The 72,089-nt window shown below is 31.3% G+C and overlaps 2 protein-coding genes across 2 annotated transcripts; both read right to left on the bottom strand.

The window, feature by feature from the left end:
* Positions 1-30,499: 30,499 nt before the first annotated feature.
* On the bottom strand, positions 30,500-32,060 carry LOC134716751 (sex peptide receptor-like). The gene has a single exon (XM_063579757.1). It carries the CDS (start codon positions 31,646-31,648, stop codon positions 30,500-30,502), a length of 1,149 nt encoding a protein of 382 aa, XP_063435827.1. The 5' UTR covers positions 31,649-32,060.
* Positions 32,061-55,908: 23,848 nt separating this feature from the next.
* Positions 55,909-57,568, bottom strand: LOC134714118 (short-chain collagen C4-like). Its single transcript, XM_063575365.1, has 3 exons — positions 57,499-57,568; positions 56,995-57,066; positions 55,909-56,388 (listed from the first exon to the last, which is right to left on the bottom strand). The coding sequence occupies exons 1-3, from the start codon at positions 57,566-57,568 to the stop codon at positions 55,910-55,912; spliced, it is 621 nt and encodes a 206-aa protein (XP_063431435.1). The 3' UTR covers position 55,909.
* Between the last annotated feature and the right edge of the window lie 14,521 nt (positions 57,569-72,089).

The following is a 72,089-nucleotide window of genomic DNA, read 5'->3' as shown; positions in this document are numbered from 1 at the left end:
TGATGTGAACGGTATAAGCATAAGTCAGTTAAAATTTGTTGTCTATACAAATTTCATTTGATAGATTAATGATGTCAAACGTCACAATATTTTTTTTCATTTGAAAAACACAAACATATAATGAGATAATCGATTCTTTCTTACATAGAAATTTTAAAATACCTACGGAAATGTGGAAACTTTTGATGTAGCTTTCACCACCCACAGATCTTTGTAATGCGACTTCATTTGACATTTTGTGATTTTATAATTGCAGTATGCAGACAACTGACAATCTATACTTATAACCGATGTTGTCTATTTCCTTTTCTAAGTATCTGGTAATCTGCTTGAAATAGCTAGCAAAGCAAGAAATGCTAGCTTAGATATATTCAATCGTACTATTTTTATGCAATGTAATAATAAAATGAAAGGTTAATAAAAAAAACATTTTCTTGAATATTCTGTTTTCAAGAAATAAAAAAAGTAGGATAATAAAGCATTAATTTCCTTTGCCTTAGGGAGATAAATTTAAATCTTCATATCTCTCTCAGGGTATTGAAATCAATGTTTAATACCAAATTGTTATGAAAGTTATAGAAGAATTAACACATTTATTATGAATGGATGTGTTTTTTTCTTTATTTTTGAAAACAAATAATCCCTAAAGGGATGATTTCAGTGTTTAAGAAACATTTCCCATAACGGAGGGTCTAAATTGATGATCTATCGGAAGCAGGACAAATCATATCCAGTATATAACAATTTAACTTTCACTATAATTATATATAATGTATATGCCTTCATATGTTATATTCCTGTCACCATCAATTTTCTTCAATAACGATATATGAACCGATAAATTTGCTTTGACAGATTATAAATTAAATTGTGAAAACTACAAAAGAAATATTTTTTTTATATTTGAATTATAAGTAAAAAAAAATATATGGAAGAATTTGTACATTGGACAATATTAAAGCGAATTATGAACAAAGTTGATTTTTTTGTGTTCGAGTAAACTGAAGATTTTTTTAGAAAGAAAAAAAATAAATACATACATGCATGAACATACGTCTTTTTTAATATTTAAATTTTTAAACAGAATCGAGGGAAAATGAAAGTATAAAAATCTACAATAGTACCATTTGACATTTGAATGGGGCGAGATAACCTCCTGTATGTTTTGTGTAAAACGAAATACTTCCTGTTGTTCAGTGTTAATTGATATATACTGAGAAGTTTATTGAATTTGAACTGAAATGTGATAAGAAGAAAAATAGGAAGAATGGTCACATATGCTTTTCAGACACCAATTTAACATATTAGCTACAAGGCTATAAATCACTATTATCTTTAATTTTATTTTACGGATATTATTGTAGACGTCATAGTAGTTTTTCAGGGTTATGGATTCTTGGTTTTTTTTTTATAAAACCGGGAGGTCAATGACCACTTTTATAAGTACGATTTTCCCCATGTGATTAGATACACGTGATGTCTGAAAATATTATTGGTGATGTCATAAACACATTACTATTTAGCAGTGTATGAAAAGTGCATTAGTTTTTTTTTTATAGTATTCAAATATAAAAATGGTCAAGAGTGATCGACTAAATTTGTGTATACTTACCAAAGATCTCTTATTATCCATATTGAACATCTTCAATCGCCATAGTCATTAAATTGATAAAAAAAATATGAAAACTTTCAATTTTCCAAGTAATTGCTGTGCATTTCTTCTGTTTCAACTTATCATCCCTTTATAAACATTTTGAGTCGACCTCACCAATCACACTGATCAAAAACGATAAGGTAGCAAAAAGAGCTAAAAGTGGCGGTCAACACCAACACTCAATCAACCATATGTTCAGCACAATATGACGTATTTCGAGTTTTAATTTGTGACTCGCAAATGATATTATTAGTACCATAATGTGCTGGTGTCTTAATACGATATATATGTGGTCAGTAAATTCCAAATGGGGATTCTAGCGATTTACATAATAATTTCATTTTTGTTTTAGTCATTGTCATGTTCTTTAATAGTTATATGCCATCCCAATAATGTGACAAAAGCCAACCGCAAACTAGGTTCGCGTGATGAAGATTTCATAAAGTTATGTGCATCTTTATGTCATAAAATACTGTGACAGACATATGGGGACATTATCACTACTAAATATCTAATGGTACCATTTCGAAATAAAATATATAAGTCATTGTCTCAAAATACTATGCGACGGTTGTACATAGTTTAAAAGGATCTGCCTCTACGATTTCACACTCGGTTTTATGGAGGGAGTATTGTCTTGGTTTTTTTTAGTGATATGCGTGCATGTTTGTCTTTTTTTGTCTTTTTTTTGTCTTATAATTATTTTGTTACTTTAAAGCCATATAATTGCTTGTCTTTATTCAATTGTGTTTGATTGGCCCAATGATATCTTCTTCTCTTTTAACAAGGGTCATGATTTATCCAGTAGAATCAATTTTATGATATCCTATTTACATTTGCTGTCTGCACAACTTTCACGAATTAATGACGTCAAAAGTCTATTTACTTTAATTTTCAAAATCACAAAAACAAACGATTAATTTGATGATCGGATTTTTCTTACCTAGGATTGTAAAATAGCTACGGTATATCATAATTTGTGATGCAGCTTTCATCGCCCACAAATCTTATCTTCGTAATTCTTGAACCTGATATTTTACGATTATATGATTACAGAAAACCTGACATTCTGTAATCATAACCACTGTTGTCCTTTGCTTCGATTTATGACTTTCCAACAGCGGTATACTACTGTTGTCTTTATTTATGTTATGTAATTATAAAAAAATGGGATTGCTTTTACCCAAATAATCTAAGAAGATATAAGTAGTATAGTAAAGCGTTAATTTCCCTTGTCCGAGAGAGAAAATTTCAAATTCCTCAGGGTAGGGAAATCCAAGAGTTTCAAATTTCAAGAGCATTGAGTATCAAAAATTCTTATTCTACGGTTGAAAAATAATATAAAATCACATTTATTGTAAAGGGATATTTTTTAATGGTTGAAGACAACTTTTCTCTAAAAGAGTTGAGTTTTATGTTTTGAGATAAATATCCTCTAAAGAAATGATTTTCATGTTCGAAAAAACCATTCCTTGCAGGGATGATTTTCATGTTTGAAGACATCTATTCTCTGAAGGGATGATTTTTATGTTTAAAGATAAAAATTCTTTAAAGGGATTATTCTATGCCTGGAGAAAATATTCTCTGAAGGAAGGAATTTAAGTTTGAAGACGAATATTCCCTAAAGGAGCGATGTTTATCTTTGAAGATAATATTCTCTCAATAGATTCTTTATTATGTTTGGAGAAAAATATTCTCTGAAGGGATAATTATTATGTTTGAAGAATAAATATGCTTTACAAGGAATTCTTTTTATGTTTGGGAAAAAATATTGTTTAAAGTACTTTTTGTAGCTTTCGATGACGAAAGAGTGGCTCAAAATACCAAAAGAACAAAAATAAACTGACCACGCAATGGCTAAAAATTAAAAAAAGACCACCAAACAAACAATAGTACGAAAGACACAAAATAGAAAACAATAGACTAAGCAATACGAACACCTTCCAAAACTGGGGTTGATCTCAAATGCTCAAGAAGGGTAAGAAAATCCAGCTCCACATGTGGCACCCGTCGTGTTGATCATGTTATTTAAAAACCCGATAATAGTCTCATTCGATAGGTCACATTCGTGAAAAGGGAACGGGATTGTAGTTTCAACATAAAAAAAACATATTCTTAATAAGAAAATGAATGTAACAAGTCAGGAACTCGACAGTTGTTATCAATTCATTTGCTGTGTTTGAGCTTTTGATTTTGCCAATTGATTAGGGACTTTCTGTTTATAAAATTTGCGATTTTACTTTTTTCAGATATCACCTGTGAAGGAAACGGATATTCCGAAACGGTCAATAGAATATTCTCTAAAGATTACAAAGCTACAGAACACACGATACCAACACGGCATGCCAATAAGTAATGGGGAAAGATTTTTTTTTTTATGAATTCTTGTTCTTATTTCAGTTCAATTCAAACAGATAAAGACCAGGTGGACCAGTTATTATTTTATACTTTCATAAGGCTTTGCATATCTAGCTTCTAAACCTATTCTAATAAAGTTTTAAATGTTAGCACTTTTTCGATGTTATAGAATCGTAGTTTATTAATTTAGCAATTCAGAACATTAAATTATTTATACGTTCAAATGAGATCATTTCTATTTCAGTAATACTCTGATGTGTCATACAAATTTCAACCATATAATATCTTGGTTATTTGATATAAGGTTTTTCATGATAGAAATTTAAGTTGTTCTTTGACCGTTTATAGGTCCTCCACATTTTGATTCCTCCAAATATGAATAAATGAATATAGGTTATTGCAGAAGCAAAAATATTGCTACAGCAAAATAACATAATATACAATTACAATACTAGTAATGAAAGTAAACAAACAGAGAACAACACAATATGGTCATTATAAGCACATAATTACAACTGCTATGCAATGATTATATGTGATCTTAACTTCCATGGCGCATTAAGAAATTTACACAATTTTTTAGTTATACCCTTTGAGCTACCCTGTAAAAGAAATACCAGCTTTCTATAAGTTAGCCATGAACAATAATATTTAAGTAAAAACTTTAGTCTCAATGAGTTAAAGGCAGGACATACAAGAACAAAGTGATACTCGTTTTCAGTATAATTCATATGATAGCATATATATCTACGATTTTTTCTTACAATATTGTCAAAATAACCAACTTCAATATTTAGTTTTAATGTTCCACCACGCAGTCTAGTCAGTATATTACTATTAAAGTTATACTTTAAGTAATCTTCTAAACAAAACTCATTTTTCAATTTTCTATTTAAACACAATTTGTCACCACCGTTCAAAGTAGTAAACCAGTTCTGGAAGTATTGATCATTTATACGACATTTTATATATTCAAATGCAACATTAGTGTTCGCTTGCTTGATCATTCCATACATAATGTATACCTAGACTTAATAATAAATCACGAACATATGATACCCAGTTTCTCTTGCCATTTGAGGCTTCAATGCGCAGGAGGTAAAAAATGTCATATAAATACCATATTAGGTTTATCATATATTATATGCAACCAAAACTTTATAATTATATGCTTTCTTAAAATGAACATAGGTAGATGACAAAGTTCACCACGCAAAAAGGTACATTTTTACCAAGCTTAAATATAAAACGACAAAAAAGATTATGAACGAGTTCAATTTTAGAATAGGATGTTCCGGTAAATGAAATTTATAATTACATGACCTACAAGTACATGTAGTTCCTCCAAAATAAAGTATTGTTTATTTTACATGTTTCTGTGTTGTATGTATACAGCTTAAATTAGCTTAACAAAATACTAACTAGGTAGCTGTGTACCTGGCTTTAAAACATTATCATCGAATTGCTAATTACTTCAAAGCAATGTCACTTCATCAAATGATTAATATTCAGCGACAGAAAGAAAACATCTGGTATCATATGTGTGTTCATTTTAAATGAAAGGGAGTTAATTATACAAAAGGAATTTTTAAAGTTATTAGTCGAAAAACAATCTGACAGTGAAAAAAGAAATCCGATCAACAAACAAACCATAATTACCTCCAAAAACATAGAAACTAAAGATTGCACTTCAAGAGCCAAAACCAATAACAGGGGGTCGCACATGTGCTCTGGAAGTTTAGGCAGATCCTGCCCCACATTTTGTACCCTTCGTGTTGTTCATGTAAGTTCATTTTTAAGGTTGAAACAATGAAATGTTGACTTGGTCTTACAGATTTTGTCTGCTCTGGAATAATTATTGATGTATGTTTTTTCAAAAGCTTTTGATCCTAGAGTCATGGTACTTAACATAAATTTGAAAAAAAGTAGAAATAACAAAAATATTGAACTCCAGGGAAATTTGAAACGGATAGTCTCTTATTTAAATGCAAAATCAAAAGTTCAATCCACATCAAACGAACGGAAAATAACTGTCATTTACCTGCCATTATGTAAAAAAAAAATGGTGGATTTAACCTGATTTTTTACCAGTAATATGGTACTTTATTTTATAATTTCGGAATTGAAGCACATCATAGTAAAAACAACATATTAGCAATTTTGTTATCTTAATGCATTTGTGTTTATGTTGCTTTTTTTTACCAAGTAATAAATCTTGAGGGTAAACTTGAAATTATATGTATTAATTTTCTAAAAACTTCTTCTGGTGGGATTAACAAATCATCTTTTTGAGACTTATTAAATGATAAGAAAGAAGTAAGACAATGTTTTTACCACACCTGACAGCCGAATTGTGTTGTTTTTCTTATCAGGAACGCTCGTACATATATTCATTGTTCATGAAGCAGAGACCATTTTAATGATTATTGAAATCTGAATTCAAGCAAACGTATACAGCAAATGTTTTGATAAGTAAGATAGCTATATTCATTATAACAGCATTAATGTTTAATCCCCAATACATGTTCAAACGCCTGCTCGAGGCAAGATCCTTAGTATTGGTTGGGGTTTGTTTTCACTCACGTGACAGGAAGTGTTTTGTTTGTTTTATGTGTAATTTGGTGGTGATAGTGATTAGTGATAGGTTACCATATATTTTCCAACATTTAATGGCTTCAAGGCGATGTATTGTTTAGATGTTTATATTGGAGAAGACAGTATACTGAACTTTAGACGTCTTAATAACTGAGTCGTTTTCGCATTCCTCTTGACGTTAATTTTATATCTTTATTCTTTTTGTAAATTCTTTCTTTCGTATTATAATTAAAATATTTGTATTTAAAGAATCTGTATTATTCAGTTGTGAAGAAAACAAATACGATTCATAGTTGACCACTTCTAATTACATTGTGCATGTTATCTGTACATTTAGGGCACTTAAATGAGGCCTTAATATGTCATTTACATTTTGACATACAACAAGAAATGGAGACAGTATATTCAATCATGTTCTTGCTTTTTAGACATTTTAGCAGTTGAAAAACAGAATTAACTCATACTTTTTTCATGTTTGTGTGATATTACTAAGTATCAAAAAGACTTTAAAAACAAGTAATTGTATCCAATTGAAAAAGGGCGAGATTCTATAAAGTAATAATAATTATATTTATTTGAAAATTTGTACACTTCATTAGTCGAGCTGGTTTGAACTGGTCAAATGTAGACCAAATTAAGATATGATTTTTTCCTTTTTCCATTTTCCATTTTTTTATTGGATAAGTAGATTGTCACAAATTTCTATCAAGTTTTTTTATTTCTAAATTATTATTTAATGCATTTTAAAATAAATAATATATTTTATTGGTGAATTTATTATGGTTTCTTGTGGAGATTTGTCATATTGGCAATCATGCCACATCTTCTTTTTTATATTTAGGATGACATTGGGCCCTGTTCATTTGCATCGTTAAAATCGGTGAAATTCGATTTTTTTTCTTCTGCTTATTTTCAAACGTATGTTTATTGCAGTACTTTTAAAAATAATAAAAAAAAAGTAGATATGTGTGTCTATATTAATTAATAAAATAAAATAGTTGAAGTATTCAGTGTTTATATGAAAGATGCACAATTATTTTGTTCAAATCTAATATAAAACGTAGTTATATTTTTTTACTTGTATTTTGTTTAAAAGAGTTTAGATCTACAATTATATATAATATGAAAATTATCTATAACCTTTCATTTAAAACTAATTCCATTATCTTTTGAGGCGAGATGTATAGAGACACAGACACACTTTTATTTCTATAGAAGTCGCTCTTCATATACTACTACCTGTCGATACATTTATTTTTGGCATTGCACAAGTCATGTCTTCTTTGACTATTAATGACGTTAAAATACTCTGATGCATGATTTTTTACTATTAATTGGTTTTGGCTTTTAACTAGCTGTCAGTAACTGCGAGTACTCTCAAATCGTATTTTCTTGTTAATTCGACCTGTTGATACTGTTTATAATGCTTTTTTGTTATTTTTTTATTTATATGGATCTTGTCTGTACACCAGCTTTGATTATTTGTAATATCTTCAATTTTTCACTTATTCTTACAACATTTGTATAAACTTCAAGATTATAAAAAAACGTTTTTTTTCTAAAGTGAACATTGATTGGTTAAATATTTCTCAGTGTGTTTGAATTTGTTTGTTAGCTTTTTGGTCATGAATGTTTATCTCTAATATTTAATTTACTATGCATTTGTATTCAGATATCGCAGATCAAATTTATTCGTTCATTGTGTAATCATACGTTTTTTGATTGAGTTAAGTCTGCCAATTGATATTTTATTGTATGTTTTCTATGTTGTGATGTTATGCTATTGTTTTAGAAAAAGGGAGAAGGTTTGGATCCATTAAAACGTTTAATCCCGCTGCAAATGTTTGCACCTGTCCTAAGTCATGAATCTGATGTACAGTAGTTGTCGTTTGTTTATGTAATATATAGGTGTTTCTCGTTTCTCGTTTTGTTAATATAGATTAGACCGTTGGTTTTCCCGTTTGAATGGTTTTACACTAGTAATTTTGGGGCCCTTTATAGCTTGTTGTTCGGTGTGAGCCAAGGCTCCGTGTTGAAGGCCGTACTTCAACCTATAATGGTTTACTTTTTAAATTGTTATTTGGATGGAGAGTTGTCTCATTGGCACTCACACCATATCTTCCTATATCTAATAATTATTTTCTGATAATTAATTGGTTTATGAATTAAAGTTTTTGGTTGAATTTGATACGATACTTCATTTTTTTCATTTGCTATTTCCTTTTACGCCAATACTTAGGACATCCCAGCTAATATAATCCTCAGATAACTTAGATGTGCAGCATGCTGAGAAATTTCGTAAGTCGATCCTAACTATATCATATTTTCTGTCCTAAGAATATCTTATAGGACTAATCGTAGGACAGTGTCGATAAACATACCACAGTTATCGTAATGTTATTATGTAACAAATGTATTTTAATTTAAATGAATAAATGTCTTTTATTTACTCGCATATACATTTTAGGCATTAAGCTTAATGCCTGCACACATTTTTCAGGATTTCAGATTAAATCCTAGGATTTAAGACTAATGCCTAACATCATTTAGGTAATAGACTTGCTGCCTAGGCGTTAGCTTATTGCCTAGGATTTAAGCTTAATGCCTAATTTCACTTATTGCCGCTAACATATATATATATAAGTTCAACTATTAAAGTAATATATAAAACTAGGATTTAAGCTATTATTTTGACTTTCAAAGTTAACAATGAAATTAAACGTCTGGCTTCCATATTAAGAGCACCGTTTATCATCCAAATCGAGATCAAATTAGGCTTTTTTTATCTAAAATTACGTGATTCAAAGCAACTTTTCTTTACTTGTATTTAAATTCAGATGTTTAACAAAGCTTGCTCATTGACATGCGAAAGAAATTTCTTTAAGTTCCAGGCGTCTCGTCATCGCTCCTTAATCTGTCTTTTTACAAAAGAGTAACTGCAGCCCTGTTTTTCCTTGCCATTTGTGCATTATTTTTACTAGCCAAATGGTCTGTTAAAAGTTGCACAACCACTCTGAATAAATTACCTTTTGGACATGATATCAAGTGAAATACAACTATTTTAATATTGAAAATTTAGTATAAAAAACATGTCGGATTTTTGAAGCGTAAGATATGTTTTCCATGGTAATTAAGGGATACAAGTATTGAAGGATATTTGTTGGTGTTTAGTTGAATATCAGTGGCGGATCCAAAGAGGGGAGGGGGCGTGCAGGGGGTTGGACTTCCCCTTTTTTTGGACATCAATGAATTTTTGAATTGGAGTATATGGTTGGACCCCCCTTCTTAATCGCCTTAATCCTGGGTATGGAACCCCCTCTTCTGAAAATGGTAGATCTGCACCAGCATTTATAACTTGTATATCAGGACGAAAACATGTAAATTTGATTTAAATATGACTGCTTTTTAGCATACAGATGTGAAAGTTTTAGATCACAAGATAACAGTCCATAGAAGGACCCCCCCCCCCCCCAAAAAAAAAAAAGAAACCACCAATCCCACACCTACCCCAATATGAACAAATTATTTTAGCGTCTTTGGGCAAATCTCTTAGTTCCATGCCAAGGAGTAAAAAGTGCGTATTTCAATTATTTGGTTTATCTAGCCGGTTGCCGTACTCGTACTCGTTATATAAAAATATTTCATTAAAGGACAATTCCTTCCTCGTGGGATTAATATAGCAATTCAGAATGTCATATCATTCAACCTTAAAGTGAGATATTTCAAATTTGATTTTCTACTGATGTATCATAAACGTTTAGCTAGATTACATTTTAATCATTGATTATTAAGGTTTCATTTTTCAAAACTTTAGTGTTACTTTGACTACGAGGATCAAGATGTGTTGATTTCATTATTGAAGTAAAATCATTTCATATAAAATAATCTTTATATTCATGAACAGTAAGGCAACCCCTGTCATCATACGTATTTCATCGATAGTAAAAGAGTAACCAAATATACCAAAAGAGATATCCAAAGTCACATCTCGATAACGACATGAAAATACCATGGCAAATAATGGCAACAGTAGTATTCCGCTGTTCAAAAGCCATAAATCGATTGAGAGAAAGCAAATCCAGGTTACAAACTTAAACCGAGGAAAACACATCAACTATAAAAGGAAAACAACGGAACCGAAAAACACTAGTACTAAAGGACAGCTAAAAAAGGGACTATGCAATATACATAGAAACGAACTATTAGATAACAACTGCCATATTCCTGACTTGGTACATGACATTTACAGAACAATGGTTGTTTGAACCTATTTTTGTGATAAGGAATAACAGAAATACAGTATAAATAAAAACAAGAACACTCAGGACAGAGAAATACATAGATAAATAATATAATAGTACAATTTGACATGGGAACCACAGAATAACAACGAATACTTGAAATTGATTTACGACAGCAGCATCATCAAATTACAAACTGAACTCCACCAAAATATAAGGGGGTCTCATGTTCCCCGAATGTACAGACAGATCTTGCTCCATAATATATGACATCTGTCTTGCTTACTAAAGTTAGTTAAAACCCGATGAAAATTCTTTTTCTGTAGTTTACATTCGAGGAAAAGAGACTAGTACGACAAAGTGCAACGGAAGAGGAACACAACAATGCAAATAAAAACTATGAAAGGGCTCATACAAACTACATAACGACAAAATTGATTTTTCAAAAAACAAATTCAACTGTAAACCATGAAATCTGTTATGCATTAAGACAAAGATTAATTTAAACAACCTCCTTCGCAATAGAACTAAATAATCCTACTACGGGGGTGTTTAACTGTTGATTAATGTCTCGCACGGTTAAAGACTGTGAATAGATTTGTCAAAATCATGCCTAGCCTGGTAAAAATAGCACTTGTAAGTATCAAACTGTCAAACATAAACTGCAAATGGTAGTTATATTATTAAAAAAGCATTCCATGCAAGAATGAGGAAAGTTAAATCAATATTTAGATTTATAATTGGCGTGCGTCAGATAAGTGTTAAAAGTGAAATAACAAAGAAACTGCACTCCAAGAATATTCAAAACGGATACCTGCAACCAAATGCGTTAACACATGAAACGAATAAAACAAATGCAAAAAAACTGTCATATTCCTTACTTGGCTTGGCAAATAATTATAATTATAAAGAAAATTACAGTGACAGCATCGTTATTAACATACAATCATCTTCAGTATGTGCATATTTTTGTATCGTAGACACAAGCGACTTAAATCTATCCAGTAGTAGTTTTAAAACATAACAGATGCAATATGAACAATTAAGGTTTCTTAAATGGACACTAGCTACGCGAAATTTAAAAAAAATGAATTATGATTATTTTTGTTCAATCATTAATGGAAGTAAAGTAGTGGAATAATAATTTGCTTTTAGCAGCCGGTATGGTTCAATTTATTGAAAATAAGCTAAGAAACATGTGGCCGTCGGTAGTTTTCGGGGTCATCTCGATAGTTGGTTAGATGGCATTTAGACTACAATACACAAGACATTATGATATATATCATCAAATAAATGCACTATGAACTGTTAATTTAAGGTTTATGTGTCTTAATATGTTATAAATCAAATATGAGAACTTGAGTTAAATCAGTGAGTATGATTTTGACTTCCAGTGCTCCTATAATAATCCCAGTTCAGTAAAACTTTTGAAGTGTGATTATTATGTTTTCTATACGTCTGTTCAATTCAAAAGATTTTATAGATATTGATTTTGAAGAATATTTATCATACGCGTTGATGTGATGCATTCATTTTGATTAAACTTTGAAGTCTATATACTTTGAAGTTTCCTTACAGCATTAATGTGTTTGTTCTAAATCTTAGTTGAAATAAATGAAATAAAGTATATGAATAATTTTACATATTATATAAGATCAAAACGTTTGAATCTAATTAATAGAAAGCAGTTATAAGGATACAATCTCCGTTTAGATTATAAATAAAACATATATTTGTGTTATTTAAATACAACTATATCAAACATGACGTATGATCATCAATGTGTTCCAAACTATTTTAAATTTGTGATATACTAAGGCTTTTCTACCTCAGGCATAGATTACCTTAGCTGTATTTGGCAAAACTTTTAGTAATTTTGGTCCTCAATGCTCTTCAACTTTATTTTGTCTTTTTAACTTTTTTGGATTCGAGCGTCATTGATGAGTCTTTTGTAGACGAAACGAGCGTCTGGCGTATATACAAATTTTAGTCCTGGTATCTATGATGAGATTATTTTCGCCCACTCATTTCGGATGTAGATATTATTGTAGGTTTTTTGGTCACATAACTCTTCCAGTGTATCGATAGTAACCGTTTTTGGATTTCAAATATTTGTCATGAACGTTGCGGTGAAGGTAAGATCAAGATAAGCGCTACAGACATATAATATTAATAAAGTGTTATTTCCTTATTTGCTATTGCTTTGAAATACAAATACCTTTAAATGGTAAATCACAATTATCATGTATACTATTCTACAACTAATCTGACGGGAATCAAATATGCAATATAAACGTCAGTGTGTATCATTTTTTTATTTCCATCAATGAAGTTTCTTCTGTAAAAAAACAGCGGTCTAAAACAAATACGGCTTCATTTCTTTTTTGATCACATATTTTTGATTGGAAATTTTTTTATCAAACCTGTTTATGATCTTTTTCAGCAATATATTAGTTACATAAGAACAACACTTGTTGGTCCTTTGATTCTGATTTTTTAAACAGGTTATCTCTTTGACATTGTAGTCAGGTTTTTTTCGGTATTTACATTGGTTTTATTTTCAAAAAAGCATACACTATTAAACAAAACTTGCTTTGCAATTTTCAACACGAGTGACCCTCCAATTCGTCAATATTGAGATTTCGACACTTATAAAGTTAACAGCTAATTAAAGTCTCATGTAAATAGATATAAGAAGATGTGGTATGAGTGCCAAATAGTTAACCGTTCATCAATGTCACAATTTCTAAAAATAAACCATTATAGTAATAAAACAACACATTTTTCTGCAAATGAAAGTACATCCCTTGATTAATCTAATTTTGAAACGATAAAAAGTGAATGAGAACTAGTGCATTTTAATAATTATATTCATTTTATCTTACAATCATGAGTACATAAAAACAACCTGATGTGAGTTTCGCAAAATTCATAAATACTTTTAAAATATGACAAGCCTCTTTATGCATATCCCTAAATTATTAACAAAGAAGTAACAGATATCAATTTTTAATCATTTGGTTTGATCCCTACAATGATCGACATCTTAATTGTGTGTACACCAGACAACCTAAGCAATAGATAATGTAATAGGGAAAGATACAATTGAGAATGGAAATCGGAAATATGTCAAAGAGACAACAACCCGACCAAAGAGAAGCTAACAGCCGAAGGCCACCAACGGGTCTTCATTGCAGCGAGAAAATCCCGCTACAGGAGGCATGATTCAGTTGGCTTCTTAACAAAAATGTATACTAGTTCGATGATACTAGTAATGAACGTCATACTAAACTTGGAAATATATTAAAGAAACTTAAATTAAAATTCATACAGGACTAACAAAGGCAAAAGGCTTGTGACTTGGGACGGTATAAAAATGCGGCGTTGTTAAACAGGTTTGTTTTAAATCTCAACCCTCCCCTTTACCTCTAGCCAATGTTGGAAAAGCAAACACACAGCAATACGAGTTTGTTTGTTGAATTCCTGTACTCATGTCAGCTCAAATCAAAGAGATAAAGATCACTTTATTGTTTAATATTGAATAAAGGATTATACTGGTATTAATCTATATAGAATGTTTGTATTAAGAATAAAATTTGATAAACTTTTTCATGTGATAGAAATGTTGTTCATTTACTGACAGTTCCTTATCATTGAGATTTATATAGTAACATAGCATCATATTATTTAAACCTTAAGTGAGACCATTCCTATTTTATTTTTCCTTTGATGTGTCGAAATAATAATAACAAGATAATATATTGATTATTTATTATTAGGGTTTCATAATTCATATTTAAGCTTTCTGTTGACAACGAGGACTTCAATCATGATTATGAGCTGAGATTTTAAATATTCGATGTGTTTGAGCTTTTGCTTTTGCTATCTGATAAGGACTTGTCCGTTTTGAATGTTCCTCCGAGTTTTGTATTTTTCGTTAGTTTAATTTTCCCCTTGTGGACTTCATTATCGTTGAAATTAAAATAACTTCAAAGTTATTGGCACTTTATATGCAGACACGGAAAGACAACCGCTGTCATCATACATGTAATCCAGTAATAGCCAAAGAAAGACGTAAAACACCAAAATGGGATAATCAAAGTCAAAATTAAAATGTCATTAATACAGCACTCCACGCAAAATTATAATCGAGAAAGTGTCTTTTATAATAGTAACATCAAAAGTTCAAACACATCAAACGAAAAAATGACTTCTGTAATATTCCTGACTTGGAACATACATTTTCTTATGTAGAAAATGGTGGATTAAACCTAATTGTATTGATTGTTGAACCCATGTCTTGTATGACAGTCGCATAGAATGTCATTATATTGGTAACAACGTATAAGCAAAACAAACAGACAATATGGGTAAAAATATCAAAAAATGAAAATGACCAAACAATGCCATGGAAAAAACACAAAAAAACGAAAAGACAAAGCATAGAAAAACAACATCAACTAATTAGACTTAGCAACACGAACCTTTCCAAAATAAACGGGGCTGGTCTAAGATCTTCCGGAAGGATAAGTAGATCTTGTTCAACATGTGTCGCCCTAGTTGTTGCCCATGAAAATATACACCCGATGACACGTCTAGTTTGGATGTGTATGTCTCATTCGAATCAAGGAGGTAAGTGTGGTAAAGTATAACGGAAGGGTAATAGAATGAGTCAACTGTGAACCATGAAATCTGTTAGACAAACTATAAATACTAAATTGATTTTTCAAACAAATTTAAATGTAAACCATGAAATCTATTCCGCATACGACAAAGATTGATTTAAGCATACTCCCTCACAATAGAACTAAATACTGCTTCAACGGGGTTGTTAAATGACTTTAACTATTTATTAACGTCTCACATTGTGATTGAGAAATCTACTTGAATATTCAAGGCAAAATCAGGTCTAGCCTATAAACTGCTAAAAATAGCACTTGCAAGTATAAAACTGCATAACTGAAACTGTAAATAATAGATATGTTGTTAAAATAGCATACCACGCAAGAATAGGGAAAGCTAAATCAATCTTATAAGGTTAGTTATGGCGTCAGATTTGTGTAAAAAGTAACATAACGAAAATACGGCATTCCAAGTAAAATTTAGAACAGATATCCCCCCACCAAATGACACAAGAGGCTGTCACAACGACAGCAAACCGGATTTATTAACATTTATTTGTGTCCTGGCAATATCACAAGAACCATTACTGATGATTGGTGAAAGTGAAAATCGTCAATATCAAATTTGACCTCCATTTTGTCATCAGTATCAACATATCAAAATTTGAAAAGCTTAGATTGAATGGTTCGTGAGTAAATGCAACAACGTGAATGGAAACACCATTTTACGATCTTTCAAGAACAATAACTCCTGAACGGTAAAAGTCAAAATCGTCATTATTGCACTTGATCTCTTTTTTGTCATCAGTAACAAAATTTGAAAAGCTTTGGTTGATTGTTGCATGAGAAAATGCACGGACACGACTGGAAACATCATTTTTCAATCTTTCAAGAACCATAACTCCTGAACGATAAAAGTCAAAATCGTCATTTTTTAACTTGACCTCCATTTTGTCATCAGTAACAACAATTAAAATTTGGGAAGCTTTGGTAGAACAGTTCATGCGTAAATGCAACAACGTGAATGGAAACACCATTTTACGATTTTTCAAGAACCATAACTCCTGAACAGTAAAAATCAAAATCGTCATTATTGAACTTGACCTCTATTTTGTCATCAGTAACAACATATTAAAATTTGAAAAGCTTTGGTTGAATGGTTCATGAGAAAATGCACGGACACGACTGGAAACATCATTTTTTAATCTTTCAAGAACCATAACTTTTGAACGGTAAAAGTCAAAATCGCCATTATTGAACTTGACCTTCATTTAGTTGTCAGTAACAACATATTAAAATTTTTAAAGCTTTGGTTAAACGGTTTATGAGTTAATGCACGGACAACATTTGATTACCGACCGACCGACCGACCGCCCGACCGGCCACCCCCCGTACATCCCCAAATCAATAACCGACATTTTTGTCACAAAAATCCGGTTAAAAATCAAAAACTCAAACACATCAAACGAATGACAAATAATATAATGTTCCTGTCTTGGTACAGGCATTTTAAAATTATAATTATATTACAGTAACAGCATTGGAATTTACATGTATGTATATGTATAAGTATCGTGTACACAAGGGACTTATAAGTATACAGTAAGTGTTTTAGGGAATTCGCTACTCAGTTTTAACATAACAAGCTTTTCGTAACACAAGTATATATTTTGTGCTGACATGAATTATCATTGATATTATTTTTTTTTTAAATTAACTGTTTACAAAATTTTGTATCTTTGAAATACTAAGGCTTTTCTACCTCAGCATAGACTACCTCCGCTGTATTTGGCAACACTTTTAGGAATTTTTGGATCTCAATGCTGTTCAACTTCGTACTTTATTTGCCTTTTTTAAAACTATTTTTTGATTCGAGCGTCACTGATGAGTCTTTTGTAGATTGTTTTCGAGATATTAGCTATTAAAATTTTGGCGGGAAAATTTTCTCCCTTGATTTTTCGTAGCTTTATCATTCACAAATTTTTAGACAGTATGAAAAAATAACAAAGATTTAATGCTTAAGGTGTAATACCACCAAATTATGGTACGTCACATCCGGTTGCATACGAAAGTAGGTCTAAAAAAATATTCCCTTGAATTTGACCGTTGTAGGTAATTAATCCTACACTTTATTGCAGTAAAACTATTTCTGTGTCATAAACATATGGCTTGGGTATTTCAAAACACCATTCTTTTTTATTTGTGATTTCTATAGAAAATTTTGTAATCTTGAGGTTACATGGTGACTAAACCTTGTACACAGATAGAATAAGGGGGAAATTTGATTGGTTAACTTCCAATGATGGTTATTTTCTTATATGCAATGAAATGTTATGTGAAACTTTTTCTATAGAACTGGACAGGATAAAACTTTACTCATGCCAAGTATTTCTTTATTTGAAACAAAGATATATTCTGCACAATTTTTTGAAAAGTGCAAATTTAACAAAGACTTATAGGGAAAAATCAATGGTGGTATTACACCTAATATGGGAAGCTGTACATGCACCAATGGCCTTGTGAGTAATCTCATGTGTTAAAATTTCTTTCTATTTAAGTGAAATAATACAAAAAATGAAATATTCTGAGTGGATTGAGTCTCCAAAACACATTTAACGAGAATAGTGTCTTGAAATAGGACTATACCATGAATATTCAGTTGACAGAACAAGCCATACTAAGTGCTTATATTTATATTTTTGGAGGGGGGTGGGCTTTTTCTCCTTATTTCTTATATTTTGCTATGATATAACATTTTCCTAGGTAATACTTAAATAAATATATAGTTATAAGTAGATGAAATTATTTTTAATGTTGTAACGACAGGTTATTCACTTAAAGAGAAGCCTTTTATGTCCCTCTTTGGAACGCGGCATAAATTAATTTTTTACATAAGGACTTATTGAAACCTCTTTGGAGACAGTAAACTTTTATATGGATTGTTCATTCTGCTAAAATGCTTCAATTACTCATTTCTAATAACATTTCTACCATAAATGAGTGAAAGTTACTATAATATTTTTATTTATTAGCCTGAAAAGTTGAAATTTTGAGGAAATGAGAGGTATAAATTGACCCCAAGAGACCTTATAAAGAAGACAAAGAGGTGTATTAGTGGTATTTTATCTTCCTAAAATCATCTTGTGTATCCTTTTCAACTGTTTGTAGGCAGATAAGATAGATACTTGATCATTTATTGGTCCACACTCTATTCTATCTTGATGCGGCTTGGTTTGGATTTGTCGCAGAAATTTTGCTTCAATCGCTGTAGATGTCGTCTTCTATATACTAGATTTTTCTCAAACTATTGAACTGATTATGACAAAACTTGACCGAAATGCTTGAAATAACCAGTATTACAAAGGGAAAAAGTCACATTGAGTTTATTGAACAAAAAGGTCTTCTTTAGGTGTAATACCACCAAATCATGGTACGTCACATCCGGTTGCATACGAAAGTAGGTCTCAAAAATATTCCCTTGAATTTGACCGTTGTAGGTAATTAATCCTACATTTTATTGCAGTAAAACTATTTCTGTGTCATAAACATATGTCTTGGGTATTTCAAAACACCATTCTTTTTTATTTGTGATTTCTATAGAAAATTTTGTAATCTTGAGGTTACATGGTGACTAAACCTTGTACACAGATAGAATAAGGGGGGAAATTTGATTGGTTAACTTCCAATGATGGTTATTTTCTTATATGCAATGAAATGTGATGTGAAACTTTTTCTATAGAACTGGACAGGATAAAACTTTACTCATGCCAAGTATTTCTTTATTTGAAACAAAGATAAATTCTGCACATTTTTTGGAAAAGTGCAAATTTAACAAAGACTAATAGGGGAAAATCAATGGTGGTATTACACCTTAAAGATGGCTTATGATAATACATGTTAAAGAATTATAAAATTAAAAATGGGGTTCAATGGGCAAAATTTGTTTAGGAATTCAAATAGATAAAACCAAAGGATTCTAAAAATCTGACAACAAAACCAAAACATGACAAGCAAACATCCTTAATACATAGCAGGTGAAATATTACAAATTAAAAAGGTTTCTTAACAATCTCATTAGTTTTTCGTTGTGACTTTTGAAGTGGGATTATAATGTTTTTCCTTACGTCTGTTTATTTAAATGATTTTATAGATATTGATTTTGATGAAGACTTATCATACTCGTTTCTGTGATGCATTCATTTTGATTAAACTTTGTAGTCTATATACTTTAAAGGTTCCGTAAAACAAAGTTTGTTTGTTTTAAAATCTTCTTTACAATCTATGGATAAAAGGAAATGAATAATTTTACGTATTATACAAGATAAAGATTATTTGACGGTTATAGATTAAGAGCGGTTAGAACGATGCAATCTTCGTTTAGATTATAAATTAAACTGGATTTAGGTTATTTAAATTCAACCCTATGAAAAATGAAACCATGTTTTGAGCTTAAAGTGTTTTTATTTATAGATATCAAGATTGTAACACAATATCGACTGCTGTTTCACTTTTTTTGACATTTTTACCTATTATGACTGTTTTGTTCACACATCGTTGTCCATTCAATGGAACTTGATGCTATTGTGATACAAGTGAGAGGTTTTGCTAGCGATAAAACCTGGTTTAATTTTTTACAGGAGTAAATACCTGTATCAAGTCAGAAATATATCAGTTGTTATCCATTCGTTTGATGTGTTTGAGCTCCTGAATTTTCAATTTGATTAGGTGTAAAGTATTTTTGCGATTTTACTTTTCAGGTCTTACACGCATTTGGATTTCATATATTTGACTTTCATCGTTACAGAGGAAAGTGAATCCATATTTGCGATACAGACGCATAATATTATTAATGTGTTTTTTTCTTATATTTCATTAAAATACAGATGCAATAACATCGATACGGTATTTACTACATGTCAATTGATACCCAACTAAACATTCAGTTTCAGCAAAGAAAACAGCGGTTAAAGAAAAACAAGCTATTTGGTTTTAAGTAAAAATATTTGCATTCTTATTCATGGTGTCATTTTACATAACATTCACTTATGTTTAAGCATATTCAAATATTCGACTTTAGCAAGAATTCAGTACGCACGTTTATAAAATTTTAAGTTTATCATTTTTGAAATTAAGCACAAAACAACATATAAATAATGGTTTTTATATAAGTCGTATTTTTCTTCTTTTTATATATATTCACAAAAACATGTTTAATTTTCAACATTATTTGTATTCATTTCCTTGAGTATTAACCTCTTCCGATGGTATAAAAAAATCATCATGTTGGGACTAATTAAGTGATAAAAAAAGTAACAAAATGTTTTAACACACTTGATAGTAGAATCGTTTAATTGTTCTGTATGCAATATATGTATTGTTCATAAAGAAGAGATAATTTTTACTGACGGTTTACGTTGATTGCAAACAATCGTGAACAGCAAATGATTTGATTTATTTTGATCACATATATGCATCACAAAAACATTCTAAAAAGAGAGGTTACCATTAAAACGATTAAACCCGCTGCAATTTTTTGCACCTGTCCTAAGCCAGGAATCTGATGTTCAGTGGTTGTCGTCTGTTTATATGAGTTATAAGTGTTTCTCGATTTTCGTTTTTATAAAGATGATACCGTTGGTTTCTCCGTTTGAATGGTTTTACACTAGAAGGTTCGGTCTAAAAGTCATGTCCGTTCGTACAACAAAGTTTACATTTAAAATTATATAATTGTCCCGAATAAACAGCTGTCATTGGTGCAAAGAGCTATTAGCAAACAATTATTTTAATAAAAATATAAATCTTTGTAAGATCTAGTTCAAATATTTATAGTTTTTCACTTGCTTACCATCACGATATAATTTTCGAGACGTTTTTTCAAACACAACCAAATCAACCACCATGACAGCATTTTGTCCAATCACAGAAAGGATTTTCGAGCATGCGTAGTCTGTTGCCATAGTGAATCGTCCTTAAGTTCAATGTGCACAAACCGAAACTATACCGACTACGTCGGAAAAAAACAAATATAGATCAGCGTACTGCCTTTAAAAATGAACAAAGCCCTTACCATATGCACGTATCACTCGTTATACAAAAGCACAATCAGTCAATCTGCTACAACTTAAAATAGACATAATCAACAAAATTACAGATTAGACTTTTGTACAGGTATTTGAGGTGCAAGGACGCTTTCGGGTGAACTCAGTTAGGACACTGACATATTGTATCAGTCAACCAAATTGTGATCGTGACCATAAAATTTATGAAATGTCGACTCAGACGTTCTTTCACATTACTCTGTTTGAGCAATGTGTGTAGCATACAGCTGTTAATGAATTCCGTGCAGTGTGAAGATGTCCACGCATTACGAATTTGCGAAAATGTAAAAACGACCATACGTTGACAATTGGAAAGTCAAAATAATCATGTTTGTCATGGGTTCTATTTTAAAATCGTCCATCTGTTTCAATATCGAGGTAAATATTAAGACATTAAGACCATCGTCTTTCGTTGGTATCCTAAATCACAAGTTCTCTGGGAAATATGAGCAGAGTTTGTTTAATTATTACTTCTACAAGGTTTCCCTTTCAATTCATTGAATAAAGATATTGGAAAAAAATATATAACTAATAAACAGAACTTGATTTTTGTAGCTTCTGATAGCTAACAAATTGTTAAAACAGTTTCTCCCTTAGGTTATGAAGAAAATTTGAACAGAGTATAAAAATAAATGATAGCATAATGATCATTCAGGCAGGTTTGCAATACCATTTACACAGTTTAAAAGGAAAATCGTAGTCAAGCATATAATATATTTGCTATGCAACAACTAATACAGACGGGAAAACAAATATGCAATATGATCGACAGCGTATGGTAAATTTTTGTATCTTTATCTTTCGCTTTTGCTCTTGTACTTTGTTCATATACATTTATGTTTATCTTTGTTGACATATTTACTTGGTTTTATAGTGATTAAGATTAAAACACAATGTTGGCTGCTGTACCCATATCTTTGACATTTTTACCTATTATGTCTGTTAGTTTTGTTAACACATCGTTGTAAAAAAAAATGGAATTTTATGCAACTGCCATACCAGTAGGAGGTTTGCCTAGATAGAAAATCATCTTATATACATCATTATCTACATAAAAAAATGTCTGTACCCAACCTGGAAAATGACATTTGTTATCCATTCGTTTGATGTTTTAAGCGTTTTGAGTTTGCCATTTGCATTAGAACTTTCCTTTTAGAATTTCTCTCCGAGTTCGTTTTTTTTGTTATTTTACTTTTTATCTGCATACAATTTCATATTTCCAACAAGCTATTTCTTCTGTCAAGAAAATAGTGGTTAAAATAAACCAACCGCTTTATTTATTAACAGAAGTGAGCACCAAACCACCAAGGCATAATGTAATAAGGAAGGAATTTGTTTGCTGAATTCCTTTTCTCATAAAACTTCAAATCAAACCAAAAGAGACTAAGCAGATCACTCTATTGTTAGATATTTTATAAATTTCTCTATATTTACCCAAGTAGCCAAAACAAAAATTGATAAACTTTCCGATGTGATAGAAGGTTCCTTGTCCTTGAGATTAGTATAGTAACATAACATCATATTAGCTATTAATAACATTCTTATTTATGGTTCCTTCGATATGTTAAAATAATTATAACCAGATAATATCTTAACTATTCATTATTAAGTTGTCATAATTCAAATGAAGTTTTCCTTTGACGACGACGACGAGGACTCCCTTTTGTGAAATTCCTTATCATTGAAAAGAAAATAACTTCAAAGTAATGGGCACTTCATACCAAGACACAGAAATGAAATGTCTTGAAAATGGCAAAATCAAAAGCTCAACCACATCAAATGAACATTTGTCATATTCCTGACTTTCTTTGCGTAGAAAATGGTGGATTAAACCTGGTGTTTTTTCTACATTTACCTCTCATGTATATGGGAGCAGTATAGTACGCCCTTATATTGATAACGATGTGTAAGCAACCCAACGGACATAATAGGCCAAAATATCAAAAACCGAAAACGACCAAACAATGATATGGAAAAAACAAAATACGACATGACAAAACAGTATACAAAAAAAAACAAATACGGAGCTGATCGCAGGTAATCCGGAAGGGTACAAAGATTTTGTTCCACACTGTCACCTATATTATTGCTCATGTAAGTACAAACCCGATGACACGTTTAATTTCGGAAAAGTAGGTCTCATTCTTCGAGATAAAAGGGTAAGTCCACAAATTACAACGGAATCGTAATAAAACGATTCAAATGTAAACCATGCAATCTGTGAGACAAACTACATCATATCAAATTGATTTTTCAAACAAATGTAACTGTACACCATGAAACCTGTTATGCATTAGACAAAGAACTCCTTCACAATAGAACTAAATACTACTTCAACGGGGGTGTTTAACGACTTAAACTATTTATTAACGTCTCGCATGGTGATGGAGTAATTTACGTGAATTTTTTAGTCAAAATCAGGCCTAGCCTATGAAATGTTAAAAATAGCACTCGCTAGTATAAAACTGTCAAACTGAAAGTAAAAATAATAGATATATTGTTAGAAAATCATTCCATGCGAGAATAGGACATATAAATCAATCTTATACGTTAGTATTGGCGTGCAGTTATTTTCATGCAGTCATAATCATTATGTGCATGTATTTGTATCGTGCATGTATAAGTGTCTTATTGGTATTAGTATCGTGCATCCCAACAACTTTAATGTTCATGGTAAGTATTTTAACAAAAAAAGGTAAAATCTTGCAAACTATTATGATAAAGGTGTCTTAAATCCAAGCAGGTTTCTTAACTGTAGAAAAAGGTAAAATTACAAAAAATACTGAACTCTGAGGAAAATTCAAACGGATAGTCCCTTATTAAAGTCATAAGAAACGAGTGACCGGTGAAAAATAATGTTCTTCTAATTCTTGAATCAATGCATACAAACATCCTAAACTTAGTCTTCAGTGCACGAATTTATTATTTTCTTCGTGTAAATTTCGTATAATCGTCAATTTTTTTTTTCAATCGGTCAGTGTTGTTGTGAAAATATGGCAGGTAATTATAGTTCGTGTTTTGAAGCCGAAGTTTAACGATTGTCACCTGTTTGTCAACAATCGACAAAAAATAAACATAAAAGCATGGAAATTGAGCACGTGTTTAACATGTAAATTCAGATCATAGTTTATTTTAAGGACGACCATGCGTATTGTGATCACCGGATTTTTACGAGATGGGTCACACGGAGGTCACTTTGCATACGGAAAATATGTCGGAGGAATTGCTTCCTGGGCGGAAGCAATTAAAATAAAGTAAACTTCTTCTTAATATGAATAAATTGAAGAATTTTCTTCAGAAAAAAGTATATGTACATTAGTTTAAAAATGGAAACTATCCATTGAGTTATAAAAAAACGTATGCATTATTTTTTGATTTAAGGCTGCTTATGACTTTAAGTATTGTGATAGTGTTTTCCCTTACGTCTGGTTATTCAAACGATTTTGTAGATTTTGATTTTAAAGCGGATGTATCATATTCGTTTCTGTACAGCATTCATTGATTAAACATTTTAAAGTCTATAGACTTTGAATGTCTCGTTGAGCATATATACTGTGTTTGTTTAAAATCTTCTTCTTTGCAATCTGTGATATCAAGGTGTCAGACCACCTATTAACAATACCTATCTGTTCAACCAAATTTTGCAATTTTCACAGCTTTCTAAATATTTTTCCTTAAGTTTAACTGCAAGGAAACCAGGTATATCCTGAATTGTACATGTATCACCTTTCTACATGCCAATTTTCAACCAATGTTTAAAGTCTTGTAACAAATTTCTGATCTTGAAAAGACAGGTACTACCAAAATAACTCCCGGTTTTCTGGAAATCTTAAATTAGTGTACTATGTAGCGCATTAATTCTGAATTTTTAATGCTCATACACAAGTTAATGTTGGCTCAAAATGGTCTAAATATATTTCCCTTTCACCAAAAGTTTCATTTCTGCAAATTTGTTGGTTAGTTTAAGTAAACAATGACATGAAAAGCACTATTTTGTGTCAGAGTAGGACTACTTTACTTTTTTCTAAATTGGAGGGAGTAATTGGTGGTCTGACATCTATCAAGTAAAAGGATAACTCCGGAAATTATATAAGATAAAACTGTAAATCTCTTAAAGGGAAAGAGAGGTGCCTTAAACCAATGCACACTCCTGTGGAAACGTAGTGATCATTCAGGCAAGGTTTGCTATGAAATAAACCGGGTTTTTAAAGGTTTTGTGTTTTCTTACCTACACAGTCTAGCCTTCAATTTTTTTTAAACGACAAAAGTATAAAATATTTGTTTCCTAGATAAATATAAAAAAAATGATAGGACAACTCGAAAAGGTTATTGTGGAGGATTTTTTTGCATAACCAATTAACTTTAAAAGTTACAGAGCAATTGGCAAAATATATTTTTCATTTTAAAATGACAAAAGTTTGGCGTAAATGTACACGGACGAATGTTGTTTTCAAAAAATAATCTCAAGATCTAGAGGTTAAATTTGCAACATCTATATATTGTTTACCCCTGCATGTTCATATGACTGCACGTGTCAGGAACCGCGACATTTGTCTTCTCTTTTCACGTTTCATACTGTTGATCCTTCTGCAGGCTGCAGGCTGATCGGTGATTATCCTCTTATATTTTTACAATTGTATTGCCTCAGTGTGATTAAAAGCTTGACATGGTGTTTATATATCTCAATGTGTTCAATGTTGAAGAATGTATCTTGACACTTAGACGTCTTGTTGTTGGTGTTGTTGATTCAGTGTGCTATTGAAGTTTAGTATACATTCTTATTCGAGATGTAATTTCTTCGTTGGTATTATGAATCAAATATCTTTATTCGAAGAATCTAAATTCGTCGGTTGTGCAGAAAACAATTATCAATCATAGTGGACAAACGGTATTGATTAGACAATAACACGCTGCATGTTATATTCACATTTGGAGCACTTAAATCAGACCTTAATATGCCTTTTACTTAAGGCATAAAACAAAAGAAGACAATAAATGCAATTACTATCAGTTTGTTCGTGCTTTTCCTTAACTTTGAACAGTAATTTTAATTTACAACATTTAGTTCAAATAATGAAAAGCATTTTAAGAAGTCAATATATTTTTCATTCTTGCAGTTGCTATATATTTTTAACTTGGTTTTCTTTTTCCTCGCTTTTAACAATTTTGTTCATTTAAGAAATACGTAGTATACGCTTATACTATTACTAATCAGAAATCATCATATAATAGAGAGAGCCATAGTACAATCTGAAGTTTTTTACAGTAACATTTTATGTTAACCAATAAATCTTAATTAGAAAAAAATAAATAACAGTGTACTTTTTTCCTTTTCATAGATAGTAGATGATTTACAAATGTTAACTGTTTGTTTACCAAGCTCTTATGGTATTTTGATTGATTCTTAATTTGCCGATTTGTCAATAATCTTACTGCAGATGTGCTTCAATTTTCATGTAATTGTAATTTGAAAAGTGTGATTTGCATGGAAACTAAGCTTGTGACTTCGAATTTCCTCATGATAAAAATTTTCATTTGTTGAAAGTGCTCATGGAGTTTAATACAGAATAGTACCTTGAATCTGGCAACATTAGTAGGTTTGATTTTCATACTGGATCAAGACCATTGCTAGTGGACTAGTGTGTTCTCATAATAATTATTAATTTTGCCCTGGTCTAAACTTTTTTCAATACAAATACTAATAAAAATTCAAATATATGTTTCACGAGTTTTTTTGTTGTTTTTTTTGGTGTGTGACATAAAACAAACAACATTTTGGCTTGCTTGGCACAGAATACTTTTCAGATATTAATACGGGTCAAAATCATAAAGGCATATATATACGACTTGTGGTTAAATTTATTTCAATTTTAGAATTGAATGGCACTAGTTTCAGTATAATTCTATCATGAAATGATATGAATGTGTATTACTGACTGATGATTAAAAGCGAATTATTTACTTAAATCGTGGATGGTATCACTACATGAACGAACAGATAAAATGATGTAGATGATCTATTGGGTAATTGCTTATTATATTGATGACGGTCTCCAGCTACTCCACACAGGAATGTCAAGAACGATAAATATTGCAAACAAGTTCCAAAAGTTGATAAACAAGTGAAACTGCGAGCTACTGCTCACTGATGATACCCCCGCCGCAAGTGGATAATATAAAAAATGTAAAAATATGCAAGTGTTCGGTAAACAGGAAGTTGTCGAGTGATGAATCTGAAAACGCATCACACGGTATAGCTGACTTATATAAATCCTGAAACCAAATTTCAAAAATACTTGTATTGTAGTTCCTGAGAAAAATGTTACGAAAAATTTTCAACTTGGCTATCATGTGTAAAATCATACAAGTGTTCGGTTAACAGGAAGTTGTCAAGTGATCAATCTGAAAACGCATCACACGGTATAGCTGACTTAGATAAACCCTGAAACCAAATTTCAGAAATCCTTGTATTGTAGTTCCTGAGAAAAATGCGACGAAAAATATTCATGGGACGGACGGACGGACTGACGGACTGACGGAAGGACTGACAAAGGTAAAACAGTATACCCCCCTTTTTTAAAGCGGGGGTATAAAAATGGAAACCCTAATGGTTAACAAGGGTATGATAGTATTTTTATTTGGTATCAATAGACAGCCACGTCGGGCGAATTGAAACGCTGAAACTTATGCCTCATTGTGGAAACGTCACGCTCTGCACGCGTTAATAAACCCAAACTTTTCTTAACTCGATTCATCATAAGTTTCCGTCTGTAACATATTTATGTCATTGGGTCTCTGATTGAGATTCGTGTTCAATGTTATCCTACCAAATGTTATTTGCATACCCTCTTTTCCACTATGCACCCCTGTTTATCTTGAACGACAATTTTCACAGAGGATACGCCCAGCCCAGAAGATTGAATAAATTATTATATAAAAAGTTGCTGTTGTCAAATTTAAGAAACCATTTAAAATAAACGAGTTTTGTTATACGTTATGTCTTTGGTCCTTTTCTGATATATCAACTCGTGAACGTTTATACAAGGGTTTGCATTTTCAAATATTTAGGCCTCGACATCACTGAAGGCACTAAAGACATACAGTAACTGGACACCTCATTATAAGTGATTTCGCTAGCGCCTCTCGTCTAGTTATAAGAACCGTACTGATGGGGATATACTTTTTTCTGTGCGAAATGTATAAATACATAACCACGTTTGGTTAAAATGGAACTTAATCCGATGACTGTTTTGGAACATTCTGTTCGCATAAATAAACCCTATCCCTAATAATATCTTTGAATAACTGTCGGTGATCTAATGTAAAGAAATATTTACGTGTCTATCGAAAATACCCTTATTGTACATGACGAACACCCTTCTAATCCCAGTTGACCAGTTTAACAGACCATTATATCTCATTGACTCAACAACTTTGTTTTCGTCCTTAAAATCCAACATATAGTTACCACTTGACTTAAGATAAGCAATCAATTATTTGGAAATAAAGGGTTTAAAATGCCAATAACGTTTGCTTCCATTTTAAAAGACCTCAAACTTCGACTTTAATGTTCATGTTACTAAAATATGGCCTTGAATTTCACCTCTATCATATGATATTCCTAAAAAGTTAACATTTTTTTTATATCAATTTTTCAAAAGCCTTATGCTAAGCAAGATAATTATCTTTACTAGTGTACGTTATATGTTCCAAAGTCAATACAGTTTGGAGACGTTGGCGTAACTCATTGCACAACGATTGTAACCTTGCACATTTGCAGGAAAACATTGGGCGAAATATACGATCTAAAATTTTCTTTAACCAAAATGTACCAATGTGTATAATGAAACTAGAAACACAAACAAATCTGGATATGGGGTTGCAGATATAGTAGTTTACGCTAGAATAAGACAACAGCAGAAGTTCATGGATTTTCAAATCTTTTAGATAGAAGTTTGTGAAAACTAATTGTTGTATTGATTTATTTTTTTTAATTTGAAAAAAAATACCAAAACTGACCGTTACAAAGAAAGCATAAAATACAGGATTTTGTTTTATCAATTAATGTTAGATAAAATGCATAGTATTGATGCCGAATTAAAAATCTTCAATCTTCATGCTAATTTGCAAATTTGGACATACTTAAAAGACAAAAGTTATAAACATCGTCATTGTGGAGCAATAACAAAGCTTGAAGATCCTGTATACGTTAGGTTGATCATTATGCTGTTGAAACACATTTTTAGTGTGTCTATTATATATCTAAAGAATATTTTGATAAAAGTCGTTATTGAAAGACTCAACTTCTTAAAGAAATTGTTTGACGATTCCAATCATTTCAACTATTTGTAGATTATATAATTCTACTAACCATTCAGTCGTTTAAGACTTCTAGTTTTCTACTTTACTGTTGAAAAAAACAAATATGTATCAGGTACGCTCGAAACCTTAATTTTTTTAAGAAAGTACAAAAAAAACATTATGACCATTATCACGTTTATGAAGTGAATTAACGTAAACAACATACAAAAATAAAATTCCACAAGCCTTTGCTCGAGTAAGTGTACATTTGAAGTGAGTTCTATTCGCAAATACAGTTCTGGATAAGCTTGCATACATGGATTATTATTTGTATCGTCATCTAAATACTTTCTGTGTCATTAGTATTTTATATAAACATAGAGAAGAAATTCATTCATGTAGGCCATACTGGAAAGAAGTCAAGATATGATTTAGTTGCACATTCTATTCTGTAAGAAACAATTAAATAAATATAGTTGCAGTCGATATACCAATGCATTAGAACGTCTCATCTTAAAAATTGCAATAACTCTGAAATGGTTTATTCATATTTGTTTTTTTCAGTATATCAATACTTGATTGTTATAACACAGTCTCAAAATAAAAACCAAGATTTCTGATGGAAAATATTTATTTTAAAACAGACAATTCTTCTAATTCTGTCCTGGTTGACGGTAAATTTCTTAGACTCGCACAGTGTTTGTATTGTCTGTATTGTCTTTTTCGGCTCGACTGGAAAGTTACTAATTTTATAATATATCTTCTGAATTTCTCACTGAGAAAAATATAAATTACAAAATTTGCCATGCATCCAAATAGCAAAATAAAATTCAAAATATCACTTAAAAGAAATTTAACATCATCTTTCATAAACTTAACTTTAAACCACCAAGCTATTACCTCATGGATAACGCCGACTGTCACGGGAATTTCTGTCACTAAAAATATTCCAACTATCCAAGCAGTTTGTGCCGAAAGGCGCATCGGAACATCTTTTCTTTGATGGACCTTATTTGTATGAATTCTCACAAGTGAAGCCATTTTTAAGTTTCGGATAAGCTTAATTTCCAAAATCAGTAAGATGACACATGGTAAAAGTTTAATCACCAAAACTCGTAATAAACCGTACATACCGTAAAATAAATTTTTATTGTCATTCAGCCAGTTTTGGGGCGACTTCCGACATGCGGGATGTGCCAAAAATCCGTCCATATCCAAATTAACTAAAACCTCTTCATATTTTAATCTGAAGGTGAATGGTAACAGAAAAGCAAAAAAGCAGCAACTCATAAGAATCATGTAAATAATTGTGTTTTTCATGGTACAGATGTATTTTGCTTTAAATGGATTCGAAACACACACATGGCGTTGAATCGCTAGTCCTAAAGTAAGCCACATTGATATACTGTGCAAAATAATAGGTATTTCCATTGTAGTAATATCATATGCTTGGCAGAGTTTACACGAAGGAAATATCATATAAAATCCGCATCCAAAAACGTACATAAATAACGGAGATGGAATAAATACCGTCAACATGTCCACAATAGCTAACGCAGCCAGTAAAGCATGATGTGGAGTAAAAAATTTAGCTCTCCAAAATACGACTAGAATTGTACAATTTATTACCACAGTAACACATGCTAAGCTTGGAAATAAATATCCATTAATAATAAAGTTTGGTGTCGTTCGATGTCTTCCCAAATAACAAATTTCGTTTGTAATATTCATTAAATCTTCATTGAATTCCATCGACAAGTTTTCTTCGTCTCCAAGCATCCTTTTATGACCATTAAAGAAGTTATCCGTTTAAATGCCTTGCTGTTAAAAAAAGCTGTCAGAAACTAAGCATTCATAGATTGATGTTGTTTACTTGAAAAACGATAATTAACAGATGATCCAGGCAAACTCTCTATCTTAAGTCCGGCGATGATCAATTTATGGAATCATCGTGAGTGGTTTGTCAGCATTTTCATTAACAGTTATGATAGCAGCATGATGATCCACAGATTACACTACTACTTAACTTTGTTTGATATGACATCGATGTCGTGCTCCATACAATAATTTCCTTTCTTTAGCGGATTGATCTTCCCAGCAGCCTTTTATACCTCTATACTTTTTCTAATTAATTCTAATCTTGTATATACTAATCAAGCCATGTTTTTGTGACGTTCGACTACTATTTATAAGCAATTTTGACACACGTTATAGTGGTTTGCTTAATATTTCTAATTACTTCAATAACAAATTTCATAGATTATTCTATTAATCTCATATTTTTATACAACGAATCATAAATATTTTTTCCAGTATAATGTTTTTAAAAGTAGCCATGACTATTTCAGATAAATTCGGTTATCGGATATTTCATAGTATTGTATTTGCCGTTTTACGATAAGAACTTTGCGGCTCATTTACCCTAGAATAAACAGACGAATGTATATCTTTTCTATAGCATTTCTCGCATTTAATATAAACATAGAAAATTTGTTGTATGTAAACTTTAATTTACACTTTCTACCTTATTGATTCATAGTTGAACAAATATCCAGATGTAATCATACACAACAACACGAACTAATATCTCAATATTAATACATTTTTTTTAAAGTAAATTGAAGTTTTAATAAAAGTTTTGATTTTGTGATATATTAAATTATTTTACATGATTTACTAATAATAACAAAAATATAAATCGTTTCCTTTTATCCTAAGCTTATTGGAATATATTCCTGTAAGATGTTGAAAAGAAAGATCTTCATTTGAGTAATGAAAATATGTTTAATTTTCTATCATTACAAAACAACACGTGTTTGCTCCTGCAACACTTACAATGGAAGCTTTAAAAAGCCAAAAACAATAAAATAACAACTGTTAATTGACGTAAAATTGCTTCAATATCTAACCCTGCAAACTAACATCAATAAATTAATGAATTTTGAAGTATTCGTGGAAATTTGGTTTATTTTGTCTTATTTTTACAAATTTGGAGGTCATGGTAACTATGTTTTCATGAAAATAAGTGCCAACTTACTTTTTAAATTTCTGGAAGTAAGTAACATTGATTTAATAACTAAATGAAAAATAAAAAGTTAAGTGGGAAAATGTTACTATTCAAAAGTGTTGCACATAGGACATTGACAATTTTTAAAATAAAATCGATTCTAGACTTTGGCACTGATGGTTACCCAGAAATCTCTTATGCTTTATAGTAGTGTCCGTCTGACTATGAGGGATGTATAAATACGCAGTAACGTCTGGCCGAAATAGGTAGTTCTAAATCCGGTTCATCTTCAAGAGAGATACCATAGTGTCCAAAGTATCGAAACATTGAAACAACTTTTCTATGGGTCCGTAGATGACTTTCACTTTGTTTGTACTTTTAAATATGGCAAAATGTAAGTCCTATCAAAATACCCTCTTTTGAAGTTAAAGTCCTAATTTCTCTACCTCAACTAGGTCGACTAAAATTTGAAGAAACCAGCGATTGGATTCACCATGAAATTGTTCTTGTCCTGCATTTGCCACGAAAACAATCAATCGATTGTTTAAATTTTGATCTCTATATATAAATTTGTTTCTTAAATATTAAATTGAAGTTGTTAAGTTTCATTTTTCTGCATTCTAATATTTTGATGTTCGGTCAAAACGGAATGCAAACTTTCCATAACTATATAATTTTTGAAGAAGAAAAATGTGAGTGTCAGATAGTTCTCTATGTGACTTTCTGATTCATATCTTAACTATCCAATATTATCGTAATGAAATTATTTGTATAGTGTACTATTGCTTTCTTTCTAACATAAATTGTTGGTAGAACCACTTCAAAGTAACTGATCTAGTATAAAATTATGAAAGAACCCGAAACGGTACGAATGTCATTTCTGTTCGTCTTCTAATCTTTGATCTGTATCTCGGTAAATGATATTGCACAGTTCACCTTAGGTAAATAGTAAACCAGAGATTCGAAACGCTTCCCACTCCTATCGTGTAAGAAATCAAGCGATGCTTACCTCTAACATGCATCAAAAGCTCAACGAACAATGTCTTTTTCATGTTTTTATAAAAGTTAACAATTAATGTTCTTTCAAACGGTCATATCTGTTAAAGTAATTGAGGGTAAAAAATCAAAGAATGCCAGCAAAAATGTTAAATAAATTAAAAATATAAATTTATTTCACTGGATTCTTTGTATGATTGAACTTAAGTTTTTGCGACATTAAATTAAAGAAATAGAGATATACGTGTCACTTTTGCTTTAACTCAGTCATTACAGGTGCTGATGCACTCATATCCATGCACCGAGAATACTATCTGCCCAGGAACCAGTTCTACATAATTGTACTCAGAGGTTGCAACTTCCCAGGTAAAAAAAATACCTTGTCGGTCATGTTTTATTTTTTTTGTTTTGGTTTCGATGTTTTCAAAGACCTTCTGCATATGACTATTATAATACTATTAAAGTGTTCCTATTTAAGATTATTAAGGAATCGTGTTGTCAATAGTTACCAAGCGTCCAGAAAGTTACAATATCGGTCAGTTAGAACAAAACTTTAAATTACGACAAACGAGATGACTTTTGATCTGCAATTTTGAACTTTCATTTTCAAGTAACAAATCAAGTAACAATCAAGCCTTATGGTTCCAGTTATCTCTCCGAAAGTTTTAATGACGCCATCATGACATTGTTGGCCGTTATGGAATATCGGTCTCACAAATGATGATATTTACCAATGTTCGTTAACACTTCTTACCGTTCCCTTTCCCTAAGTGTGACATCAAATTGTAAGACACGTCACCTCATTTTAACCTTCTATGAGTATCCGTGACCACAGGTGACACTACTTTTAATAAACCCTTCCAGAAAAGATGGTACGATCTCTAGTTTTTGATGGGATCTGTGTTTTCCGTTATTCGTTTTACACACAGCGTTTACTTTTGTCCTTTCTTGTTATGATGTTGTTATTTTCTCTCGAATTTTTAATGTCCTCTAGGTACATTTCGAGCACATTTTTAACACGATGAACTTTCTTGATTAACGCTTTTATACCCCCAATTAAAATACAAACAGAAACATGTAAGTCTCACATATGAGATTGTGTGTTCGAACCAATCACACGGCAATTGCGTTCGACATCAATCTTAGATGACTAAAATTGCCAGTTTTCATAACGAATTTCTGGAAAATTTTCTCGGCACAAATAAAAAACATAAAAATTGTCAATATTAAACAGTCAATAGTGCTGAAAGTGGCGTTGAACATACACAAAAATCAATCAATCAAATTCTTTTTGTTTTTAAAGCAGATTCGTATCAAGAAAAAGCTCTAGATTGAATTTCAGCAGGTTATAACAAATCTGCTTTTTGACGTCAACCTGTGTATTTATCATACTTGAATACATGACTAATGATTTAAAAACTTTTATGTTTCGACATTATGCAAACATATTTATATATATATAGATATGTGAAATCTATTCGAGAGTTTAGATGTCTCTTTACGCTGTAAAATTACATGATTTATTTATCAGATGATTGGATAATATTAGCTTGCTTTCAGAAATTGCTAGCATTCTTTGGTACGAAATTATTTTGCACTATTTTTACTTGTATATGTTTTTGTCGTTTTTGGAATAACGATGTTTTTCTGTGCCGCCTTTTAATATTGCGCGTTCTTCGTGCGCGTTTTTTGTTTATGTCACTTTGCGATTAAGACAATTCTAAAGTATTAAAAAGAGCTTATTAACTTCCCCTCCTAAACCACAGTTATAATACCATTCCCCCCCCCCCCCCCCCCTTCAACTGAAAAAAAAGTATTTTTAAAGTTAGACCTATGAAATAACTTACTTAAATGCGCACTATATAGAAATAAGATACAAGTGTGACGTTTTCTAACCATGTCTAATTTAAAATTACTTTTGGCCTTCGAATTTAGAAAATAAAACAGAACAATCTTTTGAAAATAGCTTTGTGTTAGATCTTTTACTCTTATGTACAACCTTCATCACACAAATAAACATTTTGATACAAGATATCGTATACAAAGATACTGAATCAGGATATTTCGGGACTTTATATAGCTGACTATGCGGTATGGGCTTTGCCCATTGTTGAAGGCCGTACGGTGACCTTTAGTTGTTCATTTTTGTGTCATTTTGGTCTCTTTTGGAGAGCTGTCTCATTGGCAATCATACTACATCTTCTTTTTCTTATTTAAATTAAATATTTGTCTTGAGTGAGTCTGATGCTTATATTTGAGCCATGTTCGGTAAAATATTGTTGGCATCTTACATGCTTATATCGGCGCATTGACAACTCTGATAACATATTTTCACGAAAGAGACCAGGGGCCTGTTTATCGAAGCTCTCTTAGGATTTGGACATGTCCTAAGACCAACTTAGGATACATCTTAGTCCTAATTGGGTTTATCAAACATGTCACAAGTTAGGAAAATCCTAGGAATTGTCCTATTCTTAGGATATCAAACTAGGTGTCTTAAGATGGTCTTAGGATGGTCCTTACTTCAGGATATATTCGAATTTTGTATTTTATTCATTTTCACACTTTTTTTAAGCAGTAGTAATATAGTTGAAATTCTCCGTATTTATATGAAAAATGCACGAGATTTGCCTTCGAAAGAATAAATCCGTGACACTTCGAATTCAACTCACTCAAAAACATGGAATGATTTTTACCGACTATATCTAGATTACAATTAGTTTGTTAAATTTTTATATAATACGTAGTTCAATATTATTTGTGTCTTATGTTTTGTTTTATACAGTTTAAATGTACAATTAATATACAAAAATATTTATTACCTTTAATTTAAAACTAATAATAAGTTTCTAATTAACCATATTTAAACAAACACAAAATATTGATTAAATATGATATCATATCTTATTTTTTTTCATTTTTCATTTGTATTTTCTTTTCCGCCAATACTTAGGACATCGGTAAGAACGTCCTAGCTAAGATATTCCTAAGATAGCTTCGATGTGCATGCTTAGACGTGTCCTAAGTCGGTCCTAACTTTATCCTAAAACCTGTCCTAAGAAATTCTTAGGACGGAACTTAGGATATTTTCGATAAACAGGCCCCAGACATAACAATGAAATAATACTATAATACGGAAGAACCTTTTTATTTATCATTTATTCATTTTTTTTTTTTATTTATTCTTTAAAAAAAAACTGTTACATTTTAAGCTGTTGGATTTGTACTTAAGCAAATATCTGATTGACTAAAAAATTCAGAAATTTATTCTGAATACTTGTTTTCCGTTCCTTTCTATAGCCTAGGCTTTTAGTACCTTTCGATTTCCCTTTTGATCGTGACAGATTGTATCTTCGTTTATTCAACATGAAAAATTTTGCTGTTGATTTTTTAAAGACGTTACTCTGATGTTTTGTCTATACAGGAAAAACATAGAAATCGATTCAATATTAAAACAAAAAAAACTGATAATGTATTGTAACAGAAAACTTAAATAAATAGGCACTTAACAAGTCAAATATCCGTGGACCATTAAGTAAAGTATCAATTCAAGTTGACTTATAAAGATCAAGACAAATGAACATTGCTGTATGAACCATTATCTGACATCTTCAAACAGAACGTCCTCCGTTAGAATTCGATTTTGATCCATCCGTTGTTATGGAGATTTAAACAAATCTTTAATCACACCTCACGCGTCAAAGATAAATTACAATTTGTTTGATCAATTTGGGACGTAAAATTTTATTAGATATTTACAACCCTAGGTAATTTCTACCTTACTTCCATGTTATGCATTTTTTTTTCAAAGATGCACTTTTAGTTAAAGTAAATCAAGTGTTAATCTTCCTCAACTATGGTAGTTGTTAGCATCTGTGGTATTAATAACTCCATCAAGAACAAAGTCAAAATGTCACAATAAGGAATAAACACAATCGGTTTGGTTCCAGATTAGACGAACATTCTGGTACCGAAAGATATATTAAAATGGCGAAAACATATCGCTTGTGAGTAAAAAAAAAAGGTAAAATCACAAAAATACTGACCTCCGAGGAAAATTCAAAACGGAAAGTCCCTAGTCAAATGGCAAAATTAAAAGCTGAAATACATCAAACGAATGGACAACAACTGTCATATCCCTGACTTGGTACAGACATTTTCAAATGTAGAAAATGGTGGAATGAACCTGGTTTTATAGCGCTTAAACCTTTCACTTGTATGACAGTTGCATCAAATTCCGTTATTTTTACAACGATGCGTGAACTAAACAGACACAGACAAATATCGATAAAATTATATAGAGAGAATTTCGCATTTCCGCGGACATACATTACATAAAAAGTCACCAAAAAAAAAAGAGTAAAAAATGGACGAAAGACATACTCCCAATAGAAAAGACTTTAGGGCAAACAACAGTTAAAAAAACAATCATAGAACATTTCAACCTTGGCACTTGCCACTAAACAACGACTGAACCCAGTTGCTTCATAAGAGTCCACAATATCCAATCCACTATGATTTCACACCAGTCGAGCTTATTCTGTTAGAATATTCCATATACAGTCAAATGAGCATATTTTATTGTCAAATGTGTAACAAATACATAAAAGATGCATTTGATTGTATTCTATGATAAGTTTATTGACTTATTTTAGGCCTGGTAAATTCCACATTGATCATTATTAGTTTTTTTCATAATGAGTATGGCGTATAAACCTATACAGATAAAGTGTACTGGTTAGTGTATGATGGTTCCGCTATTCTCTTCTTCACGTTTGTAGTATCGTAGCAGCTCTTATGGTTTGATAATGGCCATATAAATGAACGCCTAAAACACATGCATACTACAGATTTTTCGAAACTCTTGTGTTCAGAAAATGACCGTACTAGATGCGCAATGAAAACACGCGCATAATGAGACTTTTTTTACCATTTTTTCTCAATCCAAGTAATTTTTTGTCATCATAAATGAATATGCGACTGTGTTCTCGCTGTGATTTGCTTACGTGATGAAATTAAATTGAAATTGTATTACTTGTATAAAAGTAAATAACAAGAAATTTCATTTGATACAAATATAAATAAATAATGGACGGTTAGATTAGAGATTAGTTTTACAGAGTTGTGCTTGTAATCTCACGAGACCACCCTTTATTCTCACGAGACCACCCTTCATATGTGTACTGATTTTAAATGTGAAATATAAATACCTGATCAGTTTGATATCAATCAATTTGTATTCAAGGTATATATGAAAGAACATGTTTTAAAAGTAAATCGAAGATCTTCTAACCTACTTACTTTTCAAGACACGGTAGGTAAAACGCTTGGTTTCTGCATTAGCACGATTGGAAAACATGTTATCAAAAATCGCAGTATTCACCTTTGATAAACTGATAAAGAGATTACCAGTCGTTATCATTAAGCTGCAAGAAAAAGTGTATGACGACAAATGAACACTGTACTTTGAGACGCTTCTGTCAAACAGAACATTTATCAACTTTCACAAATATTTACAAATTTTAGTAAATATTTTTATATTTTTGAAGATGTATTATCAAATCAAGCATGCTGTTTCATACTTTTACACTCTTATAGCGTAAGTTTGTACTTATTCTTAGTGCATATATATTCAATTAAAAATCTTCAATGAAAATACCCAATGAAATACAATTGCCTCTTTATCAATAGAATATTTTTTCTGTATAATTTCAAATTTAAAGTTTGTATGTTTATAGTATTTTACCGAAACAATTTCACTGCCAAGTAAAACAGAAAGACGAATACAACTTAACCCTACATTCCTGCATCTTATAAACGCAAACAGACTAACTTATTCGATATCACGACCCTCCTTTACGAAAATATTTTCAATGGGAAATGGAGACATGTTCTTTAAATCGTTAAAATTTCAAAGAAATATTTGCATTTTTTCAAAATAATTTATGATTATAATTATAACCTCCCACAGCAAACTGATTTGTGATATTATTCTAACCTTTTCACATTGTATGTTATATATGGCAAACAGAATTATCATGAAGATATGCTTTGAAGGAAATCCAGTAATAAAAGGCTTAAAGCTTAAGCTGATTAGAAGTGTCTTTTTGTTAATGGAATTATTATAGATATCAGTCGTGACTTTACTGTTTTAATTTCAAGGAGCTTAAAAACACATTCGAGATTTTTCTTTGCAGAAGTCCTTGGTCTTTCGTATTCATTATGACATTGGTTTTGATGTTGTTACATCAAAGAGTGAATTAAGATATCTATAGTTTCATGTATCAATCACTGTTAATGGTATTGAAAAAATTCATGAAACGGTTCTACCAGTTAAAGTAGTTGTTTGTCCTTTTTCAGCCGGTTGTGAGATCAAGGGTTCAAGTCATAAAACCTTGCTCAGTGCTCGGAGCACAAAATTCATACTCGAAACATGAAATCCAGCATTTTGATTGGTTGATTTTTGGTTGATTTTGGAGTAGGAGTACAAAAAATTGACTTGAAAGTTTTATGACCTCAAGGTCAGATTTTTTTCAAAATCCGTTTTCATTACATATGTTGGGCTGCAGTAGGGAATCCATCTATAGGTAGTAATGTCACTCATTAGAAAATTGAAATTAGTCTTTTCAAGTAAGGTTTGGACTTTTTTAAAGTTTATATGCAGGTTATTTTTAACGAGACGTCAGGTTGCAAGGTTTCCCGTCGAAGTCAACGGTTGCAGGTTGGTGGGTTACATTAGCAGCCTGCTGAGCTTGTTTGTCATTTGTTGTTGTGTGTCTCATTTTTTTTTTTTTTTTAGATAAGACCGTTGGTTTTCCTGCTTGAATTGTTTACCTTGGTAATTTTTTAGGCCTTTAAAGCCTGCTGTTCGTTGTGAACCTAGGTTCCTTTTATAGGCAATTATACTTTGACCTATTCTTGCTTACTTTTTACATATTATGAGTTGGACAGAATGTTTAATATTTATATTGGCACTCATATCATATCTTCTGATTCACATACATGAAACACCAATTAGCGCTGCCTTTAAAAAGTAAAATCTCAACAATACTGAACTCCAAGGAAAATCCTAAATGGAAAGTCCGCAATTGAATGGTAAAATAAAAAGCTCAAACACATAAAAAAAAATTAAAACAACTGTAATATTCCTGACTGGTGCATAACGAATATATTTTGTATAAAAAAAAACTTCGATTATACATTTCATAAAGAAATTCCAATACAAGGTTAACAGACCAGAGAAGGTTTTTCTTACGAATCAACCCCAAAGGGTGACTGCGGAGTAGAAATATGGTCACTTGGTTTTCTCCCGACAAGCAGTAAAACGCTTGCCGAAGACGGGCGTCGTTTGGCTGTGCGGGATGTATTAAAAGTTCACAGTCACGTCCGGTCAGAAGGGGGACGTTAAATCCGATGTCTCTTGTAAAGAGAGTGCCACGCTCTTTGCACGTTAAGGACCCTTGTTACAACTCTATGAGGGCCCTTAGATGGCCTGTTTGCAAGGCAAAATGTTTGTCCCCATCCAATATACCTTCATTTTCCAGAGCCTATCCAAATTCCTCTATCATCATCCCAAATGACATCTATCATGAAAAGACCTACCTATTGTATTTATTGTGTTTTCGTCCTGAATATTCATGAAATATTTGCCACTGGACGTTAAGCAACCAACAATCAATCAATCAATCAATCTTACGAATCAAACTACATATAGATTAGACCGTTGGTTTTCCCGTTTTAATGGTTTTACACTAGTAATTTTTGGGTCCCTTTATAGCTTGCTGTTCGGGGTGAGCAAAGACTCCGTATTCAAGGCCGTACCTTGACCTATAATTGTTTACTTTTATAAATTGTTAATTGGATGGAAAGTTGTTTCATTGGCACTCATACCCCATCGTCCTATATTTATATATGTAAGTAATAAATTGATATATTGTATTGAGCATGTAAGTATTTGATATTCACATCAGACCTTGCATGTATATCATTAGGAAAACATTGCCTTGGAAATAAGAAATGTTACTGTGTCAATACACATCGTGATTCTATTATATGAAAAGTTAAAGTAATTGATTACCATCAGAAGCACTTGCAATTTACATAATTACATTGTTCTTTTCTTGAGAAACATTGTAATTGCGTTATAAACATTAAATCTTTGACGTAAAAAAACATGTATGTCATGAAACTGAAACACGTCATTTTCTTATACTTTTGAGAATAAGTGCAATCCAATCAATTTTCAGAAGTTGTCGCTTTCAAAATGCTACAGCAAATAGATCCGATATGGTAAAAAAAAAATTGTTAAGTGAGTTGCTGTCAATTCATCTCGACAATTATAGATGTCACACAGTGTTCATGAAATAGAGAACATCAAACAAGCATTATGATCGGCCTATATTGAATCATCTTACTACTGGTAATGTTTGAAGATATATATCAAATACTAAAAACGTTTGGAACTTATCATGATCGTGCAGTAAGAAAGGTTTGAATTCACAAAAATGTTACGAACGTATCATATAGTAAGAAATCCTAATCATTAAACTTATATCACTAGGCATAAAAAGAAAGATAATTTAATTTTTTTATAACAAAAAAAATGATAACACTAAGTTAATGGAATAGTTAGCTAACATAATTTTTAAGAGAACAATAACAAGTTTTCTCTATTGAAAACAATATTGCACATTTTCGGACAATCTTCACAGGACGACGAGTGCAGAATTCAGGTTAACATGTCAATACCTTGTATGACCACCTCTTGCATTTATGACCGCCTGACACCTCCGTCGCATGGAATCAACAATACGTCAATAAAGTCTTGAGGGATGATGTTCCATTCCCTGAAAAGTGCTGTTCGAAGCTGGGGAGCGTTTGAACTTTCTGGTGGATTTTGGCTTTTTCTGGTACGTCGTCCAAGTTCGTCCTAACGATGTTCAATTGCCGATAAATCTGGAGACATAGCTGGCAAAGGCAACAAACGAATATGGTTATTCTCCAAAAAGGTCATCGAAATGGGTGCCACATGACAACGGGCGTAGTCCTGCTGAAAAACGTGGTTAAAACGATGCCTGCGGAGAAACGGAAGATCTGGAGCAAGAATTTCGTCCCTATACCTTATTACATTAAGGTTATCAACGATGATTTTGAGATCGGTTCGTTCCTGGTAGGTTGTAGACGGGCATTTTCCATTATTTTAATGCGACCTTTTGCGATCATTTAGGTTACTAGTTTTAATCATGAAAATATTTGTAATTTATAAATGTGATATTTTTCAAATTAAAAATCAATGTAACGGTTTCTTTTTTTGTCTAGTATACTGTATTAAAATGTTCCGAATCCCGCAAAAGGTTTATACCATTTTATACCTTTAATAATGCTGAAAAGTTGTATTATTAATGGAGGTCATATTGTAATCAGAGCGAGACCAGTTTCATTTCATTTGGAGTATACCATAATAAACTCATCATACCAGGATTAAATTTTGTATTTACGCTAGAGGTGCCTTTCGTCTACAAAAGACTCATCGGTGATGCTCGAATACAAAAAAAAATATATTAAATGGTCAAATAAAGTACAAATTTGGAGGGCATTGATCACCTAAATTCCTCAAAGTTTTTCAAATACAGCTACTGTGACCTAATCCTGAGGTAGAAAAACCTTAGGATTTCAAAAATTCAAAAGTTTGGTAAACAGTAAATTTATAAATACATATCAATGTGCTGACTACTGGGCTGGTGATACCCTCATAAAATGAACCTCACCAGCACCAGCATCGACCCAGTGGAGATAAATAAACTCATCAAAAAATACCTAGATTATATTTGGTACCATCATTCCTTGATGCATATATACTTTTAACAAATTCTTTCAAGCTCCCCAAAAGAAACAGCTAATGACTGTTTTCTACGTATAGTTTTTCATATCTTAAATATGTATAATATAGAATTAAGAAAATTGTTTAATATATTCCATTGCAACTATGTTAATTTATTTTTATCACTATTTCGATGATGGAGATGTTTTAGCGGATCGGTTAGTGTTTTTTTGTTGTGGCTAATTTTGAACATCAATTGTTTTTTTTATATTATTTTCTATTTGTTTGTTTGATTCACTTCATTTTATTTTTTGCTCAAAGCTATTCTCACGCGTAGCACACATTTAGTATTGTAAAAAAAAACTTGGTGTAAAAACAAGATGTAGAAAAGTGGTTTGATTGCCAATGAGAACAAAATATTAACATGGGTGTTAGTAACTAGCTCTCATTTTACGGTCTTCAATCATGAGCAACACTCTACCCTCCCCTATCCTTGAACAATTTAGTAACAATAATAACTATACTCAACATATTGGAACGAAAACACCTATCAAAGACTATATGAAAACAAAAGACACAAAGTATTGTACATATATTACTCGCAGTTACTGAAAGCTAAATCATTTTAAAATAAATAAATGTAGGACGTAATTTTAAGTTAATGGTTGAGAATCACGCAATAGACATAAAACGGATAAATGTAAATACATTATTAAAATACATATACATATGAGAAATGCACGACCTTATGCAATTCCAAAATATAAATGAATAATATTGACAAGATATAGAATCATACTTTTTGGAAAAAAATGTATAGAAATACAATCTACATAAAAGTTATGTTCTAATTTATTATAAAAAATCAATATAGCTTCTAGCAGTATAAAAAAAAACAATATTTAAAGATCTTACTACTTCCTTTTAAGGATAAGCTTTAGAAAAGGATCAATGAGTAAACATAGATCGTATTTTAATTTAAGTGTTTTACAAAACTGTAAAAAAAAAAAATGGGCAAGATATCCCGTTATTAATAAGAATTCCATAGGTACAGAAAAGAGGGACGAAAGTTATCGGAGGGACATTCAGATTCATAGATCGAAAATAAACGGACAACGCAATTGTTTAGAAAAGAAAAAAAGACAAACAGGCAAATAAAAGTACACAAGAAACAACCACCTAACTTCCTAAACAAGTTCGTTGAGAGAATTTGTTTACTTGCTACAACAAAGTAAAAGACTTTAAATGTGACCAGCCGTCATTATCTAATACATCAGGAAATTAAGAAACTGACCTTAGAACAAAGTGTACTGTATAACCTAGTTTTCTGTTAGATGCTAATAGTATAAATATATTGACACGACCTTTAAATCATGACACAAATCTTTCAGCAAAATAAATGTATTACGTAACCACATCACTCCATCAATAATACAATCATGGAATTACTTGATCTTAGACTTTCATGTTCACATAATGCATATAATGGTAATGTATAATTATCAAAAATATCGGACAGCACAACAGATTACACCAATCACCAATACCAAATTCATCCGAAGAAAAACATTCGTGTGCAAACAGACCAATAACAACAAACAGCACATGTTCTATATAGTCTGACTTGGCGTAAACACAAAATGTGGTTGTGTTATACCAGCGAACAAGCACACATCCTCATTGTTAACAGTTCCAATTATGCTTTTCCCCTAAAAAAAAATAAGCAATTTTAAAGTATATAAAGGCTTCCGAAAATGACCTTCTGCAAGGGAAAGAAGCCTATTTGGCCCCTGACATTAAGTCCACTATTTCAAGTTGAAAAGTGTTGACTACCAATACATAAACAAGTCTGAAACTCAAGGATAACTTTTTATAGCGAGATTTATTATGAGTTTGGTTTTTTTAAATGCGCTGACATAACCACTTCAAATCATTCAAGCATATATATTTTCGTAAAGTTAAAAAAAATATTCTGAATCTCTTTCACCTTTAGACCTGAAACTTTGAGTAAACAACAAGCAAGCAAACAATTACAGCAAAATTTAATACATAAATGTATTTCATTTGTCAAATGTTTTTAAAAAATTCAGCATATTTTATTTGCCAGTGAAGCAAGCTTCCCTTGATTTCACACATGTTTCATTATATACCAAAAGATTTTCACTTAAAAACCTAGGATGAACTGATAGGTTATATTTACTCAGAATCTGAAATAGAGATGACATGTATCATGTTATGTCATCTGAAAATGCTACTTTTTTTCTCCAGAAAATCGGACATTTTCCAGTGTGTCAAAAGTTAAATTCTGTTCAGCTAATGAAACTGACATAAATTGATCCTCTATAGAAACTCTGTAGAATCAGTCTGTTGGTTATTTGTTTGTTTGTTTGTTTGTTTTGTTTTTTGTTACCAGTGACAAGAACAAAATATGTAATATGTACAAGCAGTCAGAAGTAGGCTGTAACTGACAAAATATTAACTTGTCGGGATCAGTAATTTAACTCCTCCTTATATTATTATGCTACTTCATTCGAATTTAATTAATTAAAAGTAAAGTGTAAAATGTATTCATTTATATCATTTTGTTACTTTTCAATCGGGCTATTCTTTATCGTTTTCCTGTAATGCCTAAATGATGCACATTTGCTATGTAGTTGTAAGTGTATTTAAAAATTAATTGAAAGAACACTCGAGCATTTTTTTTCTTTTATTCAATTATATCGTCATTTATTTTTTTTCTGTACCAAGAAAGTAATATATGGCTTTATGTTAGTTTTTGTTGCACTTCAGTGTTCCTGTTGTTTCATTGTCTTCCTCTTAAAGTTGATGTGTTAACCTCATTTTTAGTTTGTAACCCAGATTTATTTTCTCTCAATCGATTTATGACTTTTAAACAGTGGTATTCTTCTGTTGCCTTTCAAATGATTTGTTCATACAAAGACAGGTCGCTTTTTGTTGAATTGAGAGAGTATTGCCTAGCTGTAATGTATGAGCTTCTAAAGTTCGCCGTGTACGATATATCAGATAAAAATAAAATGACGAACAACAGTCACACACAATTCTGCTTTTGACAAAACAAGTTTTTATTAAGTTTCCTTGTATTTGATGACATTTTTCTAGCATGTACTCATTGACATTGCTTCCTATGTATTATTAAAAAAAAAGAAGATGTGGTATGATTGCCAATGAGACAACTTTGCACAAAAGACCAAAATGACACAGAAATTTACAACTATAGGTCACCGTACGGCTTTTAACAATGAGCAAAGCCCATACGGCATAGTCAGTTATAAAAGGCCCCGAAATGACAATGTTAAACAATTCAAATGGCCTTATTTTTGTATTAACTTCTACTGAATTTATGTAAGGTAAAGGTTTAGATAAATTTTTAAACGAGAATATGTACAAATACGTTCTTTCTTCGATTTCCACTCGACGTAAACAAATTCATCAAAGCATTTATCCAAAACAAACTATCAAATTGACAGACAGCCTATGATACTTGCGTATTCATCTGTTAAAACAAACTATTTTGCAATGTGTCTCAAAATATTTTAGTTTCAATTAAGGCAATATTTTAGGGAAATCATGTAGAATAGAAGGGCAATTAAGCTAAATTTGACCTTCAGAAAAGTCACATGTCTATCAAAGTCAATTTGATAGACGTAACAGTAATATATAATTTATTTTTGATTATGTAATCTTAATTCAAAATTGATCGAAGAGAAGAGGTTTGTTTTACTAAAATAGAAATAGTTGTTGAACTAAGCGACATCATGATAGCATATTACTGAATCATTAAAAAAGCAGAAAAAAAAATCGAAAACGGTAAAAATAGATTTCTGTCCCCTTATAGTTACCAGATTGTGCTAAATATGCACAGAAAAGTCCAAATTTATCGCAAAATAAATAGTTTATCAATCAACCACTGCAATTTTCTTCGCTTGAAGGACATACCTCGACAAAACAGTTTTTCAAAGGAGAATATGTTACAATATAAAAATAAGAAGAGGTTGTTGTATGATTGCCAATGTGATTTCTGTACATATCAGATACCAAAACACACAAAAGTTATAAACAAATATTATTAGTCAACGTATTGCCTTCAACAATAAGCAAAACCAACACCGCATAGGTAGCTATAACATACCATTGGGAAAATAGTGTAAAGAAGAATGCATTATTTTTCTTATTTATTCAAGTCTTCCAAAATAATGTTAATATATTGAAATATGTTGAGAATGACGTATTTGGTAAATGAGTGTGTTCGATGCGCTTTTCCCGAACTTCATCAAGAACGATAACACCAATAGGTTAAATGCCCAGGGTGCATACATATAATTAATCGATAAAGGATGATATTAAATTGACAAATATCCGACATATGATTATATTTTTTTCTTTACATCACAATTCAAAGGAACTTGTCTCAGAAAAAGAGTTCTATATACCTTAATTAATAAAGGTAAATGTATATAAGAAAAACAAATTGAGACACGTGCCTAGTTTCCTGAAATATGTCAGTAATGGATATATATATATATATGATTAAATTGACTGACAAAATTGGAATAAAAATCGATAGTTTAACATATTGAATATAAATAAACTCGTCATAGATACTAGGACTATATTTTATATATACGTCAGACGCGCGTTTTCTTCTAAAAAAAGACTCGTCAGTGACGCTCGAATCCAAAAAAAGTTAAAATAACAAACAAAGTACGAAGTTGAAGAGCATTGAGAACCAACATTCATAAAAGTTTTGCCAAATACAGCTAAGGTATTCTATGCCTGAGGTAGAAAAGCCTTAGTATTTCAAAAAAATTAAAATTTGGTAAACAGATAATTTATAAAAATTGAAGTCATTTCAAAAATCTACACATATATTTCAATCTAGGGCAATTGTGCAAGTATTTGCCTTCTATTAATTAAGTCATAAAAACCAATCACTGAATATAATTTCCCTGGCTGTGACAAAAACAAATAATTAGAATTCTTCGAGTTAATCATACAATTCACTTTAACATGAACAAACTATATAACTATCGATTTGGCTCACAATGATTTGATTTTTATGTCTTTAAAATGTTCATTCATATCATAAAAAAACATGCTGTCATTCATTCTATGTTCCACTCTTAAATTTTCTATAAGTAGGTCAATCCTCTTTATGGTTCTTCTCACATAGTCAAATAATTCATTTCTATGCTTGCTTTCCTTCAGTTTACAATAATTAAAAACTTTTCATTTCATTGCTAATACTAAATTAAGAAACTGTTTCGAAGTTTGTAGTGATGTGAATGATAAAAGTTGGTATGTATCGCATTGATAATAAATCGTAATTTGAGTTCTGAAACATATATATTTGTTTGCAGCTTTTACCGAAATCGCAATTTATGTTCATGGTTCTTTAAAAACTGCAAGAATAAATACACGCAATGATTACTTAATTCACAGATAAAAACTAAATTGTGTTGCTTCGATGCATTCTGATTGGTTGATTGTCGTTTGCTTGACGTCCAGAGTCAAATATGTAAAGCATACACAGAAAGTCGATGAAAGGTGTGTTGAACGACTGTGAGTGTCTTTATAATGGTTGATAGCATGTATTTAAATCCCAAAAGCTTCATCAAACAAAAGGCACCTAATTTGGCTTTTCCCACCAATTTATAAACCTATCCTAGGGTCTATCTTAATAATAGATAATTATTCACACACTTCATTTATTATTCTGTAGTTTGTCACCACTATTATATAGTCATTTTTTATAAATTTACTGCTTGCAAAAGTCTGAATTTTACTAAATAATAAAGATGTTCTTATACCAGACAGAAACCTTAGTCGTTTTAGGCACACATTTTTTGAAATTTTGGTCCTCAATGCTTTTCAACTTTGTACTTGTTTTAGTTTTCGAACGTTTTGATCTGAGCGTCACTTCTTAGTCTTGTGTGTACAAAACGCGTGTCTGGCTTATATTTTAAACCTTGTACCTTTTGTTAGGTATTATTCTTGTGATTCTCTGTCCTATATGTTCTCCAATTTATTTTTATTTTAGTCCTTTCATGTAAATAAATGTTGTCATTTTATGTTGTTTCTGTTGTGTCGTAGTTCTCCTAGTTCTCCTCTTATATTTGATGTGTTTCAATTCCCTCAGTTTGACTTTGTAACCCGCATTTGTTTTTTTCTTCAATCGATTTATGAATTTAGAAAAGCGGTATTCTACTGTTGCCTTTATTTACACAGTAACATGTGTGTTAATCGCTGGTTGGCAAAGAACTCCTCACTCTCAGGAAAACATGAATCTGTTGAGATCGTGACACTTGATATTTTACAGAAATAAGAAGATGTGCGAGTGCCAATGAGACTACGCTTCATCCGAGTCACAGTGTGTTACAAATAGACAAATTATAGTTAAAAGTACGGCCTTCAATACAGAACCTTGGCTCACACAAAACAGAAAGGCTCAAATGACACCAAAATGACTAGTGTAAAACAATTCAAACAGGAAAACCAACGCTCTAGTCTACACAATTAAACGAGAAACACTGTATTGCCATCATCAACAAACAACAACCATTGAACAACAGGTTCCTGTAATTTGTTTTGTGTGTTTGTCTTTCTTTAATTTGCATTTGTTTTCCTTCCTCAAAGGTAAAGTGCATATATGTCCGACATGCAACATTTAAATAATGCTACAAAGCGTGATTTTGAGTTATATTCATAAAAAAGCAACTCCTTTAACAATGAATATAGTTGTTTTGAATTGTAAAATATAATAGAAATGGGAAATCCAAGACAATTTTTCAAGGGAAGTTCATAAACACTGACAAATCCAAACGCTATCATCATCGGGCAGTGAAAAACAACTGCAATATTATTGACTTGCTACAGGCATTTACGAAAAATAAATAAATGATTAAACCTGGTTTTATCGCTAGCTCATCCCCCCTTTTTCTTATATGAAAATTGTTTATAGCTCCGTTTTCAATATAGAATTTAATTTGCAATAAAGTGTGCATGTCTCGCCGTTATTATGAATGTTAAAGTAATTTACTTGTACTGGAAATATCTTTAAAAAGATAGAATGAATAATTTTAGCTTTATAATTATTATTTATGGTTTGAATGCAACGCTATACCAAGTCAATATTTCAAAAATGACAGAACATATGAAGAGAATCTATTATTGTACAAATGTAAATTGGTGTATTCTCAAGATGCAATTTATTTAGAATAGGAGTCGAATTATCATAAATTACGTTGTCTCTTCCACGAGTTATAAACTCCTATCAGTTTTACTGCAAAGAGTCAGTGATTTGCCATATTTATCTTCGATTACCTAACCTTTTGTGAAGGAACTATTTAAAGGAGGGAGAGTATAGGGCTTAAGCATATAATTTCTAACATAGCTTGATTAGCAAGAAAGATTAAGGGAATGTTGTTTTATACTAACATCCATCTGCCTTTCAGTTAGACAATCTTTCATCTTAATCAACTAATATAGATCTACTTTATATAGCCATACAATTACATATTACCGAATTTGATTATATTTTTCAATCGATATAAATATATATATAATTAACCCATGCATCGACTGATTCATGGGGAAATATCACGCTTTTTGGATGTCAAAGAACCGTTGGAAAAACGTAGACTACTTAAATTCATTTATTTTTACCAAAATAAGACTGCGTGTTTCGGTTTGTTTATTTTAATAGTAAACTGTGTCTGAATAATATCTACTCGGAATGCTTGCCACAATTCTTTGTGGCAGTCTTTATGTTACTGCAAAGCTTACCAAACATAACACCAGAGCCCTCCGAATCTACTATCATATTTCAATGAAGGCCAAAGTGTAAGGTAGACGTTCATGTCAGAAAACCTTATGACTGGTATTATGTTTGTTTCAAAAATGTAATTCTTTAAAACAAATTTAAAAAAAAAAAATCCTGAAAACGTCATTTTAATTCATTTTAAAGTTTAGTTTTAGTGCATTTGTCAAGACCTCGGGTGCAAAAGTTATAATATAAAAAAAGTAGTTGTGGTATGATTGCCAATGAGACAACTATCCACAAAAGACCAAAATGACACACATTAACAACTATAGGTCACCATACGGCTTTCAACCATTTTTTCGAAAAAACATTATTTTAATATTTTTTCTAATTTTATGTCACAGGTATTCAACTGCAGGATAAAAGGTAAAAATATGATTTTTTTTTTTCTTTTGCACCCTCTCTAACAAACAGAATTTCCAATTACTAGTATACAATTGTCTGTATTTGTTAAATATAAGTCATACATAAAACTGGATTAAATTATTTTCATCATTGTGTTGATCAAGTGCAACCCTCCATCTAACTCCCTAACCAACGGAAAGAAGATATGTATTTACTTTTGAGGAATAGCATGGGAATATCAATTGCCTAGTTTTTCAGAATTTGTCTTAAATTTATCCTTTAAAACTTTACAACAAGTAAATACAATTAAGAAAAGAAAACAATAAAATAAAATAACAATGAATAGATATTTGAGGGCAAATCAAAATCATTATTGAAGACAGGACAATTTTACAAAAATATTAACCTCGGTTTAAGACATAGTACATTCATCCTTCGGTTTTGTGTACTTTTATACTACTTTAATTGATAATCAATGTCAAACACAACATTATTCTATACAGAATTTTATTTTCAGAGAATCAGTAAGCTCAGTAAAAGAGAAATACATCCTTACGCAAAGCCTTATAACGACGTGGATAAACGGATTTGAACAAATGTTGAACCCAGAAAAGTATGTCTGATGTTGATTATTTAAAAAACTAAAAGCAAACTCTGGAAAATAAATATACATCATAAATCAGTATTGGATGAACAATTTCATACATTTTACGCTAGTTTTTTTCTGTCTAAACATACGACTACGTTTATATTTCCAGACAGAGCACATGTCCGTTCATTTGTTGCGTAATCTATTTACTTCTTTGACATAAGTAATATTTATGACTATATTTTAAATTTTTATGTTGAAACGGTGTCAGAGTTGGTTATCTTATTTCCTTCTCAACTGAAGCAGATATTCAAGTATTATCAATAATAAAGTCAGAATCTATTGTAAGGCAAGAAACAATAACCAGAGAAGTGCAAACTAAGAATTATACAAAAAGTGAATGCAAAAGATGCCATTAGTACAATAAAAAAAAGCAAATGCATCGCTAGACAATTACAACCTTTTGATATATTTCAAAACTGTTCTGCTTTAAACAAAATTTAACCCCCACACGGTGATGCTATAATTATACTTATTTAAGTAAGTAAATTTTATTATCGTTCCTTCGTGTTTGACTGGGATCACATTCATCTGTGCTCATCTGAAGGTAATTTTCTCAAACTGTGCAAAGTTTTATCAATATCCGTATATATATATATATATATACCGTATAGCGGGTTATTTTCGCGGGGTGCAAATTTTCGCTTATTTTCGCGGACAGAACTAAATCGCCAAAATAAATTCCGCTAAATTAAAGGTGTACATCCAAAGGTATTAATAATAGTTTTAATCCGCCAAAATAATAACCGCCAAAATATATCTATACCTTGTTCAATGAAAATCGCGAAATTTTACACCCGCGAAAATAACCCGCCATACGGTATATGTTTAAGAAATGTTGTGTTGACAAAGCACATTGATATATATATACTAACTGACTTTAAAAACGTGACACTTATTTTGTTGATTTTTTTTAACAAATCAGGTTTTATCCTCATACCACTACTATTCATGCTGACCATACTTCTATCTCCTTAATAGGATAAATCAACAGCTTACTTACTTGTGGCTATTAAACATACATGAATATTGAAGTTGCACGAATCTTCTACACACGAAATTTGATACCCATAAAGATTTTTCATTTTTTTTCCTTTGTGAAACAGTTCTCTTAATCATTGGCCACACTTGAAATGAGTAAACGATTTTCCATTTCTTTACTGCCACGACTGAGGAATAAAAAACTGAATTAGCCCATAAAAACACTGCAAACAGGAAAACGTGAACGTTCTACCACTAGCCGACTTGATGTCAGAAACTCGTCTTACTGTCCTTCCAATAACGATACAGTTAGCAGGGATTTATTGATGACCATCAATGACCAGATCAGCATCTAGTGACAATGCTACGTCAATAGAATTTGATTTTACAACGTCATTTTCGAGACCTGTTGCTAAAACGTCAACTGCGAATCAAATTGCAGAATGCCATTGCGTACAGACTTAGGCCATAAATGTTTCACATAAACTAAACTGCCAAAAGATCGACTGCAGAAAATCATTTAAAAACCGAAAGTTTCACCCCCATTATTGCCAAAACACATTTGAATGGGTGGGGAAAGGGCAAAATCATGCCGAACAGATTTGATTGACGCTTTTGACAATCATTTGGCGTTACAGACAGTCATTGTTTTTGACGGTCATACATTTATTGGTAAGGGTAAAAACAGGGTCTCAGTGTATACCACATCATTTGAACATTAGCAATGAAGTAATCAATACAACTTTCGAACTGCCAATTCTTTTTAACAGTAATGTAATGAAAGAATTTTTTATCATAAGTTTGTTTAACAAAATTTGCACATTTGAAAATTGGAATTTAAAAAAATAATCTAGTGTTGCGTTTCTCACGTCGGTCAGTAATAAAAGAACGACAAAACAAGCAAAACAAAAATACAAAACTAAACTACCACGTCCACTTGCATTTTTTGTCCATCTGATGAGGTAAGCTTTTTTTAACTGATTTTTATAGTTCGTTCTCATGTTGTAATGTTATATCACTGTCCAATGTTAGGGGAGGTTCGATATCCCGCTAACATTGTTAACCCCGCCACATTATGTATGTATGTGCCTGTCCCGAGCAAGGAGCCTGTAATTCGGTGGTTGTCGTTTGTTTATTGTACATATTTGATTTCCGTTCATTTTTTGTAAATAAAAAAGGCCGTTAGTTTTCTCGTTTCAATTAATTTACATCATTATTTGGGGCCTTTTATAGCTGACTATACGGAATGGGCTTTGCTCATTGTTGAAGGCCGTACGGTGACCTATAGTTGTTAATTTCTATGTCGTTTTGGTCTCTTTTGGAGAGTTGGTCTCATTGGCAATCATATCACATCTTCTTTTTAATATATAGTTGTTCGCAAAGAGAGACTTATACCCTATACCTGCATTTAGTTGCTGCTCTATAAATTTAGTATTGACACAATGACATTTTGAGATTTTTGGCTTCAGCATAGGGTTCAAGAGTCAAGGTCAGATTGGCCTGATTTTGTATTTGACACATCCTGTTATCATGATGCTTCTGCATTCAAAGTTTTGCCAATCTAATTGGTACGTTATGGTACAAAATTTGTGCACCATACACAAATTATACAATGTTTTACTTGCATAGGGGTCAAAGGTTAGTTGAATTCACCACGTTTTTCAAGATTTAAGTTTGAAGTCATCAATATCCAGGAAAAGATCAAGGTATGAAACAGACATTCTGGTTTCGCTTATATCTTCAATATAAAGATAACTGGGATAAATGAGACGTAAAAGGCCATATAATGACATAAATTTAATGATGACAAATTTTGTAAACATAATGACTATCTGATTCACAGATGATGAAACATAATGAAGAACACAAGTCAAGCCCGAAAAGATATTTACACATGAAGTTTATTTTGCGTATACCTTTACTTGCTAACAAAAGTTCGCATAGTGTGAACATGCTCGAGCCGTTCATATTAAATGCGATATAAAAAAAAAAGGCCAATCAATAAGGCAGACGGTACTAGTATATTACTTTTTACAGATAATATCTTTTATCTTAAAAAAAATATCAACACAACACTCTATATATTTTTTAATGCATTCGAACCGCTTTCCAAGATGTACTTTCATCAGGAAAGTGCACAGCCGAATATTTGAAAGCTAAGGAAGTATAAGAGCTGAAACATATGAAGATTTATATGAACAAAAACACCTGCAATACTAGCCAAATCCATTTGAGGTCAAATTGCCCTGTGGGAGTTGAAACCAAAATTTCTTTATATGTCAGATAAAAAAAGAATAAACATTTAATTTATGGAATCATAAAGTGAAGTGTTCTTTAAGAAATTGAATAACAAGAAAAAATGATAACGTTTACATATTTTATTTTAGATTATAGTCTGTATCTTATTTGGAGCAGACAACGCAAGTAAGCTCTCTGCCATTAACGTACGGTGGACATTTCAAACTTCCACACATGGCTTCCACTGTATACAAGATAGCCTGGTTGTCATCTGAATCTCCACCAGGCACATATTCAAGCTTCTCGTCAACACAGACGTATTCTGATGGCATACGACCATTTGTACTTATCTGCGACATAAGATATCCGGAAAATTCCTTATGCCATCCAGTATAACATGTTACTTTACCAGGTACCATTAAAACTGTAGATCTTGTAGACTGGCATACAGCACATGGAGTATCTTTATTGTGAAAAGAGTATGGATATGGCTTATGTTGAAGGATTCCATATTCGACACCATATAGTTTCCCACTCCATCTGTTCTCTCCGTTTGTATAATCTTTCCATTCAGGATTCTTTGGTAAACATAGAAGATTCGATCCGGACCCACCTTTGTTGTAGTGTTTACCAGCAGCATATCCTACAAGAATTTCCAAAAATATATTATATCTATTTATATACCAGTGAAATAAACATACCGGTGCGTTTCTCAGTATGTATACAAATGTTTGAATTTGCTTTTTTAGTTATAGAAACTACTATGTTCAGGGAAAGCGCCAGATAGTCAATTTTGCATCTGTATTTTTCTCTCCAATTTTTCAGTATACGCGGTGACACATTGTGAACATGCACGTGCTGCGGATATGTAATCGCCATACAATTGGGTACAGTATACTAGCATGTTTCTGATTATATTATAGGTAATGTCTTATTACGATTATCTTCAAAAAAAACTTAACAACAACACGTCATAATTTCAATGCATCCAAATCGCTTTCCAAGATCTACCTTCATCATGTTAGTTCAAAGCCGAATATTTGAAAGCCAAGGAATTACAATTATCACAAATTGATATTAGTTAAAAGTTAATGTTAAACTTAATATCAAGAACCTACGCTTCGAACTGTTAAAAAGGATTTTATTTTTTCGTTTTTAACTGTTTCTTAAAAGCAATTTTCCTAAAAAAAAAAATTTGTTTCTAATCAAGGAATGTTTTTTTTTTACTATAAACGTAGTATCAACCTACCATCATAAACAAGACTGGACTCCTCTGGACATGACGTTTTCCCCCATCTAATATACGTCTCGCCTTGGTTTTCTGGAGAAAAAGACAGACCATATTTATATTTTTAATATATAACATATAACTTCGTAAACAATGCTACATTCCAATAAAGATGTAAACTTTGTGGGTATGAAAATACAATTTTCCCGACAACATTGTAAAGATAAAACTGTAAAAAATGTCGTGCTCTAATGTTAAGCTTATGATAATAAGCACTTTGTTTATAATAATCATAATATCCTGATCATACAATTTCTTTACTTTCTATTGTTCAATCTACATTTTTTATATTGTTGCATGAATATATGTTTAGATCTTCTTCTGAATTTCCATCTTTAAAACTGCAAGCAAATGAAAAGTTATTTATAGTTTCATATAAAATATATAATATAATGCTACATGGCGAATTTCTTATCTTAAAAATCAGCCTCTAGCAATGTGTTAAAAGAAAAAAAGAAAACATACCTCCTGGCCTCCCAGCGTGACAATAAATGCAGGACAAAAGAAAAATCAAAGTGATCTTCAACATGATCATGTGATAACTATATCAGACGCCTATAGTAGTAGTTGACCTAACACAAACTAACTGTTTTTTTTATATTGATAAAAAAATTTGCTAATGTATTGAATAACAGAAGTGAAATACTAAGACTTTAATTTCTTTTGTGCGTGACTTTTAAATATATTAAATTATAATCCTGGTATCTGGTAAATTGATAACTATTAAATATCATTTTATTTTGAATTTAAAAAAATGCTGTTTGACTAAATAAAAAAAACGCAGAGTTGAATACTACGTTTATATGTTCGAATATTTTAGACATTGTTCAAGGAAAAATATCGGATTAGCTCTACGGTCCTTTACCTGAAAATGGGAGTTTCTATAACTAAACTTGAATTATCATGATTATAACAAAATAAGATATGTAAATACTAGTAAAACAATTCTCCATGTTTATTTCTAATTTTAGAAGTTACATTGATTCACTATCTGCAATTAACTAGTACATATTTACATACATGAAAAAATATATTAAGTATATTGCATTAGAATAGGAATAATAATATAATATATGAGAGTATCAACTTGTTTGCAAATTTGGAATTGCAGTTGTAAATTACAACACATAGCTAGTCAATCTGAATTTTGACTTGCAAAATACCACTTATTAAAACAAAATGTTTTTTAAAACTAACTTTATCTAGATGCTTGATTGACAACATATTATTACGTTTGGATGGCGTGTTTTTCAACAAACATTCGGCATTCTCATGGAAACCCACTGTGTTCCACTTCTTATCGACTTGTTCTTTTATCATATGAGGTTGCCTTCAATAAGGAACTTCTTATGAAGAAAGAAAAGAAGTTAGCAGTATCCTTTCATTCCACTTTTCGCTGTATAGATGATATTCTCTCCCTAGATAATTTAAATTTTGGTAACTATGTGTAACGAATCTATCCCATCGAACTTGAGATAGAGGATACAACAGATACATTTAAGGATGTCTGCTGCTCTAATTTAAAATAACAAGGATTTCATGTGGTTGCTTAAAATGAAAACAACTTTGATATTTAAACAAAATAAAGTAATAAAATCATTAGTCTCGTGTGTAGTTTTCAAAATACGAGACATTTAGAAAATGGCGGGAAAAGGGTTTTCTTCAGACTTTACTATTTGTTAACATTGGAATTGTTTTTTACCCTTTAAACCAAGAAAAAAAAACAAGGATTTCATGCCGCCGGATCACTAAATCTGAAATGATCTATTGAACAGATTTATGAAGACAAAAGTGGGGTGTCGTGTAAAAAAAAATTTAATACATTTGTATGGATAAAACCTGAGAAAATCGAAAATATGACAAGAATTCAAAAACATGACCAGCAGACATCCTTAAGTCTTACTTATATATTTACTTTCATCTAGAAATTGACAAAGAGGGTCATTTGAAAATAAAAAGGAGGATTTCAGCTTCCTAATTGTGAACTTTCCATTTCTATGTAGCAACATTTCAGCAGCAGCCCTACATACAGAGTATTTCGAATTTGATACAATATCCAAGCGCTTGTATTTCCATTCCTGATTTTCTTGATAGAAGATTGCTACTCACAAGGAAGATATTAAACCAAGAGTTCCAAGTGGCAAAGTTGCAATAATCCATTCGTAAACTTCACGGACGCCATCACGAGTTGGTCGACCGTTAGGGAATATCTGTTTCTTAGATGACCACGGATATGTTCCAATTATCGTTATAACAATCCCGTCCTCTTTCACCCGAATGTGATTTACCAAATTAGACAAATTGCACGAAGGGTGCCACATGTGGACCAGGATCTGCTTTCCCTTCTGGAGCACCAAAGATTACCCCCCACCACCACCACCACCACCACCACCAAACCCCCACCTAACCTCCAGCTTTTGGGGTGGGTTGTTTTGCTTAGTCTTTTGTTTTCTATGTTTTGTTTTGTATACTGTTATTTTTCTGTCAGATTTGTTTTTCTTTCTTTTTTTGGCATTTGCGTTGTCAGTGTATTTTCGACTTATGAGTTTAAATGTCGCTTTGGCATATTTCGATTCTCTTTTACACCGTCTCGCAAACAGAATTTTCCATTTATCTAGATATCTGTTTGTCGAGTTAATATACAACATTTTAATTGTGATCAATAATACATCAAAACCTTTTATTTTCCAGTAAAATTTTCCAAAACCTCACCTAAGTACATCCTTAAACCTCAAAACTGAATTAAGAATTATTAAGATATAGGATACAATGATGTTATTTGTAGAGAAAACAAGTTATCGCTCTATGAGTAAAAACATCCCGTTATACTTTAACAACGAAGTAATACTGAAGTATCATCAACTGCTAAAAAGCTTTATTTATGATAATAAATGTTCCAAGTTCACTTGATATCAATGAAATGGTTTTAATTGTCAAATACATCACTTCATGGTAATAAGTCATGGGGAAGATTTCGAAGATTTTAAAGATGATTTCGTGTGGATTTTTCGGTTTATATCAATCTTATTTATTTATATCTTTAACTTAATGAATTAAATGTCATCAAATTCAATATCTCTGACCGAATTGCATGCATAAATCATAAAAAAAATATTGAAGAGTCAGCTTATTCAATATTTTATTCTATGTGTAACTGAGGGCATATACATTTGAATAAGACTTGTTGTACTTTAGTGAACGTAGTTATAATCTTTCGAACGTCCTGCTGTTATTGCAGACCAAGTTTACCTTAGATAGATATAGCTATTAGTTTGATAAAGGCAATATTAGTATACCGCTGTACAATGATTAAGTATCGATTGAGCGAAAACAAATCCGGGTATTCTTCGTGTCATATAAAAATTCAGAAAACTATACAGGATATACAAATGTTAATCATATTTCTAAGTTGTTAGGTTATCTGTTCGACAATTAACGAGTTCTGACAGATGAGCCAACAACGTTTTGGTTAAAATTGAAACACTTATACAGTTTGACATATTGTTAACACGTATTCGTAAACGCTAGATGTCAGAACGTCAGAAAGAAATATATACAATTGAAATTAGGTGTTTTGTTCAAACGCTTTCGCTATAAGATTTAGACAGCTACAATCGTTTTCCAAAAGTTAGTTTAACAAGGTTATGGATTGCTGGGGTTATCCTTTTTAAAGCGGAACCTCTTTTCATTATAAATGTTGTCCAACACCAGACACTGTTATTTACAGCATTTTTTTTTTAAATTAGGAGAAAAAATAATTGAGAAAGTATTAAAGTATTTTACACACAATACATTCGGCATTGTTTATTCAGTCTAGACCTTAATTCGTGGAAAGTGATTTACGTACCACTTAAAGTAAAAAGGGATACATTCGGTCATTTTGCTACCATGTTTTATGCATAAAAAGCCTACACTTCAGTGTAAATAGGTAAGAACTTTAAATTGATGAAACAGTTTGATACAAGATCTTTGTGGAGTCATCGTTGATTGCGCCCATCAAACGAAGAGTGCGTTTGCCTTCTCACATCTCCTCCCTTTTTGGACCAGCCGATTCCGACAATTAGTATTTTGCTTTATTTGACATTTGTTATGTCTAATGTCTTTCATGGTCAATATAAAAAAAAGGAGATGTAGATTGATTGCAATGAGACAACTATCCGTCAGATTTCAAATGACGTGAATATAAGTAATGACAGAAACATATTTAATTATGTAATGACTATTCAATATCGAGTTATATCAAAACATCATTACGTAATGTCAATACCATATTATGTAAAGACAAACTATCATCAAGTTATAATAGAACAACATAACGCAATATCATAGCTCCACATAAGACAGCTGTGGTGTTCCAAAAGAATATCTTTATTAATGTATTTATGTCAAACAAAATCAAGAATTTATTCTAGGATATCCAAGTTTTGAAACCTGACTTTGATTTGAATATCTTAAAATTAAAATTAATTATCAAAACTATATTATAGAAAAGGGTCGGTGTCACAATTTACATCAAAAATATAATAATACTCAATGGTAGCGCTGATTTAGTTATAATTCATTCATAGCAAAACACGATAGTTTTTATTGTTTCGCTGCTAATTACATTTGCAACTTTTGAATTGGTGACATAAATCATAAACATGTCGACATATTCGACATGTGGAGCAGGATCTGACGCTTCCTGGCTACATGAAATCAACCCTGCTTTTTAATGGGTTCGTGCTGTTGTTGTTTCAATATTCCTAACATTTTGTTTACTCATCAGTGTCAATATAATGGAATTGGGCGCGACTGTTGTACAAGTGAGATGTTTAGCGCTATAAAACCAGGTTCAATCCACCATTTTCCACGTTTGAAAATGGCTGTACCATGTCAGGAATATGGTAGTTGTCGTCCATTCGTTTGATGTGTATTATTATTTGATTTTGTCATTTGATAAGGGACTTACTTTTTGTTTTTAATTTTCCTCGGAGTTCAATTTGTTTTGTGATTTTACTTGTATTCTTTTATACATGGAGTGTAGATGATATATAAATGACATGTTTAATCCTTCTGAAGCATTTTGCAAACTTATATATGGGAAGTTCGCAATTGAAAAATTCATTCAAATTGTCTCTTTTGTCATAGTGATTATTTTTCACTTTTCAGCCAATCCCTATTGCCTATTTCAAGATTTCAAGATTTAAAGAAGTCATAATTGTATCTGTAATAACTATTATTCCTTTATCTCAAAAGTAAAGGAAACAGATTTGATCTTTATAATAGGTCAACTTTGAATGAACTTTGTCACTTTAGAAAATATGAAGTTTTAAGATTACGCAAGCATAGTTTCATTCTTCTTGAGAATCCCCTCTACAGAGAGAAAATAACCAGATGGTTCCAAGAGGAAACTGGTCGGTGTTGAGCAGTACCTTCTCTAAATTTTACACATATGTCATTCGTAAAATACATATGATATCGCAGGATTGAAGTTTTATTCGATATCTTAGGTTGTATTCATTGTAAATTATTAAATCTTCTGTTAGAATATTCTCTAATCATTAAAATATCCTATATTGGCGTATAGTTTCAGGAAAACATGCTGATTTATTTTTATAACAATACATGATTCAAATTAAAAATCAGTGTTTGGTTTTGTATAACAATTGTTATGAAAAATGCGCGTCTGGTATCCTGGTACCTTTGATAAAGACTTTAAGTATAAGTACTTTTTAAATTGAAAATCGCATAAATTCAGATAGCAGATACGAACCTAGATACCAACAAACTGTGGGAATCTAATTAACTCAAAATAGGAGCGCGACCGATGTATCGCCAGGGTACACGTCGACTGCTTTTAACGCCAATTTTTGTCTTATTTAACATTCACCTACGTTTGAGTTTCCAGACAGATCACATGTCCATTCATTCGTTTGTTACGTAATGGAATCTATATAATAAATTTACGACTATACTTTAGATTTTTATGTTGAAATGGTGTCAGAATTGGTTATCTGTTTCCCTTTTAAACTGAAGCTAATCTTCAATTATTAAGTAAGTCAGAATGAAGGTTTATTGTTTGTCAGGAAAACAATGACCAGAACGCTGTAAATCTCAAAACGGAATTAAGAATAATTAAGATAGAAGATACAATAATGATGAAATCAAAGATATCGGTATATGAATGAAATCATCCTGTAACACCTTTGCAATGTGGTATTACTGAAGTAAGCAAATTTTGATATCATCAACTGCAAAACTTTTTGTTTATAATAATACATGTTCCAAGTTCACTCGATATTAATGAAATGGTTTTGATTGTCAAATATATCACTTTTGGTAACAATCCATGGGGAAGACTTCCAAGAATTTAAAGATATTTTGGTGTGGAATTTTCGGTTTATGTCAATTTAACGTATTTATATCTTTAAATTAACGAAATAAATGTCGTCAAACATTCAATATATTTGACAGTACTAAATTCATAAATCGTTTTTATGATATAAAACTAAACACTTGAGAATCAACTGATTAGATTTTGGTGCTACATGTAATTATTAAATAGTGTTCTTCAATAAAACATGGTTGTGCTACAGTGACTATACTCTTGATCTTTCGACATTTCTGCTGTTATCGTATGGTCATGAAACGTTGACATTAGATAATTTAATTTGTAACCCGGATTTGTTTTCTCTCAATCGATTTATGACTTTTGAACAGCTGGTCTTCTTTGATTATATAGCTTTTCAACTGTTGTATTTCGTATACATCCCTGACTTTCTGTCAAATATTCGAATTCGAGCGATCCTGGTGAAAGTGATTCGAGAAAATCGCTTCGGACGCATACTTATAAAGTGAGTTTTTTATCAATTTTTCTAGCCTTCTTCATATTCAAAGCTGTGCTAAATGTACACATCTTCATTACAATTTTCAAATTTATCTTAAGATTTATCTGTTTGGCAGTTAACGAGTTTTGACAGATCTACAAACTACTCTTTGGTTAGATTTGAAACACTTATCAAGGTTGACAAATTGTTAACACGTATTCGTAAACGTTTATAGCAGAAAGCCACGGAGGAATATTTACTATTTAAATTTAGTGTTTTGTTCACACGCTTTCGCTATAAGAATCAAACTAAAATTGTTTTCCAAAAGTTTCCCTTAACAAGGTAACAAATCGCTTACGTTATCATTATGTCATCCAGAATTTGAAACCTCTATCCATTATAAAGTCCATTATAAAAGATGTCAAATTGTTGGCATGTTATTCTCATAAAAAAAAATCGAAGGTGAGAGGATTTATTAAGAGTATTAAAGTGCTTCACACCTAATATTTCCGGGGAAGGTTTATTCATTCTAGGCCTTAATTTGGAGGCGTCCCACTTAAGTAAAAACTACATAAAGATACATGAAGTAATTATTGATAACATGTTTTTGTATGTAATGTCTTGCAGAGCTGGTTCTCATATTGCCAAAAGGGGCATACTAACAGATTTTTAAAGATACAGAGTCGAACTCAGTCATATTGAAAAAAATGAAATTTTATACTTAAATGTATCACAGAACCTTATACTTTTTGAATATTTTAGCAATCTTTGAAACCCTTTTTAGGTCAAATTTGACTTAATGCGGAACTTTCATTTATAGATACACCTCATTCCTATCAAAAGGAAAGGGGAAGATTAAGATATCATGTCAAAATATATATATTTTTCTAATAATATGATGTAATTCTTCAGAAATTCAAGTTTTTCTTTTTAAATATTCTATGTCTGTAAAATGTTTCTTTTTGTTTAGGGTTTTTATCTTTCCAAAAACATGGTCCATTGAAAAATTTAGAAAATGCTGCCTAGAAAGTCTTTTATATCTCTATAATACTGTAAACATTATCCACGTACAAAAAGAGTGTTATAATTGGTTATCTGGTTTCCTTTTTCAACTGAAGCTAAACGTTATATATCAAGTAAGTCAGAATGAAACTTTATTGTATGTCAGGAAAACAATGACCAGAACACTTTAAACCTGAAAACCGAATTAGGAATTATTAAGATAGAATATACAATGATGATATTTGCGAAGAAAACACGATATGGCTCTATGAGTGAAAACATCCCGTAAAACCTTTACAATTTAGCATAACTAAAGTAAGCAAATGTGATTATCATCTACAGCAGAAACATTTGTTTATGATAATGAATTTTCAAAATTTACTTGATATTAATAGATGATGGGCGAAAGATACCAGAGGGACATTCAAACTCAAAACAAACTTACAACGTCATCGCTTCCACAGGAAACGACAAACTGACAAACAATAGTAAACAAAACACAACATTAGTTTTCATTGTCAAAATACATCACGTCTTCAGGGAAACAATTCATGAGAAAACATTTATCAAATCTAAAGAATTTTTTCGATGGGATTTTCTGGTTTGTGTCAATTTTACTTATTTATTTCACCAACTGAACGAACTATCTGTCATCAAATTCAATATCTCTGACCGAATTTCATCCATAAATCTCTGTTATTTCAATAATGTATTATTTTTTTTAAATACCATAGAGTCAGCTGATTCAATATTTGTCCTTTATGTAACCAAGGGCATACATTTCAATAAAACTTGGTTGTACTTTAGTGAACGTAGTCATAATCTTTCGAAAGTCATGCTGTTTTCGCATAGGAAGACCAAGTTTACCTCAAATAGATAGAGCTATTAGTTTGATGAAGGCAACATGATTATACCTCTGTTCAATTTTCATTAATTGATTAAGCGAAAACAAATCCGGGTATGCTTCATGTAAAAATAAAAAAGACAATACTGAATATACAAATGTTAATCATATTTATAAATTGCAATGATATCTGTTCGACAGTTAACGAGTTCTGACAAATGAGCCAACAACTCTTTGCTAAATATTTAAAACAATTATAAAGTTTGACATATTGGTAACACGTTTTCGTAAACGTTTATGTCAGAAAGCCACGAAGGAATATTTACAATTCAAATTAAGTGTTTTGGTCACAAGTTTTCGCTATTAGATTCTGACTAGAAATATTTTTCCACAGTACCTTTAACAAGGCTACAATTTGCGTAGGTTATTGTTTTTTATGGCTGTGAAAACATCCTGTATTTTAAACAACTGTTCATTATTAAAGTTGTCTAATTTCAGACACCGTTGTTCTCAGCATTTGTTCTTTAAGGTGTAAAGACTTATTAAGGGTGCATTAAAGTATTTCACACACAATATATACTAGAATTGTTTATTCAGTCTAGACCTTAATTTTGGGTAGTGATATAATTAAAGAGGGACGAAAGATACCAAAGGGACAGTCAAACTCATAAATCTAAAACAAACTGACAACGCCATGGCTAAAAATGAAAAAGACAAACAGAAAAACAATAGTACACATGACACAACATAGAAAACTAAAGAATAAACAACACGAACCCCACCAAAAACTAGGGGTGATCTCAGGTGCTCCGGAAGGGTAAGCAGATCCTGCTCCACATGCTGCACCCGTCGTGTTGCTCGAGTAAAACAAATAGGGACACATTCGGTAATTTTTCAAAGCATCAGTTTTCGTGTAAAAAGTGTTAATAGATTAGCACTTTAACTTAAAATTCTGCAGCTTGATAACTTATTGTTTCTTTATTTACACCAAATATAGTTACTTAGTGATATTTCGTGCAATATCAATTTCATATCTCGTCGCTTTAATTCACCTTCTAAGGTTGTTTCAAATTTGATATAAGATTCAACATGGCACACATAGCTTGGAACTTAGTACTATCCTAAAATGAGGGTATAATAATATGAGGAGTAGGACTATTTCTGCTGGTTATTATGGTAAGGGTTAGAATTAGCATTTATTAGTGTTAGCACTCTGGGGCCAGTATTAAAAAACTCCACTTTCTGAATCCAGACTTCTTCAAGCATTTGCCAGTTTGTATAGATTGCTTCCTTTGTTATGCTGCAGTCTGCTGACACTGTAACGTTTGGATCATCACCTATCAAAAACTTAAAATGGTCACTTTCTCTAAACTTGTCCCTCTTTCAGCTCATTACTAATGGCATTTTGTGTTTCCGACCCTTGACCCAGAAAGGTGTCTAAAAATACTGTTTTATGGATTGGACTTTACAGCAATAAGGTTTACTCTATTGTCTATTTTCTTCCATTTACACTGTCTGCGGACCGCGTATAAACATGGCCGTTATTATCGTCTGCTAAAATTTCGAGCGGATAATAAGTGATGAGTTCCGAAAAAAGTCTCGTGATGTTCCAAAATCGATGCGATACAGAGAATGCAGAACAGGGATTTGAAACGGGAGTTGTGAGTTGTAATGGTTTAAATTTCATAAACATTTACTAAGAAATATACATCTTGAGTATGCCATTTTAGTTGAATGACAAAAATAAGACGGCCTATATTTCACAAGACAATATCTGCAGAAGTATATTTCCAAACACGAAATGTTGTAAAATATATTTGCTTTTATTTAAAAAATTCTGGTCATATAAGAATCTCATTCTATGAGTATTTCAAAATATTACTATATAATAATTATAATAATATAAACTAAATGAAAGCAATTAAGTGACCTTCATTATATATGTTATATAGCTGAAAGCAAAGCAATACAATTCAACGTAAAATACACACAATGTTGAGAAGAACAGAAATATTCTTCCTATTCCCAATTCACCACCTTGAAAAAGATTTCGTTTTATATTCATTACTAGAAAATCCTTTTTAAGGAACGTATAGATTTGTCAGTCAAGTAGAAACCGCTGACCTACTTTACTACTACAGATATCCAATCTCATCTGACACCAACGAGCATCAATTCGTATGTTTTATTATACTAACATGGTTATTTTACAGTATGTTAATATTGAAAGTTCCAATGATTAATATCTATGAATTCTTCAATCGAAGAGCTGTGGCCTTTTGTATTACTAGGAAATTAGACACGATATCAGATGCAATCATTAATCCTCAGGACTCTGGACATTAATTTACTGGACGTCAGCCAAAGAACATATTAATAGATGACCTAGCACAATCAAAGATTCAGATAAAAGAGAAAAATATATTCTATCGTATATCATGTTATTTATATGCAATAACAATAACAGAATCTGAGAGACATGATAAACTATTAGCTTTATTTGATAGAAGATATATGATCAAACAGCCAAATTCCTAAGAGTGTTTTGTTCTAATGCTAGAAATTAATTCAAAAACCTATCTCATTTATAGATTTTACAAAAGTATTGTCAAGTGATTTTGCAAAATTCAACAATTGATATTACTGAATTAAATTTTTCTTGATAAATGAGGTAATTTAAACGCAGCCTTGAGTTAATGAACATTTACAAAGGTATTAAATGTCAACGCTGGTTTTAGAAAATCTTATTCATGAACACAGCATGTCTTTTTATCAACGATTCAAACATGAATTTTTCAAATAATACATTCTTAGAAAAGAATAACCGAATATTAACGTCTTAAATACCATCTCAATTCTCTAGCAATTCTAATCAATATGAGAAATTTAGTGGGAGTTATTTTTAGAATTCAAAATAAGAGGATAATTAATTTGCTTTTTTCATTTATCAAGGCAAATCGATATGTAGGTTGACAATTAATTTGTATTCCTAATGGTGAAGGTTATTAATTCTGCTCTGCTTTCTCAACAAATGCAATTTAGACGTAAATCCATGAACACTCGCGAATACACATCAAACTACATAACTTGTACTGTTTCATGTAATGAAATCATTGAGTAAGCAAAGTACACCGAATATTAATAATTTCTAATTCTTGACCGATTAAAAGTTTTCCAATCAGTTAATTAGTTTTTATCAACGTATGATTCGGTTGGTCTCAATTACTTAAAATTGTTCATCATCATGGTTCAATAATGACGTCAATTGTCTTGCCGCTTTTTGATTAATGCTGATGTGTGATCACGAAAAAAGTTAAGCACGTCTGATGACGTCTCACAGACGATGTAATTTCATTTTAAAGCCTTATACTCTTAATTGTATACTCGACCGAGTTGTGAAATATTGTACCTAAATCTTCCTTTAATTATTTGTATAATATCTGATTGAAAACACCTTAGACAAAACCGTATATGTGCTAAATACAAGTAGCAGAAAAGCTTAACCCCATGCTTCGGTATTGACCCTAATTTAATTACCCATCACCACCATTTGATATTAACTTGAATTGAATAGAACATCAACCACCAAGTAAAGGAGAGACGAAAGATACCAGTGGGGAGTCAAACTCATAGATCGAAAATAATCTGACAACACCACGGCTAAAAATGAAAAGAGACAAACACAAATGATAGTACATATGACACAACATAGACAACTAAGACTTAGCAAAACGAACCCCTCATAAACAGGTAATCTCAGGCGCTCCGGAAAGGTAGGCAGATACTGCTTCACGTGTGGTACCCCTTGAATTGCTCATGTTATTATAAACCAGGTAAATAGTCTTATTCGGTAGGTCACATTCATGAAAAAGGAAAGGGGTCGTAGATACGAGGTAATGAATGTATCCGATATCATCTGTGAAACAGTTATTCCATCACGGTCAACCAATTAGTGATGGCGTCCGTAAAATTTACGTAGAGATGATTTCAACTTCACAATTTGGAACTCTTGATTCAATTGCTTCCTTGTGAGCCGCAAACCTCTATCAAGGAAATCATGATCTAAAATACAAGCACGGGAATATCGTATCAATTTGGAGATATATACTCCGTTTACTTTAAAAAAAAATTTAAAAAAAATTCACAACTAGAAAGCTGAAATCATTTCTTTTGTTGTAAAGTTTTGTTTTCAACCGACCCTCATTGTCAATTTTTAGATGTAAATCAAAATATGAGGCCGACTTAACTATATCTGGTGTATCCTTTATCTTTAGTTCGATTGGATAGAAGCGTTCAACATAGTCACCAAATTTTGAATTATTTAGTAAAAGAACATCATCTATATAGCAGAAAGTAAAGTCAAAGGATATTGCTAACTTCTTATCTTTCTTCCTAAGAAGGTTCTGTATTAATTTAGTCCCATCATAATAAGAAACAAGTCGTCAAGAAGAGGGGCACAATTGATTCCCATTGAAATGCCGAAAGTCTGTTGAAAAATACGTCCTTCAAAGTTACAAATATGTTGTTAATCAAGAAATCAAGCATCTTGATAATGTCAGTTTCAGAAGAAAAAAATTGTTTGAATCAGAGTGATCCTTTACAGAGTAGTTTATCCCTAACATGTGCTTCGGTATTGAAGTGAATTCAAAAGTACACCAACCACCAAGTAACATGGTCTTCGATATACACATGAAATCAATAGCTGATCAGCCACCAAGTCGCAAGTGCTTTAGTATTGACATGATTTTGACCTTAAAACACTTCATTAATACTGTTGCAACTACACAAAGCTATTCTAGCTGCAATGTTTATGACATTTTAATATTGATGAATGCATTTATCTCAAATATTTTCCATTGCAGAGTTTTGATTGTAAGTGAAGCTGGTCATCGAATTCAGAACTTCACTTCCTGTGCGGTATTAAACAAAAAGAATATGTGTAATTATAAAAAAAAATGTTGTGTCATTGTTAATGACAACTCTCCACCAGAGACCAAATGACACAGAAATTAACAACTAAAGGTCATCGTACGGCCTTCGACGATGAGCAGAGCACATACCGCAAACTCAATGTATCGTTTTATCATATGCATAACTAACTTATGTTGCAGTCATCGTCAAAATAGATGCTTGCAACCTCCGTTGCTAAACGCCAAGAGACACATAACCATTACTAGATAGTTGGTAAACGCAGCACCTTTTATTTGAATTTACTTAGCAGATATTTCTAAAGTACAAAGTTAAATTATTAAGATAAATTGATTAAGTCATGTTTTATCACCTGAAGTTCTAAATATTAGTAAACAAAAAAACAAAAAAATAGAACCCGTAATCTGTTATAACGACAAACGTCAACTTACTGTATTCATAATTTCAAAACAATATCTATCAACTATGTAACTCAAGACTCGCATTTTACAAGACCGGAAATTATTTGTGTTCCTTACAACTATTACGGGATATGTTTGCTTTATCGAATTCCAAGATGATCAAATAAACTGGCAAAACACAAATGTAATTGGATGTATGATTATATTATGAACATTAAAGTTCGAGACAATCTAAAACCAAAGACCTTGTTTTAAAATATCGTGAATTTGTCATTTTGACACAAAAATCACAGTTGAGCCTATTGTTTGCAAAACAACTTAAACTTTTGGTGACCTATGATCACTTAAATACACGTTATGTGTACTCTTTTTGAAGGTTGTCTCGTTGCAAATTATATACTGTTTACGAGTAAATCGTTTATTTTCGACATCTTTGATGTTAGTAAACAATTTTATTGCTTATTCCTAAAACAATAAACATTTCATGATATATCATCCTCAGTTTTTGGTGGAGTTCGCGATGCTTAGTTTTTAGTTTGTTATGCTGTGTCTTGTGTACTATTATATATCTGTTTACTGCATAACCGGCGAAAAAATTATATAGTATACGATTTATAGTGGAATTTATTTCTTAGTTTTAGGTAGATCTGTTCCAAAGAGTTATTTTTTGTAAATCATTTCCAATCTTTTAACTCAATCGATTTAACTGCTTCAACCTATTATTTTTTTAACACCTTCATTGGAACCAGTGTCCTAGGATAATCCTTAATTTTGATATATTTATATTTGAAAATCCAACACCTAATACAAATGCATGAGCAGTTTTAACCAGGACGGACGTATTTTCCGGTGCTCCCAAATATCTTATAAAAGTGTAATTTACTACATCCTAAAGTTGAAGAAAAAGTTTGAAAGAGTATTCAAAGTATGATTTTGAGTAAGTAAGCCCAAAATCATCAAGAATTAGTTGATATTGTTGATACCGAGGACGATCCACTCAGTCAGAGTTGTGCTGCAGACTTTGTTCAAAACGTAATGGCGGTAAACCCCCTTTTCCCAGTTGAAGAAAAG

The sequence above is a fragment of the Mytilus trossulus genome, chromosome 4 (genome assembly GCF_036588685.1).
Source record: "Mytilus trossulus isolate FHL-02 chromosome 4, PNRI_Mtr1.1.1.hap1, whole genome shotgun sequence".
In the NCBI taxonomy this organism is placed as follows: domain Eukaryota; kingdom Metazoa; phylum Mollusca; class Bivalvia; order Mytilida; family Mytilidae; genus Mytilus; species Mytilus trossulus.
The sequence above is the reverse complement of the archived record's forward strand: the minus strand, read 5'-3'. Positions and strand labels throughout refer to the sequence as shown.

Excerpts from the sequence above, each read along its gene's own strand:
- LOC134716751 (XM_063579757.1), bottom strand. The coding sequence starts at position 31,648 with ATGCTTGGAGACGAAGAAAACTTGTCGATGGAATTCAATGAAGATTTA.
- LOC134714118 (XM_063575365.1), bottom strand. The coding sequence starts at position 57,568 with ATGATCATGTTGAAGATCACTTTGATTTTTCTTTTGTCCTGCATTTAT. Across the intron at positions 57,067-57,498 it reads TCACGCTGGGAGGCCAGGAG|AAAACCAAGGCGAGACGTAT; the intron begins GTATGTTTTCTT and ends CTTTTTCTCCAG. Across the intron at positions 56,389-56,994 it reads GTCCAGTCTTGTTTATGATG|GATATGCTGCTGGTAAACAC; the intron begins GTAGGTTGATAC and ends AAATTCTTGTAG.